General features: G+C 41.9%; 2 protein-coding genes across 6 annotated transcripts in view; one reads left to right on the top strand and one right to left on the bottom strand.

Moving 5' to 3' along the window:
* NAA30 (N-alpha-acetyltransferase 30, NatC catalytic subunit) overlaps nt 1-16,192 on the top strand; it is a 25,485-nt gene extending 9,293 nt beyond the window's left edge. For 2 of the 5 annotated variants that reach the window (XM_077819564.1, XM_077819565.1), the window contains 3 exons: nt 541-664; nt 2,869-2,924; nt 12,908-16,192. In XM_077819564.1, coding sequence (XP_077675690.1) covers nt 541-664; nt 2,869-2,924; nt 12,908-13,045 — 318 coding nt within the window. In that variant the 3' untranslated portion in view covers nt 13,046-16,192. Of the gene's footprint in view, nt 1-540; nt 665-2,868; nt 2,925-5,271; nt 5,386-12,907 lie in introns of all 5 variants that reach the window. The other 3 variants (XR_013346454.1, XM_077819566.1, XM_077819567.1) reach the window with 3 other exon arrangements.
* A 34,317-nt stretch (nt 16,193-50,509) lies between these two features.
* CCDC198 (coiled-coil domain containing 198) lies at nt 50,510-71,162 on the bottom strand. The gene is made up of 6 exons (XM_077820596.1): nt 70,937-71,162; nt 67,935-68,017; nt 60,912-60,998; nt 59,205-59,303; nt 57,584-57,767; nt 50,510-50,757 (listed from the first exon to the last, which is right to left on the bottom strand). The coding sequence occupies exons 1-6, from the start codon at nt 71,160-71,162 to the stop codon at nt 50,510-50,512; spliced, it is 927 nt and encodes a 308-aa protein (XP_077676722.1).
* Nucleotides 71,163-72,089: the final 927 nt, after the last annotated feature.

Here is a 72,089-nt window from a genome sequence, read left to right as displayed (position 1 = left end):
TGTCAACATAACGTGTCAAAATATACAAAGGAAAGTTCTCAAGCAGTGGCTTTTTTGGGTTTTTTTGCTTTGCCTATCTGTACATTTAGATTGTTGTTGATGCAATTTTTGTCGGCTTCCATGTGTACAGTGAAATTGTTGATAAAAATCTAATCCTTCTAAGCCTATTTCTTTACTCAGGCTGCCATGTCTTTTATTTTTAAATGTGAGTAAATAAGGATGGATTGAAGGACCTATTTCTAGAGTCTTGTCTTATATACAAAGTCTGCTCCCATTGAAGTTCTGTGTGGAATGACTTTAAACTCTGTTTTTTATATCACTTTGAGAAACACTATAAAGAGTGGTGTTGATAAAGTTTCCCATCTGTACTTTGGATATATGTTTGAACTGTATATACAGTTTTACAGTGCAAGCTATTATTTGTTACTTTTGTGTATGTAAGATTGTAATTTAAAAGGCAAACAAATTCACTTTTGTTTTGTTGGCATTCATTGTATATCACATACTTAGAATGTACATAGATATTTGTTTGTCTTTAAGGCCATGGTAGGTGAGGAGTGTGTAGGTGCCATCGTCTGCAAGTTGGATATGCACAAAAAGATGTTCCGCAGAGGTTATATAGCCATGTTAGCAGTGGATTCCAAATACAGAAGAAAAGGCATTGGTAAGAATAGCCTCTCCATGTTCTTATTCAAACTCTGATAACCCTGTTGGGATGGTTGTAACTTTTGGAATAGAAGAGTGCCACAAAAATAACAACAGGCTTCTGCAGAGGTAAAAGATTGTTTTCCTAGAAAGCTTTTTTTTTCTTTAACTCAGAGTAACTTGAAGTGGTTTGGAGACTGTCTACACTTACTATCATGTCACATATTGTATTTTACAACTTTGGAGTTGCAATAACTAATTCTAGTTCATTTCCAATGAAAAATGAAGAACAATTTTATTTCATTTTTTACTTGAACTTTTTTTTTTTTTTTTTTACTAGGAGGCTGTTTACCCAAGAAAAATCCTATTTTCTGGTAGTAGCAGTCTCCCCAAAACCAAGTCTGGACAAGCAACACTTACTTGCTACCTTCCTGGAGCATTCTTGATGTACACTCAAATTCCTGGGTGTATTGAATAATTGGTAAATTTGGCATAGGTCTGAAATGAAAGATACCCAACCTGCCACCTCAGTTTCTCTTGTAAAATGTCAGTGCCAAATAGAAAAAGAAATGGATAACTTGTGTAGCCGTGTTTGCACGTAAACCCATTCACAACCTCCTGCTCACTATCCCGGTGAGCTGCTTTAGTAAATTCTTCCTTTGACTCCTCTTGATAAAATTTGCCACATACTGCCCTTTGGGGAGCCATACATATAGCTAATTACAGCATGTATACTTAAAAAAATCTCTCTTCTTATGAGGCAACCAAATTTGAGATAGTTTGTTGGACAGTTTCCTTAACATCTGTGCCAGGAATTTCTTCCTTGTTATCTTCACTTACCAGATCAACGTTGAACTACTTTTTTAAATAGGCCATCTTGAAACATTGTCCCCTATTTTGCAGTACTTTTGAAACTTAAAATGTATATGTCAGCATTTCCGGACAAGGATATGCTTTGCTACTAATTCGTTATGGAGCAAACTCTTGCTTCCTGTATGTTTAAACTCTGTTTTTGTTATGGAGGACAGAGAGCATGACTTGCACCAGAAAAATACGGGACAGATTTGTAAAATATTTCTGTTGTGCTTCTCTGACCCCTTTCTCTTCCTGCAGCTCCTCCAAATATGACACAACATCAAAACAAGTTTCACCCCAAGTGCACAAACAATCTTGAATGTAGTCTTGGTTTTTATAAAAGCAAAATTTTGGCATAGGCTTCCAAGTTTGGGGCCAATAATGACTGCCCTAATATAGTCACAGTAGTATATAGGGGAAAGGATACAGGGAGATCACTCTTCCTCCTTTCCCTTGAGCACTGTCATGCAGGAGGCAGCCATAATTTAGCTGCAGATGCTTGGGAGTACAAGGGGATGCCAACTAACGCTACATTTATGTCCACAAAGCGTGCTGTCTCTGCATGACTTCTCCCCTTCTCTGCCCCGTCTGTATCCTGTTCATGCCACATCAGGGTAGTACTGGCTTCACTTTTTAACGTGAAGCAAATCCAAAGTACCTTCCCTCAGTACCTCTCAAGATGTTTTTTTTTCCCACAAAGAGCATCACTACTCATTAGATTTACCTTTCCCTGTCCCCAGCATATATCAAACTTTGTAAGAGGTGAAATTTCATCCTCTATATCTATTTAGTTGGTATTTTAAATATACAATCTATAGATTGTTTCAGGGTGTGTGTTTTTCTTTTTTTTTAAAGAGCAATCTTTTTGCAAGAGAAATGTTCCTCAAATATGCTCAAAGGGGATTCCAATCATAGGTGCAACAAAAGGGAATTAAACAAGTCTTGAAATTCATCTTTATTATGTAAAATATGAGGATATTTTTAAACATGAGAAGCCTGTTTATAACAACAGAAAGACAAAGAAAAGAACTTCAGATTCCAAGGAGAAGCTTGTATATAATACCTGTAGATCTGTTATACTCTCATGGGTGCCACGTAGAAGTCTTTGCAAATACAGAATAGTTAGTATATACTTAAAGGCAATTTTAATGCCAAAACCTTGAAAGCAGACAGTGAATCTGCAGTCTAGTTTTGGGTATTGTGACTATCATATGCCACTGTGCTGTGTATTGAAATGAAATATGTGGATGTAATTAATATATATATTATAAAATTAGTAATCTGTAAACTGTGATTCTCTGAATTTAGATCTCTTCAAAAAATCTATACCTGTATTTTACTTTAATGCTATTAAAATCTATTTTCCAGGTACAAATTTGGTTAAGAAAGCTATTTATGCCATGGTTGAAGGAGATTGTGATGAGGTAAGTTTTTATAGGTGCTCAAAAATTTTGAGGGAGTACTCTATGCTGTGTTTGTGTTATTCTCCATACCCATGGATTTATTTTATAGGCATTCTTTTAGACATTTGATTATCTTGTAAGCAATTCTTCCATTTATTGTAGGAGATGGGATACCTTCAAAAAGGCAAACTGAGGAGTATTTTTTCAAACTTAAGTTTAGTTAACCTTAACATAATGTACAAATAAGAAGAGTTAATACTTTTGATATATACTACACTAAACAGTTAGATACATCTCCTGAAATTTGATTCGTGTGCTCTGGGCTCCCAAACATTCTAAGAATAAATGCTTCTGTTGAACAGAGAGAGCTTGTTTTGGAATTTGAGTCGGTTATTCTACCTAACTCCTCATTGTATTCAGGATATGTGAAGTTAAACACTGAAACAGTATCAACTGTAATACTGTAAAACATGGTCTTATCAGAGTATCATCAAATTTTCCAAAAGAAACCCATACAGAGTACTTCCCAATAACATAGAATTATCACAAAGTGATTTAGTGTGTATTCTCTTCAGAGAATTTAGTAAAACTATTGCAGTATCATAAAATCAAACTTTACTTTCTGTATCCTAAATTTTGTTAATATCCCTATTTATCTTTTTTGCAAAATTCTTCCAACTAGATGAAAACTTATGAGTTCTGTTTGACTATACAAGAAGTAACTAATGTAGTCTTAATATGATTGGGTGAAGAGGAAAAATAAGGGAGGGAGAGAATAAGGTTCTTCACAGGCTTGTCTGTTTACCGCAGCTATCTATTCCTTAACACTCACTCAATAGGATAGAACCATAAACCTGTTGTCCTTAATGTAAGTGATTTAAAACACTAATTCATATTCATAGCTCCTCAGGGAGGTTAGCTAGTCCTTTGATCTTTCTTGGGTATCCTGATTAGCTGTGCACCCTGCTAATGCAGTATTTAGGTATGTTGTGGAAATTTGAACTAAAAATTGCAGGTTTTTTTAAAAAACAAAAACAAAAACAAACCCTTCTAGAACGTATTTTTTTCTCTCCCTCCCCCCCTTCCCCCCCTCCTCCCAAATCAAGACTACTGATAAACTCTGCCACTTTTTCTATAATCTCTTCGGAATCTTATTCTCTGTTATCCCCTTCATCCTTATTGCCAATTTCTTGGTCACCTCTCACCTCAATTACTGCATCCGCTTCCTTTGGCCCTCCCATTTCTGGGATTGTGCCTCTCAATTATAACTCATGTGCTTCTGCTGAAATAGTTGTCCTCCCCCACAGCTCTTACCTCTACCTCCTCCTTGAGTGGTCTTCAGATTTTGTTCCATAACTCATTCAAACCCTCTTTCCCAGGGCCCTTCAGAGCTCTACTCTAACTGCATGTGCACTTACCTACTTATGACTTATGCTTTGGCAACATAATGAAGCTTGATAACTCTCCATTTCCTTTTCCCATAAGCAGCTCCATATCTTGTCCCATGTCATCCCCTATTCTTGAAATATACGTCCTGGTCCTGTCACTACACATCCCTTTCCTTGTTCAAATACTTCTTCAGTACTTCCTCATTTTTATCAGTCTTCCATTGCTGATCTCCAGTTTGGCCTTGAATTTGATCACCATTTACAGATAAATAGCAATATTTCCCCCATTACCATAGTATCTAAGCACCTCTCAATCTTTAATGTATTTGTCACAACAGCCTTGTGATATCGAGAAGTGCAATTATCTCCATTTTCGAGATGGGGAACTGAGACCCAGATAGGTGAAGCAGCTTGCCCAAGGTCACACAGGAAATTTGTAGCACAGCAGGGAGTAGTAACATGATCTTCTGAGTCACAGACTAGTGCCCTAACCATCCTTCTTCACTAATAAATGATTATTTTTTTAAAATGAGAGGAACTAATAAGACACATACATAATATTAAGTACATCTCATGAGTTTTTCCTATTGTAATCTTTGTGTTCCTTGTCCCATACACCTTATTGTTTTTATTTCTCACTGTGTAAAATCTAAGGTGGACTACAAGTTCCTCAACACATAGACCCTGCTATTTCATTTTTGCTAAATGCTATGCCCCTCTGCTGTATAAATAATTTTCCATGTTAGATCGTTTATATACTTTTCAAACTCTCCCATTAAATGTGCTACATTCTAGGCTTCACTGTGATCCATTATTATGAGATATTAACATATATAAACTATCTACAGTAATATAGCAAATATGTCTTGATATTTTTTCTCTTCCTTGGCACTAAGTCTGGGCGTAGGTGACTTCCTCCAGATGCTTGTGATGCAACAATACAACAACTTTGGCTACTTGAACCTTCTAATATATTTCAGAAAAGTTTTCGCTTATGACAAGGATTGGAAAAATCCACAGACCTGCTCGTCACTGGAGAGTGGGAAGCTTCCCCTGATGAGCGAGGAAGCCCATATCACCCATTTCTGCAAAATTTAAGTTTTTTTAATTCTTACTTAAGTTTCTAGTCCTTATGATTGGTACATAGCCAAGCAAGTATGAAATGATGCAGCATTACAGCTTGTCTTCCTGCACCTATAGATTGCTGCAGTACCTCTGCTGCTATTGGTTTTTTTCCAGTCAGTGGCAGAGAGAAATTAACAAGATGTTCAGTTTCACTGCTGCTACTCAGAATACAGTGAACAGTAAGGGAGAAAAATGTAAAAAATCTTATTTTTGTTCAAAAGTGTGCTTGAAAAATGAGCATGTTGTCCCATGTGTAAACATCAGTTTTTCCCAAGTGCCTGTTTGTTCACCCACTTAAAACATGTTTAGATGCATCTTTGAAACTTTACCCGTAAATCTTACCTTGGAACAAAGGTGACAAAAGTACCATGTTCCAGTAATACTTGGGCAAGTAATCTGACAAGCTTGTACAATACTTTTCAAAGTATTGAAGAGCAAGGGGTAGATCTTAGGGAACAGTAGGTGAACTGTGATGTACATTTAGTACCTAAAGTATATCGTGGTGCCCATTTGTGGTGTTTAAAAGTTTGCTGCAACAGCATAATGGTAGCTGTAAAAAGTTTAATCTCTGTTTTGTTTGCTGGTGGTAACAAACTAGGCAAACATACAAAGTCCCAAGGTAGAATCGGATATCTGAGGCCTTGTCTACACTACTGCAGTAAGTCGACCTAAGTTACGCTACTCCAGCTACGTGAATAATGTAACTGGAGTCGATGTAGCTTAGGTTGACTTACCACAGTGTCTACACTGTGCTGCGTCAACGGGAGACACTCTCCCGTGGACTTACTTGACTCTTCTCATTCCAGTGGAGTAGACTGGAGAGTGCGCTGCTGTCAATTTAGCGGGTCTTCATCAGACCTGCTAAATTGCCCCCCACTGCATTGATCACAGCAGTGTCAATTTCCAATAAGTGTAGATGTGGCCTAAGGCACTGTGTGCTTAACATATTTTGGTCAAAAGGCCATTTTGAGCTACAGGTAAAATTTAAGTCTGAAGAATGTACCGCTAGCGAAAGATTACTTTAAATACGTGTCCATGTGTGTAAATTTAACATTCTGCCAAGTCCCTAAATTTCACTAATGTAATTTTTGACATTATGGTTTTCTGAGATACTTAATGATAGTGAATTTTGATGATGATCGTTCAAGATTGTGGACTAAAGATTTTGGGGAACTAAATGAGCCAAAGTTTATAGTAGATTATGGTAAATTAGCATAATTTATTGGCATGATCTGAGAGCAATATGTAGAAAATGTGGTCTACCGGAAACAATTTTAAAAGCTATGCCTCTGAAATACATAATTACATTAATTACTGTGACTGTATTTGCATAGCCCCAAACTCCGCTAAAAGTGAAAACTCAATGGTTTGATAAAAAGCCAAATACGTCTGTCTTCTTGATTTCATGAATACTCAACTTCTTAGGTGTTATAAGCATTTCATTAGTAAAATATCTTAGGAGGATATTTTCAATGATTTTCAATGGCAGTTGGCCTCTTAACCACTCTTTGTTTGTTTGAAAATTCCCCTTAAAGCAGATCTGGCTGAAAAATTGCAGCATTTAGGGCCATCCTGTAGATTTGTTTTCCCTTCTTGAGGGAATTTGATTCTTTAAAGGAAAAAATGGATTGTTCATTAATGTATAATCTTTCATAGTAATCGAAGTATAACATTTCGTACTTGCACAGTGTCTTACATCTTCATAGCACTGTATAACTGCTAACTAATCAAAATAAATTGGCAGTACATGCTAAAAATACTTAACATTCTCACAATTTTTCTGAAAGTTAGGAAAGAAAATTGCTTATACAAAATGTGAAAAGGAATCGCAGCTTTTTACAAGCAGCCTCACTGAAAAACGGATAACAGTCCACAGCTGAAAGTCACCATGAATACTATTATCAGCTAGGTTGGTCTTTAGCATCATAAATACACCTACTAAACAATAAAGTGTGATGCTTTGCTTACCTCACTGGGATCACAACTTTAAGTCAGCAAAACTCGAGAGTCCAGACATCTGGTTACATGAAATACTGCATCATAATGTGGCTTTTTTATTGTATATGTTGTAAAGGATGATGTATGGTATCATGAAATATTTCAGATTATTCATTGGAAATATGGTCTTTCTTCAGAAACTTTGTGTCTGTAGAAAATACTATTCTATTGATTGAGCTGGTCAGGACTCATGCAGGTGGACAGAGGAGATGATGATTCTGAGTTATTAAAAGAATTAACAGGCATACTTGTACTCCGAAAGCAAATTGGTTGTAGGAAATGCTCTAGGACAGAAATGAGTGGGAACACTGAACATGCTGTCTTGCATTTGAAACTGAATACAGGAATGGGACAAGTCTTTGCACAACCACACCCCTCCAAACCAAATGAAGCATGAACAAAAACAACCAAGAGAATGTAATTGGGCTTCTTGATTATGTGCAAATACACATTTCAGTATCACTTGCATATTGTTTATTCAAGCAGGGTGACTTAGGTCCTTCTTGTCTGCAAGGTACATATATCTTGTCTATTCAGTGTTTAAGATTAAAATTTTTCCAGCAGTATATTTGATCAATTTTATACTTAATTGAAGGTTAAAATTACACTAGATTACACTAGCCTTCTAAATTGTAAGTATCAATCGTAATAAGGTGACATGGACCAGTGGCCAAGGCACTGGCTAGGAGTAACGAGGCCAGCATTCTTTTCTTGGATGAACCAGTAATTTGCTGTACTCTAATTATTTAATCTATTTCCTTCAGTTTTCACATCTGTAAAATGGGGACAAAAATACTTATCACCTCAGATTCCACGGTGATGGGTGTTATAAAAGAACCTATTTAGAGCTGCTGTTCCTTTGTAGAGCATCAGAAGTCAGTCTTTTTGTTTTTCTTCTCCACTCTGAAAATGCTGGCATTCTTAAAATCAGAGCTCACTGCCTTATTTAATTTTTCAGTAATTTTTCACTTTTGTATGACACTATCTATCCCTTCTTATGGTGTGATGTAAACAAATGTACTTCAGTGTTGTCTGTTTCATTGTGTCTTGGTGAATGGAGAACTGAAGTATTGGGATTCCAGCAGACCTGAATTTCAACATTTAACCACTCTTAAATAAGTGACTTGCAGGAGTGGTTGGCAGCCCTTTGGCATTGCTTGCAAATCAGCATGAATATGCAAAGTTGAAACTGGACACAGGCATGTTATAGTACTCTGCCAAGTTGCTAAACTTCAGTGAGAACGAATGCTGTTGACAAAGTTCAAATGACAGGGGACTTCCTGCTCAGTGTTACTTATGTGGGTCGTATTTCCTGACCTCTATAATGCTTTGTTTTAATCTGAGCTCGGAAGCAATTTGAGGCTTTTAATTGTAATTAAGTAGAAAATAAGCATTGATTCTTTAGTTCTAAATTGCTACTATTTCAGTAAGTGATTGAGTCAATGTTTATTTAATCAATTCAAATTAATATGGTAGTACTAATGAGCCCAGTCAGAAGTCTCGATGATGATTCCAGCGAAGTAACAAGGTGTATTGAAAACCAGAAACCCAATGTCTAATTCTTCCCAGGAGGCTTAGAATTGAATTAACATGTCTTACAAATACAGATACAGTAAACTGACCACCATGTTTTAATCACCCTGGATATTATTTTTTTTTATTTTACATCACTTTGTCTTTGCTTATTTAAAAAAATGAATTATTTTAGCCTTTTCTTCCTTTTAATTTTCCCTGCTGTGCCTATCCCAGGACATGGTTTATTTGTGGGGGGATTAAGGGGGGATGAATGGCTGGAATATGTGGTCAGAGATGTTTCAGATTTGGCCATTAGTCAAACTTGTAAATGTAATGAATATGTATTACGTTTTAGTATATGCATTCAGAGTTCATGGTGAGCACATTTTCTTTTCCATTGTCTTTTATTTTGTGTAGCCATTTGTACCTTTGCAAAGTGGATGTGAAATGCTACAGTTTGACAGTGTTAGAAGCTCTTTCTTGAGCATCAACAAGAGAATTGATTCATAGTTTGCTGCAAATATTATGCAAAATGTTGCTTTAATTCTGTGGTGTCTATACCGTGCGCATCATTATAGTATTAAATGCTTTTTTTGTATTTAATATGTAAATTCACTTCATCATGGATTCATCTGTAGTCTGAAGAGCTTATCATTTTCATTTTGGTGGGCAAGTATTGTGTGTTCTTGTGCATACAGAGACCATTTTTAGTGTTAAAATAAGATCTGCTTGAGTTTTAGTAGAATATTGTGAAAATGTGTGTATATTTTACAAATTTAGATTAGATTCTCTGATGTGCCAGAGCTCTGCTCAGTGCAGCTGAGAAAAGGGATGAAGAGTGGAACCAACACTGATTTTATGACACCTTTGTACTCCCCCGTGCCTGGGGCCAATTTGGTTCTCAGTGTAACTTAAGCCAGGCTCAGGTTTGCTGTAAATTATACATGGCTGCCATACTTCCAGGGGGGCCTTTCCACATCCAGCAATTGCCAGAGCACAAGGGAATAGAAAAAAGCGGCTCTCCAAGCTCAACTTATGCCAGGACTAGCTGGGAGTGGTGTAGGGCAAACTGCATGCCACTCAGGAATTTCCCGATATAGAATCACAGGACTGGAAGGGAGCTTGAGAGGTCATCTAGTCCAGTCCTGTGCACTTATGACAGGACTAAGTATTATTTAGACCATCCCTTACGTGTTTGTCTAACCTGCTCTTAAAAATCTCCAATGATGGAGATTCTACAGCCTCCCTAGGCAATTTATTCCAGTGCTTAACCACCCTGACAGTTAGGAAGTTTTTCCTAATGTCCAACCTAAACCTCTCTTGCTTCAATTTAAGCCCATTGCTTCTTGTCCTATCCTCAGAGATTCAGAACAACAATTTTTCTCCCTCCTCCTTGCAACAACCTTTCATGTACTTGAAAATTATCATGTCCCCTCTCAGTCTTCTCTTTTCCAGACTGAACAAACCTAATGTATTCAATCTTCTCTCATAAGTCATGTTTTTTAGACCTTTTATCATTTTTGTTGCTCTTCTCTGGACTGTCTCCAGTTTGTCCACTTCTTTTCTGAAGTGTGGCGCCCAGAACTGGACACAATACTCCAGGCCTAATCAGTACGGAGTAGAGTGGAAGAATTACTTCTCGTATCTTGTTTACAACACTTCTGCTAATACATCCCAGAATGGTGTTCGCTTTTTTTTCCCCCCTCAACAGTGTTATACTGTTGACTCATATTTAGCTTGTGGTCCACTATGACCCCCCGATCCCTTTTCGTAGTATTCCTTGCTAGACAGTCACTTCCCATTTTGTACATGTGCAACTGATTGTTCCTTCCTAAGTGGAGTACTTTGCATTTGTAAATAGGATGAAATTCAATAAGGACTTTAGACCATTTCTCCAATTTGTCTAGATCATTTTGAAATATAATCCTATCCTCCAAAGCACTTGCAACCCCTACCAGCATGGTATCGTGCACAGACTTTATAAATGTACTCTATGCCCTTATCTAAATCATTGATGAAGATATTGAACAGAACCGGACCCAGAACTTATCCCTGCAGGACCCCACTCGTTATGCCCTTCCAGCATGACTCTGAACCACTAATAACTACTCTCTGGGAACGATTTTCCAACCAGTTATGCACCCACCTTAGAGTAGCTCCATTTTGGTTAGTTTGTTTATGAGGAGGTTATGCAAGTATCAAAAGCTTTAGTAAAGTCAAGATATACCACGTCTACCACTTCCTCCTATCCACAAGGCTTGTTGTCCTGTCAAAGAAAGCTATCAGGTTGGTTTGACATGATTTGTTCTTGACAAACCCATGCTGACTGTTACTTATCACCTTATTATCTTCTAGATGTTTGCAAATTGATTGCTTAATTATTTGCTCCATTATCTTTCCGGGTACAGAAGTTAAGCTGACTAGTCTGTAGTTCCCCAGGTTGTCCTTATTTCCCTTTTTATAGACTGGCATTCTATTTGCCCTTTTCCAGTCTTCTGGAATCTCTCCCGTCTTCCATGACTTTTCAAAGATAATGGCTAATCAGATATCTCCTCAGTCAGCTCCTTGAGTATTCTAGGATGCATTTAATTAGCCCCTGGTGATGTGAAGACTTCTAACTTGTCTAAGTAATTTTTAACTTGTTCTTTCCCTATTTTAGCCTCTGATCCTACCTCATTTTCACTGGCATTCACTGTGTTAGACGTCCAATCTCCACCAACCTTCTTGGTGAAAACTGAAACAAAGACATCATTAAGCACCTCTGCCATTTCCACATTTTCTGTTATTGTCTCTCCCACCCCACATTGAGTAATGGGCTTACCCTGTCCTTGGGGTCTTCCTCTTGCTTCTAATGTATTCTAGAATGTTTTCTTGTTACCCTTTATGCTTCTAGCTAGTTTGATCTCGTTTTATGACTTGGCCTTTGTAATTTTGTCCCTACATACTTGTGTTATTTGTTTATATTCATCCTTTGTATTTTGACCTAGTTCCCACTTTTTGTAGGACTCTTTTGATTTTTAGATCACTAAAGATTTCTCCTGGTTAAGCCAGGGTGGTCTCTTGCCATACTGCCTGTCTTTCCTACGCAGTGGGGTAGTTTGCTCTTGTGCCCTTAATAATGTTCTCTGAAGAACTGCCAACTATCATCAATTGTTTTTCCCCTTAGACTTGCTTCCCATGGGATCTTACCTAAAGTTTGCTAAAGTCTGCACTCTTGAAATCCATTTTCTTTATTTTGCTGCTCTCCCTCCTACCATTCCTTAGAATCATGAACTCTACCATTTCATGATCACTTTCACCCAAGCTGACTTCCACTTTCAAATTCTCAGTATAGCAGAAAGCAGCCATTTGAGGGGTCCAGGATCTGCCTAGAATTTCATTTTGATTTGAAAAAAGAAAAGGAGTACTTGTGGCATTTATTTGAGCATAAGCTTTTGTGAGCTAGAGCTCACTGTCATTTTGATTGAGTTTGCACTTTTTCTGTACACAAAAAATGTTCATGTAAATATTTCGTCTAACAAATGTTCATGGAAAGCTAAACTTGGATCTGTTGCCAAATCTATTTAATCACGTAGCTAAATTTGTTTGGGGCAAAGTGTAATTAGTTTACAAAGGTTAGAGCATTCATTGAAAGAACTGAAAGGGTACCATGTGACTTAGGTCCCTAGCCATTCAATTTGAATAATAAATTCCAAATATCAAATACTTGATTGAAGCAATACAGCAAACAGATGAAATTTGATTGCACAAAACTTTAATTGATGTTGAGTAGCTGCCACATTTTTTAAAATTGGGTTCCATTTGGACAATTAATGAACAGAAAAAAAAAGCTAATTCTATTAACAAATTGTTTATGGGTACACATTAGTCTATTAATCTAGAAGAGTTTTAAAACCGAACAGATAGCTTTGTAAATAATTTTTCTGAAATAATGCAACTCTTCTCAAAATTGACTTATTTTTTTCATTGTCTTTAAAGGTTGTCTTGGAAACAGAGATCACAAACAAGTCTGCTTTGAAACTTTATGAAAATCTTGGTTTTGTGCGAGATAAGAGGCTGTTCAGATACTATTTAAATGGAGTTGATGCACTGCGTCTTAAACTGTGGCTGCGTTAAAAGAAACCATCACATCAATCAACTGACTTCCCAACAACACAGAGTTGTCCTTTGCATGCAATGCAATTTGTACAGAATTGCTTTGCAGGTGGACTTAGTAATTTCCATGCAGCTCTTATCTGTCAGTGTCTCATTGAGTGTCGCACATATTTGTTGCACTTTGGCATGGCGCATTTGTTCTGAATTAAAACAGATTGTTTCAAACTTCGAGTTCTTTTGGTACCAGCAAGACGTGCCAGTTGATAGCCAAGATATGTTCATTCATTTGCAAGTCTACTGACTGTATTACATACATAGTGAACACTTGATCAAAGAAACTGTATGTGGAACACAATGCTTGGTTCCAGAAAAAAGCCAATCTAGATTGTAAAATTCTATAAGTATACTAACATTTCATACAAAACTTGCCATAGTTTTCTGGAAAAAGGCTTCAATTTTAGGTTTTATTTTCAATATTGAATTTTCCATTCTTAAATATTGGTACCTCAGTGATTAGTGAATGAAAAAAATGTATTGTAGGGTGGGGTGTGTGTTACAATGAGTAACAGTAACAATTAAATTGCGTCTGCCAGTGCCTGTATAGATAAGTATATTTGTCTTCACCTCTAATTTTTGAGTGCATGCTTTTTTCTTTTACTTTTTTCAATTGTCTCTGCAAGCAAACTTCTGCTTTTATTTAAATTCTGAATTTGATAATAAATTATTTCAGATTTTTATAATTTGGATACTTCTCCCAGAAAAGGGTTGGAAAGCCCTTCTTTTCTTATAGCAAGAAGTGTTAAGCTATTTTGAAAAACCTTGAGTAGCTGCTGAAAAAAGAACCTGATGTCACCAGTAAATCGCTGCTGCTTTTGGATGCACTTTTTCTTTAAAAGAGGGATTTTAAAAAATATATAGAAAATTAATGTAAATTGGTATGATTTTATTTAATCAAAATTATCTCTAGAAGCTCTGAAGAACAGCTATTTTAAAATAGAACAATTTTTTCACTTTGATTTGGATTCAGATTGCTTTGCTTCAGTGTTCTAAAATGCTTCTATCTTCGGTTCTCGAGCTTTGAAATAAATGTCAAGGTGTATTGTATCCATTTTTAGCTGCTCTCACCTTCTCAAAACTTATTTGAGCTAAGTTATTGCGGGGGTTCTTCCCCCTCCCCCTTCCCCTTTAAAATAAATGTAGCAGAGAAGGGACTTCCCTTTTTTAAATGGGATATATAGGTCTTGCCCTAAGCCATCAACTTGTTCAGCAGTAATGCTGTGTTTATGCTCTCCTGATTGATCAATGTGATATATGACCAAATTTATAAATGGATTGTATTTCATCTTGAAAAAAGGTGACATTGGTTTATTTATATAAGTGGAAGAACCTAGGCAACCCATGAAAAAAGGATGAACTCTCAATGAGTCTGCTCGTCTGTACTGAGTGTAATCTTCAGATTTGCCTTATTACACTGTGTTTTTAGGGTTTGGTTAGAGTCATGTTTTTTAATTGTTATAATTACTGTACATTTAAAAACCCTACCTCCTGTAAGTTTGGAAAAGATTCCCCTTACAGGAAAACTGGATTTAAACGAAAGCCAGCCTTATTTTGCACAGACAAACGTTCACATGGTGACAGGCATTTCTCACCATGTACAAATTGTGAATTGTATTTGAAAATAAAGATTTTTTTTTTAATTAAAATTGGCACTTGGAAGTTCTCTGCTTGTGGACACCATTTGTGCTTTTCACTTTTTCCATTTCTAAAATGAAATTAATCCTCTAAAACAGTGCCAGAATAAATGTAAACTGAAGACTCTTATTTACAGAACAGGTATGGTGTGGTCAGCGGCAGTGCATGTTTCCACCATACTACCCTGTAATGTAATTCATGCTTGTTCTGATTCAAAAACTTCTAGGGATAAGAATATTATTGACTCTGCTTAATCAATCATTGCTTGGCCTCTTGTGAATATACTGTCAGTAGGTGCCAATTTTAGTTAAGATTTCAGTGATATGGACTTCAGTCCACTAGAAACTGAACCTTCACCACAAACTTATTTCCCATATGTGTTTTGGTGTCCTATCAAATGGTAACTACTTTGGTTCATTTGGCACTAATGATCTAGAGAGGAGATACTTCATGTCCTGTTACCAACTGTTGGAGACTATGTAGGGGATCCAGTGTTGGAAATTGCGAACCAGCCTTGCTTCATTGTTTAAAAAACAGCAGAAGAGAAGTCCTTTGCTGGTCAAATCTGAAAACACCTACTGTTTAAATATTAAAAGCAGATTGGAACCTAGCTTACAATAGCTCATACAGGTTGTTGCACAAATACCACTTTTGAGCAAAATTCAAATACAATTCAGTCTAGCCGTGGCAAGAAGTGGTTCTCACCATGCAAACTTTCAGAATTCTGAGCAAAATGGGGGCAACTTTCTTTTAAGAGTGTTGTCTACAATAGTCTAATATTGCTACTGTATCACACACAGTTCACTACAGAAGATACTGAAGCTGTACACATTGGTATTCAAAAAATTGGTATAGTCTCGCTTTGTTGCATAGGGTGGGATGTCCTGAATTTGCAACAAGGTGAGACTATCACTAACATGAAAACAGTTCATATAGTACTTCAGATAGAAAGGCATAATCAGGGTTTCTTGGGGTTCTTTGTCTTTGTTGCCAAGACATGCTCCCTGCCCCTTTTTGCATTGACAAATCTAAACTAAGGAGTTGGTATTAAGTCACTTTTATGTTTAACTTTATATTGCCTGAAATACTACTATTGGCTGACATGTCAGAAATGTGTGCATTACAATGCTTTAAAAAGGAAAAAACGTTACGACTATCAGGTTCACCACTAATCTAATTGGCATTGCATAGCGCATCCCAGTTTCGGTGCACTACAAGACATCACTAAAACTGAGTGCTAAGTTACAAGGTTTTCAGGTTTTGTAGAAATGCGACCATAAATTATATTGGAGTTCGGGGATCAGGTGGGTAGCTAAAATATCAAGTGTATCTCAAAATATTGGACTGCTGTTTTGCGTGGATTATGTTCTTCTGTCCGTTATCCTTTGGCAAGAACAAGAACCAGTGAGGTTATGGAATGTGCAAGCTGTCTAAATAAGATGCAGTCAAATAAAATATGGTTAAGTTGTTTATGCATATCATTTTAAATGCACATTTTAATGTTCTAGTTTGATTTTTTTTTATTGCCAGTAAAAACATACATAATTGTGTGTGTGTTTTTACTGTCTTCAGAGGATGAATGGAGAAATATTAGTAAGTGAAAACTGTACTCCTGACCCCTTCATACACCGCTATATATTTTTGATTTCCAAATCTAGTTCAGAATCACGTTGAATATTATTTATAGGAACTTCATTTCTGTGGCTGGACTAAAATATGAGATTGTTTGCATTATGCATCAATTAGTGTAGACAGGCAACCTGTGAGCCTGACCCTGCAAGGTGCCAAGGTGTCCCGTGAGGTAATATGGGCAGTTGGCTCCTATTGAAATAAACAGGAGTTCAGGGCCATCAATAGCCTGTTCAAGGGCACTGAGGACTGGATTGTTAAACGTATTTAGGTGCCTAAACACAAAGATTAGCACCTTGTATTTTCAGAAGTGCCAAGGCACCAAACTCTCACTAGGTGCCTTTTCAAAAGTGCCTAACTCCCATTGACTTCAGTGGAAATTAAGCATTTAAGCACTTTTGAAAACAGCACTAGGCACCAAAGGGTGTAAACACCTTTTTAAAATCTAGCCATATAAGTAACTTGCAGGATTTGGCCTTATGTTTGTAAGAGGTGTACAACACAACTGAGATTAACTTGTTTACATCTTGAATTACTGATCAGCTGACATTTTTATTGGCTCTCATTACTCCAGGCTGTCTTCCAGCTAGATTCAGTCCTATTGGATTATGAGAATGTCAGTCACCAAAACTAAATGGAGCAGAACAAAACAGTTTTGAAGAATATTGCACACACAATGTTTTTGTGGTCCTAATGGTGGTAATCTTTCCTAATGGAGTATTCTGCTGCTAGAAAATATGGTGTATAAATGGAAAACTTTTTCCAGCACAAGGAACACCAGTGTGCACTGAATTTTTCAGCTCTTTTGGTGTATCATGTGGTAAAGCAGTGTGGCAGAAACTGGCCTAGAGCATTGCTGCTGCCTATGTTCCTCAGCAACCTCTTGAATTCTGGGCAAGATGTAGATTTAAATGTTTTCTTGTTTTGTACTGCAATGTAGTCGCAGCAGGAATACATACAGTTAATATATGTAGACTAAAATAGGTTTGGAAAGATCCAATAGCATTGGATTTTCAACCTATGACATTGGGAAATGAACTTTTCAGGGCTGTAGCTGAAGATAGCTTTCAGTACTCTGGCAAATATTTTTATGAATAGAATGCTTTTAAGAAATATATTGTGGTAACGTAACCTACATAATTCTAACACAGAGTATCCTGTTTGGGAGCCTTTAGTTTCCCTAAACTTAAAGTGCTGTAGTAGCTGAGCTATAAATAATGGAGGAAATACCTCCCTACCTGTCCAAAGGCTTCAGGTGAGGAAGTAGAAATTCTTTCTCCCTTTGAGCATGCAGATCTCTGAATTTCTGAACGGAAGACAAAGAATTGTCATCTTTGTGGCACAGTTTTTCCCGTGCCTGCTCTGTGTTGTTGGGCTCAGTGTAGGGGTAACTGGGTGAAAGTATATGGCCTATGTTTAAACAGGAAGCCAGATTAGACCAAATTTATGAGAATGTAAATATTTTAGGCAGTGGCCCTACCTGGATGGAGCTCTGGCAGGCTGGAGAATCAGATAGTGGAGTAAGAGAGATAGTGGTCTTTGGGGTAGCACCATTCCATGCTATGCAACAATATTTCCACAATGAAATGGGCAAGGAAGAAGAGCAGAAGTATGATCTAATTTACATGTACAGTCCTTAGATTTTTACAGTGATGGTTTGTGTGTGTGTGTATAATATAAAATAAATAAAATCCTCCGATTGGAGAGTAGCTATACATTTGGGGCCCTAGTCACTGCATGAGGATCCAGCTAATGGCAATGTAGTATGGAGCTATGCCATGGAGAGGAAATTCAGTAGCACGCCAACTGTTCCTTCAGGATGGCTTCCTCCTCTGTAGGGATTGGGGTGTAATGGGGTTCCTCCAAGACCTGGGAGGTTGGAAAGGAGTGTGTCTCCAAATTCAGTAGAACCGGTGTGGTTCCAGGAAATTCATGGATAGTCATGCAAATTTATTCCCTTTGAGTCCTTCCTACGGCTCTTTTCTCAAGGGAACAAGTCCATGTCTAACAGATGTCACAGGTAAGATGTGATGTTTGTTTCTACTGTTATTGAACCCTGGTGCAGCCAGTCCAAGACATAAGTATTCTGTACTGCTATGAATTGATAAGTTGTGTCTGCTGTGTTCCTTAAACCTGTGTCACTGAATGCTGATCAGCAATCCATTGTTCTACCTGGCTAAGATACCATTTGGTATAGTAGAATCATAGAAATGTGGGGCCAGACCCTTGCACTGATGCAGCAACAAGTAAACCTAAACCATCCCTGACTGGTGTTTGTCGAACCTGTTTTTCAAAACCTCCAGCAGTGGGGATTCCACATCCTCCCTTGAAAGTCTGTTCCAGAGCATAACTACTATTGTAGCTAGAAAATTTTTCTTTCATGTACAAGTAAAAACTATGTTCACTTAATTCACTGAGTCTGCAGGAATTGTGAAGGCATAACTAATAACAGATTTTGCTTCTTTTTCTTTACAGTTCAGCTCAACAGTAAGCTTTAACAAATTTCTGCTGGCTTGATTGTCAGCAGTCTTAAGATTTCTCCACCTGCTGGTTATGCTACAGGTGCCTAAATGTGGGAGGAAAAAAGCTATATGCATGATATGCTTAGAAACTCTTAGAAGTATGGGGGTTGATAGTAGCCTTTTACCTCATGAGAACTGGGAGGTTATATCAGTGAGTAATTTAGAAAGTGGCCTTATCCTAGTGCCCAGAAAACCCTTATCACAGCTTGTGTGTGGTTACTCACCTGAGTAAGGGTTAGCAGGATCACGCCCCTAATTTTCGTTTGCCCACATCATACAGTTACCTCATAATTGTGCCGAATACAGTATTACCATACGAACAGTCTCTTGAGGGGGCCATAAGTTATACAAGTAGATGCACATGAGGGTTGAGAGGCTTTGGTACAGTTTAGCTTACCCGAAGCCTGGCTCTAGCTGCAACCAGCGTTCGCAGTGCTTGTGAAAAGTGAGATGTTAAACTAGCTCAAGTAGTTTTTACTACTTCAAAAATGTATTAATGAGTTTTGCCTTTACTCTTTCAGAGGAGAACTTAGTACTCACTCCAGTCTACCAAAAATTGGAGTGGCTTCAGAGTTTTGTATTCCTGTGGACGTTCCATGGGGAATGTATGTAAACCATAAAACAACTCTTACAGATCGCCTTGTGAAGTGCATTGCATCCCATTCCCCAATTGTCTAAGCTTTTATTGTAGGTGGTTTCTCTATCACCCCTCTGTTCCTCCCTAGACATAGCTATTAGTCCTCCTACTGTCACATAATGACAGGAAAAATAATAAAACTCTTGTTACTCCTACCTTCTTTCCACCATCCCCACTAATGGGGTTTGTCTGACGGATGCTGCTTGGTGATCTCCAAATCTCCAGCAGATGGAGATAGGTCACTGACTGGCTCAACTAGACTGGGCTTTATGAGTCTTGTAGTTTATATTGGTGTAGTGTCTAGGGGCCCCACGTTTGAAGTGCTTTACAAGCATCAAACAAAGACAGCTCTTGCTTCAAAGAGTTTTACAACTACAGCTGGTTTAAAAAATTGAAATTTTGATGGGACTTCTAGTCAAAAATTCAAATTTTGGCTGGGAAAAAGGGTCAAAATATTAGTAAAAACTTGCTCCCAGCTGTAGACCTGGTGGAAAAAGTTTGACACCCAAAAAGGACAACAGTTTGTGACACATTTGGACCCATTTTTTAACATGCACTCTTTAAATTGTAAAGAGGGACAAGATGTAACGGGTTGGTACAGAGCACAAGCGGAGGAGGGGACGGTGATAGGAATACAAAATTGTATCGATTTGCTAGATGTACAACTTGGCATCTTCAAAGTAACTTTTTTCCACTTTTCCCCCGCATAAGATACAAATGAACGAGAGATAATGAGTCAACTTCATAGCTATTATCATTTGGTAGTCTGTTATGGCCATGTTAGTAGAGGTGAAGCTTGAGAAGGAATTTTAAGGAGAACACGGTAATGGCTTTGCTAAGGTAAGATTATTTTATGCAAAGCTAAGGTGGTTATTACCAACATGGCCAAAGAACGTATGATTTGAGTGACCAATGTTGAATGCTAACATCATGATAAAATGCCCTCACTCTTGAAAACACAGCCACACGAATTCATTTCCAATATAACTCCGCAGAGAGTTGCCAGATCTGCACCCAGGTCCACATTCTGTCCATGTACAAGCAATTTTTTTCACGCTATTTCTAACAGGAAGCTAATCATATGCTCTCTATTGCCAGTTTGTGTGGCTCTCCAAGAGCATAAGAACAGAGTTAAAGGGCTTTTAGTGAAAATAAGAATCAGGCCCTCAGTGTTCAAAAGACTCCATGAGCTTGGTGTATGTGATGGGAATAGTCTCTGTCATTTCAAAATGTGGGTAAATCCTAGGTTAAGCACATTGCTTTGAATTATAGCGCTTGAACTGTAAGAGCTAATATTTATATTCAAAGAAAGTTATGCATCCCTAGGACAAATAAAGGGCCCCCTCCTGAAAGCTGCTCTCTGTTCCTGTATAGATCTCCACTGAAATCGGTGGGGCTCGAGACAGAGTACTCCAACCTGCACAGAGTAGCTTCCAAGATCAGGGCCTAAAGCTTCCATTTATTATACAGTGTTGCAGCAAATGTGGTTTTAAATTAAACTGTAGAAGTTAACGTTTTGTAAATCTTAATATATAGCATATTTTATGGAGGATGGAATTGGACTCATTTGGAGCCTCTGAGCTGGCTGCTAAGTGTCATAGCCGTGTCAGTAATGCCTAGGATATGTGTGAGTCTGAATTTTGATGAATAAATTGCATTTATAGATAGAAGCAAGACACTTAATTTCTTGGTGGCAGGTGCCCTTGCTAGATAGTTAAATTCACTCTGCAGCCATGTCTTATTGCTTCAGCTTCAATCAGTTAAATGTGTTGTGATAAATTCAGAATTGAATCTGAAATCCCTGGTTGGCACAGAGTTGCACCTTTGCAGCTGTGAAGCTAGCTTGCTGGAGCTAGTTAACTGGACTAGCATCACTTGAGACAGTGAAACAAGCTACAAACAGCAGTCAAAGAAATTTTCTGCAAGTGTGCACAGCCCTCTCATTTGGTTGTATGAACCCAGCATTCCCTTGGAGAGAGAAAAGTGCCATGTTATATTAAATAGTCAGCACAGGGAAATGCTAAAAAGGGAAGCTTTTCACCTTATGCCTTCTGCTTGATTGCCAAATCTTCCATTTTCATTTCAATCTCTGGACCATCATGAAGAAAACAATTGGACAGTTTCATATATAAGACAAGAAATGGGGTATGTATAATGCATTGAATATAAATATGCCTCTGCATTATACTCCATACTAAGACCAAGCTTAAAGCCCACTATATATTCTCAGTGAAACAAATTCTCTTAAACTAGGTTGAAATGTTCTGATGTTTACTGGAATGTAAAACTTCAACTTTTGGATTGTGATGATCAAGTAGAGGAGAGCTTTTTTATTTCTTGGTAAAATGTTGCTGTTCTCCATGAAATTGTGTCTTCAGATCCCTGCTTTGGGGATGCAGAAAAATGTTTATTTTTGCAAATGTTTTCCATTTTTCAGACAATTAAAGAGCTGGTAAGTTTTCAAAGTCAGACATTTAGAAATAAAGTAAAAAAAAAAGGCGAAGGAACATTATTTTTAAATATTTTTGTCAATTTCAGTCACTTTCCTTCTCATATCCTGCTCCCCACCTAGCCCCCATTTTCCAACTAGCTGTGATATTTGGAGAACAAGTTACTGGATTGTAGGCTTCCTTTGTCTAGATAAAAATACTATTTTCAAAAATTTGGGGATTTGATTCAGCAGCAGATTTCTTGGGTTTGAAATCAAAATGCATGTCTTAAGGTTCTTATAGCCTTGAACTTGTCTAGGAAAGGCTCTGTGCCCAAAGCTGCCCTCGTTTTCTGTGAGCATGTAATCTAGTTGAATTGCTCTGCAGGATTTATAAAGTGCCAGCTCTGTGATGTATTCCCACTTCTCCTTTATCTCTTTGGAAGTCCTTCTGTGATTGCTCTGCAGGGTTGAGCACAGCAGACAGTAGATGTGGGGCTGGGAGAGACAGATGCTGTCCATGCCACTTTGAACTTATGGAAAACCCTGACCAGTCAGTATGGTCATTGGTCCTGCTTTGAGCAGGGGGTTGGACTAGATGACCTCCTGAGGTCCCTTCCAACCCTGATATTTTATGATTCTATGAACTTGAATTTAACCAAATCAGCATCAACTTGATAAGAGCAAATATTTAAAGCTTCCACTTTAAGGGGAGGTTGGGAGGTAACTCAAGTGCTCCTTCCATAGGGAAGAGGGACAGGAAAGTAGTGAAGAGACACAAGGGCCTCAGTGGTTGAGGGAAGAAAGGGGAAGTTGATAGTAAAGAATATAAATCAGAAGTTAGGAATTGTAGAAAATAGATAAGGGAAGTCAAGGGACACAAGGCGAAATCTATGGCCAGCAGAACTAAGGAAAACAAGGAGTTTTAAAAATATATTAGGAATAAAAGCAATCCTGACAATGGTATTTGTCCATTACTAGACAGATTGGTAGACTTATCACTGATAATGCGGAAAAGGCAGAAGCGTTCAATAAATATTTGTTCTGTGTTTGGGGAAAAAGATTAGATAGACTCAGCATACAGGTACAATAACACTCTTTCCATTTCACTAGTATCGCTGGAGCATGTTAATCAGAAGCTATAAAAGTTAGACATTTTAAATCAGCAGGTCCAGATAATTTGCATCCAAGAGTTCTAAAAGAGCTGGCTGAGGCACTTGCTTGACCATTAATGTTGATTTTCAATAAATCTTGTAGCACTGAGGAAGTTCTATAAGACTGGGAGAAAGCAAACGTTGTGCCAGTGTCTAAAAAGGGTAAACAGGATGAGCTGGGTAATTATAGGTCTGTCAGCCTGACATTGATCTCAGACTAGACGATGGAGTGGCTGATACAAGATTTGATTAATGAAGAACTAAAGGAAGATAATATAATTAATGCAAATCAACATGGGGTTATGGAAAATACATCCTCTCAATCTAACTTGATACCTTTTTTGAGAAAATTACAAATTTAGTTGGTTAAGCTAATAGTGTTGATGTAATATACTTAGGGCTCATCTACATTAAAAATGCTCATTGGCATAACTGTGTCTCGGGTGTGAAAAATCCATACCCCGAGATATGTAGCTACCCCACCTAATTCCTGGTGTAGACAGTGCTAGGTTGACAGAAGAATTTTTGTGTTGACCAAGCTACCACCTCTCAGGGAGAACCCCTGCCATCCCTGTACTGTCTACCCTGAAGCACTGCCATCGCACAGCTGCAGCTGTGCTTCTGTAGTGTTTTAGGTGTAGACATAGCCTCAGACTTCTGTAAGGCAGCTGACTTGGTACCACACAACATTTTTACCAAAAAACCTTGAATGATATAAAATTAACCTGGCACCCATTAAATGGATCAAAAATCGGCTAATTGATAGGTCTCAAAATGTAACTGTACATGGGGAATCGTCATCGAGCGGGTGCATTTCCAGTGGGGTCCCCCAGGGATCAGTGCTTTCCTCCATGCTAGTGAACATTTTTATCAATGACCTGGAAGAAAATACAAAATCATCACTGATGGTTTGCAGAGGACACAAAAATTAGAGCAATGGTAAATAGTAGAGTACAGATCACTAATTCAGAGTGATCTGGGTCGCTTGGTAGACTGGGCACAAGCAAACAATATGTATTTTGATGCAGCTAAATGTAAATGTATATATCTAGGAACAAAGAATCTAGGCCATGCTTACAGGATATGGGACTGTATCCTGGGAAGCAGTGATTATGAAAAGGATTTGGAGGGGTCATATTGGATAATCAGCTGAATATGAGCTCTTTCTTGCCAGTGTGATGCTGTGGCCAAAAGAACTAGCATTGTACTGAGATGCATAAACAGGGGAATGTAAGGAGGACTAGAGAGGTTATTTTACCTCTGTATTTGGCACTGGTGTGACCACTGCTGGAATCCTGTGTCCAGTTCTGGTGCCCACAATTCAAGAAGGTTGTTGATAATTGGAGAAGGTTCAGAGAAGAGCTATGAGAATGATTAAAGGACTGGAAAAGAATGCCTTTATAGTGATAGATTCAAAGAGCTTCATTTATTTAGCTTAATGAAAAGAAGATTAAAGGGTGACTTGATCACAGTCTGTAAGTACCTACATGGGGAACAAATATTTAATAATGGGTTCTTCAGTCTAGCAGAGAAAGGTCTAACATGATCCAGTGGCTGGAAGTTAGGTAGACAAATTCAGATTGGAAATAAGGTGTACATTTTTAATAAGGAGAGTAATAAGCCATTGGAGCAATTTACCAAGGGTCGTGGATTCTCCATCACTGACAATTTTTAAATCAAGATGGGATATTTTTCTAAAAGATCTGCTCTAGGAATTATTTTGAGGGAGATATATGGCTTGTGTTATGCAGGAGACCAGATTAGATTATCACAGTGGATACTGTGTCCGACACCAGTGGTCCCTTCTGGCCTCAGAATCTATGAATTTATTTACAACACAGAAAACATAATGTACCTTAAAATCTGTAACTTTATTCCTGTCATCATTTTTCCTTTTCTTGTGCTATATGAGGACTCCCTTCAGCGCACCCCAGTCTATTCAGAATCATCATGTTGTACCCTGGTGGAGGGGTAAAAACATAGCAAAAACGGAAGGGGAGTTCAGCCTGTGACCAATCCTTTATCCATGCTTGGGTTCTTGCAAGGGGCTTAATGTTCATGATGGAAAACAAAATAAACAAAAAGGGCCTTTGTTTTTACTTTCTGTTGTTGTTTATTTAACCATGGCTTCCTTTATCTCTACACAGCTCTGGATGTGAAGAAATGTGCCCTGAGAGTCCTGTGCCTTATTTATTTATCACCTCCATAGTGCTATAAATGTGCATGGTGCTTTATGGTACAGATAAAGATGGCACCTTTGTCCTGAGGAGCTTACAGTCTAAATTAAGATGAGAACAAGCAGCATAACTCTTGGTAAATTGTTCCAATGAGTAACCATTCTCACTGTTAAAAATTCAGCACTAATATCCAGCCAGGGGATCATGTTATACTTTTGTCTGCTAGGCTTGAAGAGCCCGTTTTTAAATATTTGTTCCCCAGGTAGATACTTAAAGATGTGATTAAGTTGCCCCTAAACCTTCTCTGTGTTTAACTAGCTTGAGCTCCCTGGATGTGATTCGTGAAGATACTTTAGATGCCTAGGTCCTCTTCTAAGCTACCACTGCAATCCACAAAACTCCCATTCAGCTGCCACCTGAACCTGTCTGCACCCAACCTCTCTCAGGACCTATGTTTTTGCCCCTCAGGGCATGTGCATTGCAGCCTTGCTGTAAGTCCCTGGGCACCTATCTTGTGCCTAAACCCCAGAATAATTCACAAACTGTGGGAAAATAGGCATTAGAGTGCCTAAATTGCGTGCAGGAGCCCCATGGGGCAGGAGTGCTCAGAGGTCACCTACCCCACCTCCCCTTTGGGTGAGTTCACACAAAACACATTGGGGAGGAGGATCTCGTTACAACCTGTAACCCAATGGGTTGGAGACTCTGTTCAAGTTGTCCCTCCTCCTGAGGGGGAAAAGGGATTTGAACCAAGATCTGTCACCTCTCAGGTGAGGGCCCTAACCTATTTTGATGTGGGTCTCCCTCAGTCTCTGCTACTGAAGTGGTTCCCCTTTAATGAAATATTGATTGGGTCAATGAAAAAGTTAGAATGACTCTACAGAGTCAGGGCAGCCACCAGGGTGGTGGCAGATCCATGTTCAAATCTCTTCTTCCCCTCAGGAGGAGGGGGACTTGACAAAGAGGTCTCCCACATCCTGGATGAGTACCCTGTGCACTAGGCTAACGGTTATAAGGCCAGTGGTCCCCCTTCTCCCCCTGGCTGTTTTGTTTCAGGCCCTACATGCGACCTAGGTGACCAAATGCCTTATCTGCCACTGGTTCATGGATCTCAAGCAGAGATAGGTGGCCAAACTCTGAGAGCAGGGCTTAGCCCACATCCTTATTGGTATCTCCCATGGACTAACCGGCGACACCCTGCCTAGCATGCTGGCTTTTGTGCATCACAGTCTGAGGCACCTATCTCTCCCTGTTCATTCTACTGAGAGCCTAGATACCGAACTCAGGCTTAGTGGATCACAGTAGTGATCCTGTGACTTTACGAGGCACCTAAGTCTCTTCGAGCACCCCGTCCCTTGAATCTCTTATTAGAAGACACGTTTTCCAATCTTTAAATCATTCTATTTGTACTGGGAGGTATAAGCAGACTCTAAATGGGTAAATAGAAATTAATGGTCTTGGGTCTAGATAGGTGCAATAATAAAATTAGTAGTAATCTACATTTTTCTTATGAGTAGACCCACAAATTCATATACTTACTATGCTTCTGAAGATTGGGGAAAATTATCCAGGTAGATGAGCAGTGGCAAAATCAAAGGTGCAGGATGTTAATTAATTCGAATGCTTTGTCTCAAAGAATTATTCAGCCACTCAAATGAGGTAAATTCACCATGTAGCTAAATACTTTCTTATTGAAGAGCAGTGGAAGTAAGCACACCAACTAAATTCCTGTTGGTAAATATGAATGCAATTTTTGTTTTTTTTAACCAAGGAAACCTTAAATTCTTCTTCAAGACGGGTGCTCCACTTCAGGTGTTGGTGTGTCCCTGCGCCTTTGACTGGAGAATTTCAGGACCAGTGCCCGGCCGGGTCACGCATGTGCTGTCCCCATCTTGTGGCATCGTTGGTGCCTCATCTAGCGCCCGCGACCCGACCCCCTCAGTTCCTTCTGAACTGTCCGTGGCCTGAGATGGACTCCCAGCAGTGTCATGAAGTTAGCTCGGTTGGCGTTAGAATAGTTTACTTAACATAGTTTTAGCTTAACGATTGGGTTGCTTACTCTTTTCCCTGTTTTTCTTTAAAAAATTTTAAAATTTCATTTTCCATAGGCTGGTTAAGTTCACCCCTGGAATGAACCACCCTTTTCCCGTTTTGCCTCGTTCGCCAGGCTTTAAGCCCTGCCTGTCATGCTGAGACGCCATCCTGGCGGCGGATGGATACTGCACAGGCTGAGTAACCTCTTATGTGCCCTATTTTTTCATTTGCAAACCCACCAGTTTCATCTGAATATTAATCTGTTCTTTTTAAAACCTCTTCCCTTTTTGTGGGTGTGGGTGTACAGGTGTGGACATTTATACGTAGGAAAAGAATTGACTGAATGAATTGGGAAAAGACCACCAAATTCACTTGCAAAATGTGCACAAAGCTGCTTTCTCATGGAAGCATGGCAATACCTCTTAAAAACAATGGCCTACATTTCCAAAAGTGACTAGTGACATTTGGGTGCCCAACCTGAAACACCTGAAGGGGGCCAGATTTTCAGACGGTGGGTGCTCAGCACTTTCTGAAAATCAGGTCTTTAAAGTGTCTAAAGTTGGGCTCCCTAACCCTGAGAAACTGTAATTGATTAATCCCATATGAAAATTGAAGCCCATGCATGTAAATTTAACTTTCTACCACCATGAAACACATAGATTTAATGCTTGTGAAAACATATTGGGTATCAAGAACCGAGTAGCTACGCTTGTAAAATCCTCATGATACTTATCGCTGCAATAAAAAAATAAGAAGGTGACTTTATAGGTGAGGATACCACAGGCTAATGTCAATTACAGGGATGACATCCTGTGGAAGAGGAGTGTAAAGTGATTGCACAAGGTCACCCTTTCAAAGCATTCAGACAAAATAAGCTATCTCTGCTATGTTGATCATCCAAAACATTTAGCCCAAGATCTCTTATCAGAAGAGACAAGGCCAGGTTTCTTGCTCAAGAGCTCTAATTGTCTTGGTAATGTATTTGCTCCACCAGGTGTTGGGTTACCGATGTTCCTTTGAGGATGAAGACAATGTTCCTCAAGGTTAGAAGCTTGATATTTATTTATTCGTTCGCTGAAACAAAATCTTTCCTTTTAAAAATAAATAAATAAATAAATCAGCACTCTGGGCTGTTCTCTCCATCAAAGAAGTGAGATCTCATTGGGTTTTTTAGAAAAGAAAAAGCTAGAAAAGAGCACAGCTCTAAGTATAGCAATACTGCTAGGGAACTGAATATGCCTAGTGATGCAACAGCACAGGAATTAAAGTTCTGATCACCTACATTGTTAAGCTTGTAACATATAAAACTGAATCATGTCATTGTCTAATAGAAGGATCTGCATATGTTTAATATAATCTGTCATTTAAAGGGAACTAACTTTAGGAAAAATATTGTCCTAAAAGAATTTTTTTTTTTTCCTGTTTATAGCAGCTTTCTGAATAGGAGCAATTTTGTTACTAGTTCAGATTTTGAAAATCCAGTCAATTTCTTAAAGCTTCATTACAAAAGCTCTGTAATTCAATATGTCTGGTTGTAAAACACCCCTTAAGGACCATCCTTCACATTCATTTCAAAGCCAAGCAACTTCATTTATAAAGCCAGTTACAATTGTTGTGTGACAACAGTGTACTTACCGAGCACATAATTTACAAAACCCAAGCTCAAAAAGCAAGGAGATGAATAGTTAAGACCACAATAAAATGTTAACACTTTCCACACAGTAAACATAAACACACATTTTTACTGAACATAAATGAAAGCCCCTTTCACCAGAAAGTGATAACCTTAACTCTGACCCAAAATAAATACTAAATAATCTTACTGGGTTTTTATTCCAAAGGGTGTTTTGTTTGGTCCCAATTTGACTGTTTTATGCTTTGTTTTGTTTTTCTTTTATGTCGGCAAATGAAGATACAGCTTTTAAAATACAAACACATGGGGGCAGAGAGGTCAGTAGTTTATTAAATTAAAGGAAGGAATGTGGCCAGCCAAGCTAATAGTGTCTGGAAATCAATATCCACTTTGCCCTAGTAACCTGAGACTGTTGTAGAAAGAGAAGAGGCACTGTTTACAAAAAAAAACCCATATATTCCTGATCCTACAAGCAATTAGGAATGTCAATGGGGCGACTCACATGAGTAAAACATTCACAAGATGGTAGCCTGTGTTCACAAGAGTTGTGCAAAGTACCCATCATTGAGACTGTACAATGTAGGAGCCCCCGTGCATTGGTCACTGGATTCCCGGGTGACAGGCACCTTCACAGAATATCTTCTGTAGAGACTTTTGCTTGTCTTTGTCAGCTTCACTGTTGGGAACTCATGTCTAATTAATTGGGGGGCAGGGGATAAGTGGGGCAAAAAGAATGATTAAGATGCTTTGCTGAATCATTTTTAAAAGGCACCATTTTAAGTTTCGGACTCAAAATTTAGATTCATTCAGCATAGCTAGAGTACATTCAAATTGTGAATGGGATGTGACCAGAAAAGAAAGTATCTTTTCTAGTGGGGAGGGAATTAAAAAGTGGATCAAAATCAGCCTTCTTGTGGAGATATTAACTTTCCTTAATAAACCACACACTTCCTGAGAGGAGACTAAATACCTGGTCCTGCAGCTGCAAAACCATAGGCTCTTCCACTTGAGCTAAAGTGAGAGCTCCATCAGCCTTGACCTGTGCAAGTATCCATTTGTTCTTGTGGAGCTGCAATCAGTCAGTAGAGGGCGACATGCTCACACAAATGTATAGTGCCAGTTACTGCTCCCACTGGAGTCAGTGACAAAAACCTCCCATAGATATTAAAAAAACGGGCACACTCATTTTCAAGGAGATTTTGCTTTTTGGAAAGTTTGAAGGCGCGGAGGGGTGGGGTTGGAGACGTGTGACAAGCCACATTTGAGCTAGAGAAAGATGAAGAAACATTAAATAAAAGTCAGAATTTCAAAATCAGGTTTGAACAATATGTAACTCAAAATGCCTTTGAGCAATTTTCTTTATACATTATAGAAACATTCTCCTTTGCCTTCAGACTAAACCTTGCAATTTTCAGGCCAAACCAATTTTACCATACCCAATTAATTAGGGCTTTGTAATGGAAGTTGGTTCCTTGACTAGGGGAAGGTTGCATTGTTTAATATTTATATTACAGAAGCACCAACAGCCCTCAACTCTAGACAGGCTGACTCTGGGCTAGATGCTGCACAGATATGCAGTAAGAGACAGCCCCTGCCCTGAGGAGTTTACAATATAAACGTAAGGCCAGATGGAACATGTGGGTGTAACAAACAGCAAGGAAGGGAGGAGCCTCTCAGTAACAATTAGGAATAGCACAAAGCTTTCTTCCTTCAAGTCACTTCTCAGACATGAAGCGAGCTGCCTATCATCCTTTGGAGATGACAAATTAATTATCTCCATTTCAAAGATGAAAAACAAGCAGATTATATCATTTGCTCAAAGCAACAGTGTCAGAATTGGGACTACAAATCAGCAATTCCTGTTTTCAGACCATTGGCTTTCAGAAATAAAAATATTTCCTCTGAACATAATGTTTGGATCTTGAAGAGCAGTTTAGACTTTAGTCAAGTACCAACATTGTTTTAATATTCAGGGTTTGAAATGGACCCCTTTGCCTTTTTTTCATTAAATTTACTGTAATACTTTTTATCAAAAATGTCACAAGTTTTCTTTTTTTTTTTATTTGGTTTGGTTTTTTTTGGCAGACGGTTTGTAACTTATCTAAATCATTATTGAAATTTTTCATTTACTGAAACCATTTCAATAAACAAAATATTTCAGAATAGTTGCCTAAAGCAAATGAAAATGTTGATATCTATTTAGATCATCATTTTGATTTTTTTAACATAATTTTTTCAGGGAAAATGTAAAATTTTGATAATTTTTTGTAATTAAAATCTAAAAAAAATCTAAGTTAGAATACAGTTCATTTTTAAAGAAAAAAGTTGCTCAGCAATTTTCTACCTCCTAAATGAATAAGGTATCCGGTTTGCAAATACTCATTACAACTCGTCAGCACCTCATACTGATTCCACTTTATAAAGTTGGAAGCAATGCAGCACAGGAATGCTTGCTAGGCAGGGGGAGGTCATATTATTTCAGGTCGTCTTGTGCAATATAACTAAAGCTACAGCGAGATATGTGTCTAAGTTACAATTTCCACCTGCCTGGCATGAAAAATATGAGCGACTTTTACTTTGCTCAGAATGCCTATTCAAGGTGGTAGTGGGTGAAATGATTTGTTCAGCAGGTGTCTCTCTTACGGTTCTCACCTGGCCTTGTCTAACAAGACCCAGTGAATTGCAGCAAAGTGTAAAATGCAGTACCGTCCCAGACTTGTTCCTTAGACACAGCTTGTGAGTGGATCAAGGTAGCTAAGTGTGAAAAGCAGACATTTAGCACACGTGTTTTATAGACAGAAGCAGTTAGCAAGGATTGATTTTGTATTAGTAACAAAGGTGACCAAAACAAGGATGGCTTTAAAACACACAGAGTATAAAATGTTAGTGTCCTCAAGTCAGTTTGGAGGTTAATAGTCATGTTGTGTATAAAACCCAATTTGATAAAATGGGCATTTCAAACCTTTCTGGGCCACCAGCTAAATACCAGGCTGTGCTTATGCCCTGTGGCAGAAAGGGACCTCCTCTAAATATGGGAATTTCAGAGTTGACAATCAGACTTTGTGTATCTTGGTTCTTGTACTTCACCTATCATCAACTATCTGAATGCCAGCAAACCACTCAGCTTCTACAGGCATTATGTGTGATGTATGTAAAGGTATGCCCTCTCCACAACTGGAAGTGAGAGATTCTATGCAGAAGCTGGATTTCCCAGGTTTATTAAGAGCTATTGCAGCTACATATTTAACCATAATACTCCCTTCATATTAAGGATACTTATGGTACCAAAATATATCAGATACGTGTTGTATCTGGATTAATAATAGCCATTAGGTGGCCAGGGTTGAGTTTGCTTACTGAGAGTAGTCAGAGCTTAATTCAACTGAGTTTAACTGAAACTGCATGAGCAGTCAAAAGAGTCCCAGTTCTTTCTGGTTCTACTTCAACTACATCCCACTCAAAGTCTCTGGCAGGATATTGGACCACACTCTCATTGGCTGATTGTTTGGGGTGAAATTCACCCCTCTGCAGAGTTACTACAAGGGTTATTCACTACTCAAGCTCTCAACAGAGTTCAAGTGGAAGTTAAGTAGCACACAGGGCCTTGTGCAGGCCCTATGCAAGGGATATGCCTTAAGACAATCAATGAAGATCTTCTATAAGAGCAACATTACCTGGGGGAGATGCATTGTTCAGTTCTCTTGAACTTCTCCAGGTCATGGTGGTTAATCAGTCAATACCTTTTCCAAACTGTTTGTTTTTTATGCAATGTGGTGGGTTTTTTAAATAAAGAACTTAAGTTAGAATAAAGTTTTAGTTTGTTCACTAGAGGTGGTTGGAAGTCTGCACAGTCTTTAGACTCTCGAGACAGCCATCTTGTGACATAGCTGCTTACAGATTAGATCTGCAATGGCTTTGCAGCAAAAACAGCTTCAGAGACTTGCAGAAGGAAGCTCCATGTAAACCAGAGCATGCAGGTTCTCTAGGCTCCACAGAGCTAATTCTGCTAAATGTTCACAGAAGGTTTGGGGGGAAAGGAGCCACCAGAACCCCATACAAAGCAAATGAAAATTCTGGTTTTCCTTGAAGCAAAATAAAATGGTCACACATATGTTTGTGCTGTTAAAAATTTCAAAGTATGTTGGCACCAGAGCTGGGCCTGAGCTAATAAATTCAGATCTTGACTGGGATTTTGAAGATGCTCAAAACTTGCAAGGAATCCTGGGGCTTTAGTCTGGCCTGTCACAGGGCTAAGGGCCAGCTGCAAAATTCTGGTTGAGAATTCAGTTGTAATCTTTCTGGAACCCAGAAATTTCATGGATTTTGGATCTGGGGCTTGGCTGTGAGTTCCTCTCTCGGTGGCACTGCTTTTGGTAAAAACACTGAAATCCTACAGTAAGCACAGGCTGAAATGGCATTTGAAAGGTGAAGCAAGAGGCAGCAGCTAGCTTTGCTCAAAGGAAAATGAGAACAGCAGGGAGAGAGAGAGAGAGAGAGAGAGGAGAATGTTCTAGACAGGACACAGGCAAATGAGAAGAAACAAGGAAAGTGCCAGCGAAGTTGGGGTCTTCTTCCTTTGCCCATGCTCAATAGACTTGCCTTTCAAAAAGCTCTCCAATGAGCGGGCTTATGCCTCTGGGCTTGGAAAATTGTGAAAAGCTCCTGTGGACACCTTGTCCTACCTGCCTCCCCCCTAACTTCCTGTCCCACAGCCATGGCTGCTACCTCACTACTGGGACAAGACAGCAGAAGGCAATTGGAAGAAGCAGCCCCCACACACATACATGTTCCAGTCTTTGTGCCCTGTTGCCTCTGGGTGAAGCATTCAGGAGAACCATGTTGCACAAGGATAGCTCAGCGGTTTGAGCATTGGCCTGCTAAACCCAGGGTTGTGAGTTCAATCCTTGAGGGGGCTATTTAGGGATCTGGGGCAAAAATTAGGGATTGGTCCTGCTTTGAGCAGGGGGTTGGACTAGATGATCTCCTGAGGTCTCTTCCAACCCTGATATTCTATGAACTTTCTAAGGCCCCTGGCACCACGCGCTGCTGGAACAGGATGCCGCTCTTTTGTGAAAGGCTCCTGGCAATGACTAGGTCAGGGAGACACGTTAGAAGGAATTAGAGGAAAGAAGGGTGATTCAGGGAAAGGGTAGAAGGGGAAAAAAACAGGGGAGAGTAAGGGAAAAGGAGAAGCAAATTTTGCCACAATACTGACGAAATAAATGAGAGAGAGGTTGAGAGAGGGCTGAAGAATGGCTGGGGATTGGTAATGTGGACTCGAGGACGGAATGACAGAGAAATATCCCCTCCCCTTTGATCAATTTATTTTTAAGCCACCTCTGCCCCACCTCCCAAATCTTATCTGCAGCAGCAGCCTGGGGGAAGCACAGGGTAGGTAGCATGTGTTAGAGATGGGAAGAAGGAGCAGGGGAACCCAGAGGCGGATTGAGTAAATGGGCTTCTTTATTGCAGTACTTGTTCCCCTCCACCCAATTGTCAAGTAAGCTCCAAGTTAATGCCATCACACTCTTTTATCTACGTTAATATGTATATACCCCTGTTTACTGCAATGCCCCCAAAACTCTTATTTGATAATGTGAATGCCCATATAATGAATATTAATAGCTATATACTGAATATAATTATACCCGTCCTGTTTACTATTTACAGCATTAAGCATATTCTACAGAGATTTTTACCTTGAAGATACATTTTTTTGCAGAATTTGTAGCCACAAGTTCCCTTAGTCAGCAGTTTACAGGGGCGGGAGGAAGGGGCCGTGCCCCTGAGCTCGTTTAAGTAGCTGGGAGAGGAAGGGAGTAGGGAGATAACACTTCTTCATACAAAGGGTATCCTTCAGACAACCATATTCCTTATGCAGCTGCAATGCTGATCTATCCTTAACAAGCAGAAAGGATGGGAAAAGGATGGCAACTTTATCTATCAAGCGAAGAAATAGTGCTTGCCTGTGCCTCGCTCCCTATTACCATGATAGCGGTTACCCAGGTCTTTACTTAACCCTTACATACTCCAACACTCCCCCACTCTCTTCAAAGAAGGGCCCAGGTGCACCTCCTTCCCGCACACTGGCCGGCGGGGCACTCGGGCTGGAGGCCCTGACTCTGGTTAGCCTGATACCTTGGTCCACCAGTCATGATATGGGGAGAGAGAGAAGGCGGGTCATAAAAGGAGTAAGCAGCTGAATTTACAAGTATGGCTTTCAGGGAGAGGCTAGGGCAGCACATAACCTTAAGCACCCCATGAATATGATCAATAATACAATTAATATGAATAACAACCCTACAATATGAGTAATACGACCAAGAAGTGAATGAATGTCCATTAGGCCTGCCCGAAGTACATCAGTCCAAGTACAATCAGCAGGCAGTTCAGTAGCTAATTGCAAGGCATTCATTCCTTGAAGGGCCCGAGCTTCCAAGACCTGTGTTTTGCATTGCTTTGCCTGCAGCTAGCTGAGCAACTGTGTCAAAAGACCCCAGTTCATCCAGGTGGGTTCCAGTACTACCATAGTCCAATTAATGAGTATTGTTGGGCATCTGGTTACACTAAGCTGTCACACAGCTGGTATATGAATCTGATAAGCAGAGTTTCTCAGCGGCAAGGAGAAGTTTCCTGGTCCAAATCCCACCCACTCCACACACCTTACATCATCCAAAACCTGGCCATCAAGCAAGGCCAATCCCTCCCAGCAAAGTTTATTTCCCTGTTCCACCCAATGCTGAGGGGGTCCGGATTCATCTCCCATGAATTTCCCTGTCCCACCCACAGTAAGCCTATGCGTGGTTAGTACACCTCGCACCCCATTAGAAACCGCGTGTCGTTATTTTCTATTCGCACTTGCCACACGGGTTCTTGGGACCATCTCCCTTTGCACCCCCCCCCTCAAACCGCAGCTGCAAAAGGTTGGCTGAGGTCCATTTTCCTTCAGCCCCTCCCCTGACAGTAAGGGTACACCAGCCCAGTGTGCAGTACCCCAAGGTTGTCTGCCAAGTGGCTTTAAAGGGCCAATACACCTTTAATTGATTTCTACAGTGGTCCCCTCCAATCCAGATGGCCATAAACCCCAGCAGGCATCCTGGAAGAGGTTTACAAGATGATTGGTGAGGGTTTGTTGAACCTGGCCACGTGCTTCTCCCCACAAAATAGTTTTTACGCTGTTTACTAGTTCAATTATAAGGGATTCTGTAATATTTTCGAGGGTTAGAATGACATTGCCCGACAAACAGTCAGTTGAGCTAAGTGCAGACCCCTGAAATAGTCTCCTCCCCCTGCCCCCATCCAGTAGCCCCAGGGCATGTTCCAGGCATTGAATTTGAGCCACTGAGTCAGCTTCCTGCAGTGAGTTCCAACATTCCCATTGGTAGTTTGTGAGAGCTCACCATTTTCAGGTGTTCCTTTCTATCAAGTTCGTAATTGCCCATACCAGCAGTCTTTCACCTACTTTGGTAAACCAAGAACAGTTAGCAAATGTATTACTGAGGTACCAGTCAGTGGGGAACAGAGTGACAGATATTTGTAAACCTGATGCATTAAGACCCACAGGTCTTTGGATGGGGGTAGACCACCATGGGGATAGGTGTGTTACAGACAATTTGGAGGGAGGTGAAGGGGTAGGGAGGGGAAGAGGTTTAATTAGAGTGCATTTTCCCTTGGTAATTTCACTTTGTGCTTCAAAAATTTTAATGTTCATCCTTTCATTTTCACCAACAGGTAGACCTTGTGTCTCATGCATATTTTGCCTTTAAATGTGCCTTTACCACCTAAGGATGTTTCCCTGTTAACAGACTGGCGTTCCTTGACCTCCGCCCTTCTGCAACATTGGTTTCTGTAAATACAGTTAAAATGCTTATTAATTCTTTTCTGCCTAATTCAGTATTTTTTTTATAATACAATACACAACAATGTTAGCAACAAGACAAACAACACAAGACAAAACACAAACACAATTTTTGTTGTGACCGTAGATTCATGGTATTTTGGGTTTCTCTTCAGCTGGTAGCAGCTTTTCATGATTTTCTGAAAGACAAAAAGAACATGTTTCTACCCCTTTTGGGGGGGCAGATGATTGCTTAAAATATCCCTTCCTTTTACAAATACCCTTGCCGATTGGAGGCAAAACAGAGGAATTACCCCCATACTCTCCTGTGTTTTTGTTCTGTAGGCAGGCTAGGTTTCAATGGCTTCTACTTTTTAAGAGGTTAGGGTGAATTATCCCACTCTTCAGTTATTAAATTCATGAGGTGGTGTACCTCAGTTTCCCTTTTTTATACAGCAGATCAGGTTTGTAATGTTTTTTCTGCTGTGCAAAGCTTTAAGTTTATTTACAGGTAATAGCTGAGAAGCATCACCATATGACCTTAAAGGATTTATTTTTTAAATTATACACACTATACATTGTTACAGGGGTATTTATTAACACTGGGTTTTTCCCAAAGTTTAATATTAACATTAAATTTATTAAAAGTATTTTGTTATACCATGCCTTTTATTCAGACAATTTGTTTTTGAGGCCAGTGTGTTCAATGTCCTTTTGAAATCTTTGCATAAGCTTTTAAATTTAATTGTATTCTTGGGGTTTTGGTGAATTAAAAGGTAGGGGTGTCATGCATATAAGCACACCCCTTTTGTACCTATCTTCAGATTTCAGCACTGCAGTCACAAAAAAAAGTATATTTTTTTCTACTTAGGGTTAACTTGTTCCTCTCTTATTCTTAGGTTTGACTCTTTTTTCCACCTTCCTCTGGAGGGTCATATTTTGAGCCTTTTGGTTTCAGGTAGTTTGTTTGCTGACCAGGTATGTCCTTTATCTGCAGCTCCTTTGTGCTGCCATTTATGGGCAGTTCTCTCTGTCCTCTATCAATTAGGTAATTTGCATTAACACAGATGCTTTCTGGCTTGCTTTTGGATCCAAAGCCATCAATAGCTCAGACTCTGTCTTAAAAGGGACACAATTAACTTTCACCAAAGTTCTGATTACTTTTCACTTTCAACTCCTGCTTCCAAAACGCACAATGATCTGAAAAAGAAAACACAACCTATTGTGGAGGCCTTTGGAGCCCTAGCAGGATTTTAATTTAGTAACATGTATTGTTTTTGCATTTCTTTTACCCCTTCTACAATATACATTGCACATGTCCTTGGGAAAATGCACATTCCTTCCATAGCTTAACTTCTATAACATTAGCCATATCAGGTTTTACATAAGGTGTAACCATTCCTTTTGTGCTCACAGAGTTTTCATGTACCCTTATCAAAGTGACAGTCTGATTACTCAGAGCCACCTTAAGGTTCAGTGTTTCTAACATTGCTTTATTTGGTGCACCTCACCCCTGCTGTTGCTCCAGAGGGGCACTGTCTTTTTTAAAATTATTATTTCTTATTTTTTTTACTACAGCTCTTATCTGCTATTTTGTTACCAAAACAAAAAAAGGATCCAGAATTTCTCCCCATTCTCCTGGGTTTGACTGCCCTGCTGCAGCCATGACTTTGGTCTTTAAAAAGATATTCAACTTTATAAAGCATTGAGGTACCTTAAGGGTTAAATGCTAAATACCAAAGCCAAACAACACTAGTTACCTGTGTCTGGCAAAAAGTGTTGGCCAGTTTCGCAACTTTGAATGAAAGATTCAAATGGATTTTTAGTGGTGTTATTTAAAAACAAAACAAAAACCAATTTATTTTAAGTATCAGGAAGTAACCGTGTTAGTCTGTATCCATAAAAACAACAAGGAGTCCGGTGGCACCTTACCCACGAAAGTTTATACCCAAATAATCTGTTAATCTTTAAAGTGCCACCGGACTCCTTGTTCAATTTATTTTAAACCTACAAAACAGAGTTTTACAAACCAGGAGTGTTGGTTTAGGTCCTAAACACTTCACATATTTACACAATATATTTATACACACACAGATACATACATATCCTTTTGCTTAACATTCCTTACACTGCTTTAATTTTTTACACAGCAGTACATAGATTACATTTGTATACATTTGGGGGCAGTTAACTTCCAATAGAAACCCCTTATGTTCTTTTAGCGAATTTGACTAAATTGTGCCGAGTCAAATGATTTATGACTTATTTACAGACATTCCTTTGGAAAAGGGCCCATTTTTCCTTCAGAATGGCTGCAAAAGAAACCAAGAATTCTTTTCCTATAACACTTTTCCTTTTTAACGTTTTCACAACGTTCAACTGCTTAGTTCCCTCCAGCCTCCACAGAGTTAACTTCTCTTTTCTGAAATCGCTTGCTTATTTCCCAAAATGACACCTTCGTCAACTCAGATATTACCATTCCAAGTATTGTCCCAGAGATCTGAATTCCCCGTGCCTGTACTTACTTACTCCATTCCTTACTCCTGCCACCATGCCCCTCAGAGCTCCTAACCTGTTTTCCAATCTCTTTATTTGTTGCCTGCTTGCTTGTCTGGGCCTGATCCTGCTTTCCTCGCTGAACTGCCCCTTCCCATAGGCACAGGCTTTGTCCCACTAACCATTTAGCAAGGAGGGTGGGCTCCCCAACTAGCCCCAGGGGTGAAAGTGAGCCGGTACGGGCCGGTACTGCGTACCGGTAAGAACCCGCACCAGCCCATACCCAGCCCACTTTAAAGCATTGCTGCGGCAACGCCTTAATGTCCCTGTCCCTTTTGCCTCCCCTGTCGGCGACCCTGCTGGTAGGGTCCGTACCGGCAGGGCCACTGACGGAGGAGGGGGAAGGGGCAGCAACGTTGAAGCGCTGCGGCGGCAAAGGACCCTGCAGCGCCTTAACGTTCCTACCCCTTTTGGCCCCCCCAGCCGCCGACGGGCGGGGGGGCAAAGGGAGCAGCTGCCCTGGGGCTGGCGATTTAAAAGGGCCCGGGGCTCCGGACACCGCTGCCGCTATGGCAGCAGCGGTGTCCGGAGCCCTGGGCCCTTTAAATCAACATGGGAGCCCTGGGCGGCGTGGGCCAGCCAGACTGGAAGGGCTGGCTGGGGGACGCTGACCCCCCCCCCCCGACACGCCCCTTCCACCCGAGGCCCCACCCCTTCCACCCGAGGCCCCGCCCTGTACCGGTAAGTGGCCTTAGTTACTTTCACCCCTGACTAGCCCCCACCCCTCCGTTCCCTTTCTCTCTTGTTGCTCTGGGATGGTCATTCTGCCAGATAGGTAGCGATCCTTTCTGACAGAAGGCACAGGTACTTTGCTATTGTTCACTGTGTTAGCACAAAATTCTCTTTAAAGGCACCTACTTGACCCTTCAGGGTCAAGTTCTCTGACTGAAGACGATTAAAATCGTCTGTACAATTTTCAGCCATTCTGACTGCCAGCACACTGTGATGATTTACCGCGCGCTGTTCCTCAGCAATTTGCTGCAAAGTTTCCGCTTCTGGTAACGTCCTCCCATAAACCTGACAGACCCTCACACAGAGCCTGCAACAGAGCCTTTCTCTTATCCTGGGAGCACTTGGATGCCAGGGAAGCTTCCACCCACCTCTGGATGGCTGGCCAATCCTGATGATCTCGGGGGGTGTGGCTCATAAGGACCCCCCCCATTTCCCCACCGCCGATTTAATAACTCCACCTCTGCAAGAGGCCAATGTAGTTAGGTTGACGCAGTGTCAATGCAGACACTGCATTGCTGACATTGACTGTTGCTGGCTTTCAGAAGCCATCCCACAATACCCCACACTGACAGTTAAATCGGTATCAGTGCTCCTGGTGAGGGTGTGCACTACCAACACAAAGAGCATAGTTGGGGCGTGGGAGGGGGTCAGGGGTGCAGGCTCTGGGCGTCACTTACCTCAAGCAGCTCCCAGAAGCAGCAGCATGTCCCCTCTCCGGCTCCTTTGTGGAGGCACGGCCAGGCAGCTCTGCCCGCTGCCCTGTCCACAGGCGCTGCCCCTGCAGCTGCCATTGGCCACGGTTCCTGGCCAATGGGAGCTGCAGGGGTGGCGCTTGGGGCAGGGGCAGCATGCTGAGTCCCCTGGTTGCCCCAATGCATAGGAGCCAGAGGGGGGACATGCCGCTGCTTCCAGGACCCACGGCACACATGGAGCGGGGCAAGCCCCCCACCCTACTCCCCAGCTGGAGCTTGAGGGCTGAATTAAAATGTCTGAAGGGCCAGATGCGGCCCCCGGGTCATAATTTGCCCACCTCTGCTCTGTACACTTACACACTAGCTAACCCTGCTGCATAGCCAGTGGCATTTTAGAGGGGTGGGGAGTTCACTGACTTTAGGAGCAATTTGTTCATTGACACCCTTTCTCTGTGGGACAGGTGTGTGCGGAGGGAGTTGTTTGAAAGGGCCACTGAACAGGCCACGGTTCGTGCTGTTGAAACGGACCAACCGCAGCCTCTCTGCAGGAAGTTGCATGAGGTGACATTTCAACAATAAGTCAGTAGGTGGCAAAATCCTACAACCATTGTGCTAAGCAAGTAAAGTAAAATGTTTTCAGCTCTGGAAGGAAGATGTGTCTGCAGGTAAGTCCCAAATGTCCCTGGGGCTAAAAAATAGGGGTCTCTTTCTGCACACCCTCAGACTATAATACTCTCAAGTGGGAAGGGGGGGGTCCTCCTTTGGGTAAGGGATTCTCTATAATAGAGCCCCTTTGGATGAGCAGAGGAAGAGCCCCCTCAACAGCCCTGAAGGATGCTGGGAGATACTGCCCCTCCAATGGACAGCTGACGAATTTTTTGAGGTGCTGATAGTGAGAACTGGTCCCTTGCCCTCCTGTTTTTGCTAGCCCCGCTTAATAATAATTCATACCTTATAGAGCACTTTTCACCAGTAAATCTCAAAGTGCTTAAGAAGGTTACTACAGTGACGTATATAGTAACTCCGGGTCCCAGTATGACTCCAGCAGAGGGGAGAGAGAGGCACCCCAAGCAGGCAGTGTTGGGTTTGCATGAGCTCCCTGCCACCCCGAATAGCTCTGCTGCTCCTGCCCATGCATCGGCCTTCTCTGGTGGGTTTCTATATTCCTAGTACACTGACCAGATCTTCCTTCGGATAGCTGAAAGAGGTTTGGGGGATTGCATGCCCCAAAAGAAACATAGGGCTGGAAGGGACCTCCTGGGTCATTGAGTCCAGACCCCTGCATCAACCCTGCCTCATGGCAGGATCTTAAGTAGCTAATACAAGAGTTTGTTTTGTATTTAACCGGCTAACTACAGACATTTGGGGGTTTGGTGCAGAAAAGCATCAGGAGTCTCAGATACTCATCCACATCTTTAGGGTCTGGAAAACTGGGCTGGGAATTCTGGAGAACAGGCTCTATCAGGAGATTTCTGGTATTTCCTGCCCTGATGGAAATACCCACGGTAGACTATCTCAGAGCATCTTAACGATCTGTTTCTAGGCCCAGCTAGAACTAGGAAATCCAGAAAAGCAGAAAACCTCAATTATAATCAAAACTGAGATGGGTCAAAACTATTTATCTAAATCCCCTGAACTCTGGAGTTTGTACAAAATGGGACTCAGATCTTAGCCATCCCTCTTTTGGTTTTTGGTTTGGAAAAATCGAACTCCAGCCTATGAGGTTTGGCCAAACCAAACCCGCCGCATTGATGGCCATCTCTAGGAAAAAATTTAACTTCCTATATCATCACTCAGAGTGATGAGCAAAGATCGGGGTCATCTGCTACTTTATATAAACAAAAAGAACAGGAGTACTTGTGGCACCTTAGAGACTAACAAATTTATTTGAGCATAAGCTTTCGTGAGCTACAGCTCACTTCATTGGTATCCGATGAAGTGAGCTGTAGTTCACGAAAGCTTATGCTCAAATAAATTGGTTAGTCTCTAAGGTGCCACAAGTACTGCTTTTCTTTTTGCGAATACAGACTAACACGGCTGGTACTCTGAAACCTTTATATAAACAGGTTTCTTCCTGCCTAATGTAAAGAGGTAACTATATTAAACAAAGGAGAAGTTGAGAAATTAGAAAATTAAACAAAGGGGACGCTGAGAAATTGGAAAATGAATGCAGTCTCTCCCTTAGCAAACATCAGCATAGACTCCTTTTTTTAAGGACCAGCCTGAAACACATGCTTTAAAGCAGGGGGTGAGGTGGGGGTTTAATCTAGCAGCATCATAAAACTGGTCATGTTTTATTGTAATAGAATTCCGGGCGATATTTTGAAGGTGAAGGGGAACTTCCTGAATACTTTGGCTATCCTGGTTCTAAAGAATATTTAGCAGCTTCCTTTGACTTCCTTGATAGCGTGCTGTCGATTCCCCAAAGCCCGCTACCTCATTCATCATGGGAAAGCAAACACAATTAGCTCTCCAAGCACTGGAGTTATTTTAAGGAACTTAAAAACCCAGAGGGCTGAATCAGTGTCTGTCCAGTGCCAGATGCTGGCATATATAGGTCTGTGGTATCATTGAACAATCTGAGGTTACATAGTTAGGAAAATGTAAACTTGCCAAGACCAATATCTTTCAAAGGGATGATAATACTTTAATCTCCATTTGCAGCCTGAGACACAGCTGCTCCAGTAAGCATTCTTGAATTCTTTTCTTTCACATCTTTGATATAAGCAGATTGTAGCAAGCTCAATTGCTTTCCCAGTCCACACCTTCCAATGGCTTAATAAAGCTTGTGAATATTTTATAGTTGCTGTCAAGGTTCCTCCCCCACTCTGAACTCTAGGGTACAGATGTGGGGACCTGCATGAAAACCTCCTAAGCTTACTTTCACCAGCTTAGGTTAAAACTTCCCCAAGGTACAAATTAATTTTATCCTTTGACCCTGGATCTCCACTGCCACCACCAAACTGTAACTGGGTTTACTGGGAAACGTAGTTTGGACACGTCTTTCCCCCCAAAATCCTCCCAACCCTTGCACCCCACTTCCTGGGGAAGGTTTGGTAAAAATCCTCACCAATTTGCATAGGTGACCACAGACCCAGACCCTTGGATCTGAGAACAATGAAAAAGCATTCAGTTTTCTTACAAGAAGACTTTTAATAGAAGTAAAGGAATCACCTCTGTAAAATCAGGATGGTAGATACCTTCAGGGTAATTAGATTCAAAACATAGAGAATCCCTCTAGGCAAAACCTTAAGTTACAAAAAAGACACACAGACAGGAATAGTCATTCTATTCAGCACAGTTCTTTTCTCAGCCATTTAAGGAAATCATAATCTAACACATACCTAGCTAGATTACTTACTAAAAGTTCTAAGACTCTATTCCTGTTCTATCCCCGGCAAAAGCAGCATACAGACAGACACAGACCCTTTGTTTCTCTCCCTCCTCCCAGCTTTTGAAAGTATCTTGTCTCCTCATTGGTCATTTTGGTCAGGTGCCAGCGAGGTTACCTTTAGCTTCTTAACCCTTTACAGGTGAGAGGATTTTTCCTCTGGCCAGGAGGGATTTTAAAGGGGTTTACCCTTCCCTTTATATTTATGACAGTTGCGTTGCAAGTTCTCTGATGATGGTGGTTACACCTGTTTTCTAAAATGGGCTCTGATCCTGCACGGTACTGAGCACTTGCAGCTCCCATGGAGTGCAGGGCAATCAGAACTTTGCAGAATAGATCCCGTGAAGTTTAAGAAAGTATGTCAATCCAAACTATTTGGTGAGATCCAATGACAACATGGCTTTGGATTCATTCAATGTTGTTTATTTAAATCTTCTCCTAAGCCAGCATGTGTAAATCATTTTTCATGTCATGTGAACCATAACAGTACTATACACTATGCCTATATTTAAGGTTGATTGACATTTCCCATTATAAAGCCATGTTTTTAATTGCTTATAACTTTGCCAAACTTTAACCATTTCGGCTGAAATTTCATAGGCCAAGTATCTGCCTCGGGCTGAATTTAAAAAAAAATCAGCTAAAATGGTTCTGCTATTTCTGAGAATGAGGTCAGGAAAAAATACCTCTTTTTGCCCCTGTTAAAAAATTCTTACGACTGTTTCATTGAGAAGCTCTAGCGACTCTGTGCTTTGGAGCAGGGACTTGAAATTTGGCAGAGGCATCACCCTAGTTTTAGTTATGTGCCTTTTGCCATTCCTGGAAAACTCCACTCAAACTTGGCCAAGCTATAAGCCTCTGAAAATTGTTGCTCTCACCTGCTCCATAGAGGTTGGTTAGAGGCTGGCAATTTTATTCCACAAAGACTCTGTACTGAGCATGCTCCATCCCCACACACCTCCTATGCAGAATTACATTTTAACCAGGTAAACACTTATTTTACACAACATGAAATCTTCCTCACGGCACTTCCTGGCTTGCTAGCTACATTCTATCCAGCAGGCATATATAGCTGGATACCTAAATCTGTAACATCAAATAACACAAATGTCATTGCAACCCATGGTACATTGTAAGGAGAGTGATCACTTTAGATAAGCTATTACCAACAGGAGAGTTGGTTTGGGGGGGGGAGAAAACCTGGATTTGTGCTGGAAATGGCCCACCTTGATTATCATACACATTGTAAGGAGAATGATCACTTTAGATAAGCTATTACCAGCAGGAGAGTGGGGTGGAGGGAGAGAAAACCTTTTGTAGTGATAAACACCCATTTTTTCATGGTCTGTGTGTATAAAAACATCTTCTGTATTTTCCACAGTATGCATCCGATGAAGTGAGCTGTAGCTCACGAAAGCTTATGCTCAAATAAATTGGTTAGTCTCTAAGGTGCCACAAGTCCTCCTTTTCTTTTTGTGAATACAGACTAACATGGCTGTTACTCTGAAACATGGTAACTATGGTTACCATTTAGTAAATCAACATATGCCAACAGTTACCTCACAATATAAGTGAACATACCATTGCCATTTCCCATATGCTTAGAACTGAAAATAACTGCAGCATTTTAGATTTTACGTGTCGACTAAAGGTACACATTGACTTTATAATGGTGACCACTGTAGCTAGTAAATCAGGTGTTGCCGGAAGGATGTCGCAGAGCCTAAGTATACTAATGAGGTACATTTATTACTTATTTCTATGCTAAATGATGTCCTTACGCACACTAGTTAGCAAGAACATTTGGTATATTATAGTGGTAAGGAAGCAACACTGTAGTTAAAGTTGCATCATGATATCTATTTAAGGTCAGCCTTTCAAAGTCCACTAAAATCGACATGCTTTGTTGCATTTATCTGAGATTTGGTGTTCCTCTGGAGGGTGCAGGGTAGGGTTAATGACCTAAACTGGTAGTCATTAGAGCCAGGGGTTCTGGAGATATAAGCCATGAAAAAATAGCTATTTTTAAAAAGTTTCTAGGGGTTTTTGTTTGGTTTTGGTTTTGGGGGGATTTTTTGCCCAGAGTTGATCAAACTGTTGATGAGCTCTGGGTCAAAATGGTCTCAGTCTATTGAGTTTTACCCAAGGTAGTGCATGGCACTCCCTAAATCTTTGGAGCTTCCAGCTTGAGAACAGTATTTAAGAAAATGTATATTTTTGCACTGTGCACACGCCAATGCAGAAAAACAGCTAGAGGCGTTCCATTCCCACCATTTTATAAGCTTTAAAGCTCGACTCCGGTAAGTGCTCTAAAATCCAAAGGGTTAGTTGGATTGCTTTGAAATTGGGTGTGCCTCATGGGGATGCTGAACAGCTTTAGTGAATCAAATTTGGGGTCACTTGACCAAGGGGTTCCCAAGGTATTGCCCCGCCCAGCGCAGTTTATTTCTGATGCCTTGTACTGTTAAACTGAAAGGTTCTAATGACTGGATGACTCTCAGACTTCTCGATAGCTGATGTGAGCTCACCCTTCAATCAACATATCTAAGGGTAAGTTAATCACAAGCCCCCACTGAAGACAAAAATAGTTTTGGACGGTGTGCCTGGAGGTTGCTGCAATTGTTGACAATTTTATTTTGGAGGGAATATAATTGAAGTCTTTGGAGGGAAAAAATTAGACAAGTGAATGCATCCTGGGAGGGAATGCAGTGGCAGTGGAGTGGGTGTATAGCAAGGGGAAAGGGTTATGGGGAAGGGTAAATGGGTATGGATGATAGGGGAGGTGAAAAAGGTTGGGGGCTTAGGTGAGGGAGACATGGCACCCCCCCAACTCTGCCAGTGGGGCCCAACCTCTTGCACCCCAGAACTTTCCCACTGTCACATAGTTGTCCTTCACTCCAGGCCCTGGATGTGAGTCAGGTTATAAGAGGAGGGAAGTAACAACAATAGAACCATTGATATGTGTGGTTAGATGTTGATAGATGTTTGGCTGCATGTGTGTGTTCCCTCTGTGTGCCGCCCCAGGCCTGCGCAGACAGCTGGCACGGCAGAGCTCAAATGAACCACCCAATGACTACAAGATTCGTTAAGGGACAAAGGCACCCAGCCAGGTTTATTGTTGATGAAGCACAGTACTAGTATCCCACAGACTCTACCAGACCACTAACACATGTATGTCCATAACAGTGGACCACCTCAGTGAATGGTAGGACTTTCACTCTAGACCATTCCTCTCTAGACCAGACAAAGATACTTTCTTTGAGATACATTTTTATACCCCAACACAAGTTAGTACTGCCAATTTTTTTTTCATTTTTGTCCTTTAATAGTGTTACATGGGATTTTGTGGGTAAGCATGAATGGGGCTGGCAGAGTAAAGATAGGTGTGGTCACAGGGTGTATTGGGACATTGCTGAACAAAAGCAGAGTTAAGGTTGCATGGGCAACCTTAATTCTCCATTTTCTGGTTTTCAGAAGTTTGAGTTTTGCTCAATTCAGTGTTGTGCAATGGGATGACATACCATCCAGCAATCTTAACTCTACATTAACACAGCTTTTTACCATTGAATAAATCTGTGCTTACATCAGATTTTCATGTTAGGGTTGCACTTTAACATTCTTAAGAACTGGTAGAAAATGTCCTCCAGAAATCTATTTCCTCTTTTAAAAATACCCCATTATTGCACGGCGACATTGATAAACACATAAGTGACAGAGCACTGAAAAACAGATGAGCTCGTACTAGTCATTAAACTACAGACAGCTCCCAAAGTTATGCATGCTCCTGATGACACTTCTTCCATTATGTTAAGGCTTGAGTGGAGTTATGTCTCCTAAAGCAGATATGAGGGTTTCTGTTGCATTAGAATTATAATGAATGAGGGTATGCCAAATAGAAGGCAAAATTGGCCAGTGTTATGTGCTGGTGTTGTGTGTGGATGTTCTTACTAGGTGAAATTTACCCCTCTCTTTGGGGTGAATTTCACCCAGTATAAATAGCCAATCATAATGACATACCTTTAAAATTATAGGAAGGTAACTACCATCTGAAATCCGTGGCTCTCCAAAGATAACCACTACAATCAAAATTCTTTTGTGGAGCTATAGCTGGTGTATGTGTGTGTGTGTGTAGGAGACTCTAAATTCCAGGCTCAACAGAAAGGAAAGCATTTTAATTTCCAGTGTTAGAAAGTATCAGAGTAAAAATGAGTTATAGTCTGCTTCTGTACAGGTTACAATTGTTTAGAATAAATCAATACATTTGAAATTTGTCATTATTGGCATCAAAGAACTCTGAACTACAAGAAAAACAGCAAACATTTTCCCATAGATAAGTGTATGTCAGACATAATCATTTTGATTCATTAATGTTACCTATCTTTCCCTCCTATAAAACATGTGACAAGGGCTGATTATTCCACATATTCCTATTCGTGTGCAGTGTTTCCATATGCTTGCAACCCAACTATCGCTAAACTAATCAGCACTGTCTAGGATAAATTGCATTTCCACCAATTATAGCTTAATTGTTGACAGATGGGAACACAAGAGGGAAATATGTGGAATCATTCAGAGGACAGATGTATAGCCCAGTGCCAGGTTAATTGTTCCATCCCATTAAACCATTGACTTTTGTCTATACCTAATAAAGCTTTCACAATATTTTCCTATTCATGGTGGTTAAGTGAGATCTGGAAAGCGTTCACAGAGGTATTTATTTTAAAACATAGAATCCAAGTAAAACAGTCGTTAGTCATTAGCTACCTTTACTATTTACATTGTTGTCTTCTCAAAATTAATCTCTTTTTTTGTTTTAATTTTAACATTTGATTTGATTTTGTTTCAGTTTGCTTTGTAGGGGTTCTGTCATGAAATCACTGTACGTAGTCTGAACTCTTGGGACAGTGTCAGTTATTTTCTCATGGTTGAAGCAGGCAGAGATGCAAAAATTCATAGATTATAAAGCCAGAAAGAACCATTGTGACAATCTAGTCCACCTCATTACATGGCAGTTACATGCATGGATAGAGGGGATAAGGAAGTACAAGCCTACAGTTAAGACTCTGAACTGGAACTCAGGATATCTGGATTCAAATCTAGTCTCCGTTACAGACTTTCTGACCCTGGCCAAGCCACTTAGGCTGGGAATTTGAAAAGAGCCTAAGGGAGTTAAAGACCCAAATCCCAATGAAATACAGTTGGCGGGGGGTATCTAACTCCCCTAGACTTCTATGAAAATCCCAACCATAATATTTCTCTATATGAGTCCACATCTGTAAAATAGGAATTGTAATACTGAGCTACCTAACAAGGATGCTGTGAGCTAAATTCATTGTTTGTGAGTTGCTCAGCATTACAACGATGGGGCTGTCTAAGTATATAGACAAAAAATGTCTTAATTTGAAGGATAAAAGAGGTTGAAAATTGTGGGAAAGGAATGTGGGTTTAGGATCAATTATCTTTATTTACTATTTGTTGCTAGGTTCTTTATAGACAGATGGTGGCAACAGGCCCAACTGTGCCCTGATATCTTTATAAATCAGGAGTCGTTCTACTGAAGTCAACGAAGTTATGCTGGTACAAGTGCAGTCAGAATCCAACCAAAGGTCACTTGCAGATCTTGTGCTAATTAGATGACATACTGACAGAAGGATGGAGAGGTCACAGTGTGACTGAATGGCAAGGTAAGGCAGGTGTTTTGTTAGTTCCACAATTCTTCTTGTGCCTGTGCTTAGGTACACGTACATTTCAATAGGACAAAAGGGTGAGGATGTGCCAGGCTAGGGCCTATGAGCTACCTTGAAGATGTTTCTCCCCCAAAGAGGCTCTTAAAAGAGAAGGTGGCAGAGCAAAGGTAATAAGGTGAGCAGGGGGACGAGACAAGAGGAGGGAGTAATTCTCCTGAGAGTTGGGTCATCTGATCCTACAATCCAAACTCACACAAAACTCCTGCCAAAATCAATAGGCATTTTGCCTGTCTCAGGAGTGTAGGACTAATGTTACCCTTTATTTCTTGTTCAGTGGCATTCCCCTATGTACCCCCATCTTAGCTGCGTTAAAACAGCTGCATGATAAATAATTTCAGTTCCAGTATATTGTTGTATATTCCCCTGAATTTCTCATTATATCTTTCCACAAAGCAGATGCACCTTCACAATGGTGGCCCTTTGAGACCTGCAAAGATAGATGGGTTTAGTCATATCCGTATCTGCAGTGTTCCTTTGTATTTCTTCATACTTGCACAAACTATTTACTTCACAAAAGAAGTAATTCTTAACAGCATCAGGCTATCCATCCAGTGGGTTTAAAGCATAATCAGAGAGCTGAGTTTTTTCAGTGCATGACTCCAGTCCCATCCGGATCGTTTGCAGTTAGAATTCCTTATCAAAGAACTCATCAAACAGAGGGATTCTCTCTGTCTTGGTTCTCACTAGTGCAGGTTTGTGACCCAGCTTTCTCTCTTCTCTTTTCCAGTCATCTGAATCAGTGCTAGAGCTGTCCCAGAATAGATCTCTTGGATCCTGATGCTTTACGAACCACATTTCCACTTTACTGCTCTGACTGGGATAGGATTCAGCCATCTCGTGTGGCTCCAAGAATTCTCCATCCCATGTATTTCCTAAAAACAAGAAAACTATCTTCTTAATTATTCTGGGTTGCACACCCAATTGCAGAGGGGTTATTAAGGACTTACTGAGGGTTGGTGGAATCACATCAGAGGAACCCAGGGCCCAATTCCAAAATTTGTGCAGAGCAAACTATTATTTTTCTTTTCTCTCCTTATGTAAAAAAGATTCTCAGACTGTAAGTGTTAGATGCTGTAGCATATAGGAAAAGGATAATGTCCCTTTAAATAGTTTATGAGCCTTCTAATGGTGCTCACCATGTTTTATGTTCAAGAAGCCAACAGAAACCAGCTAATGTGGCCATCTGTATGTAGTTAGGTTCTGAATGTTCATAAATATTTAGTAAAAATGATTATTTGAATAGAAATGTGCCCATTGTGCTTTCTTCATATTGTTGTTGTGTAAAGAGCACAAGGCTCAACAGATACATTCTGGAATAACTCCAGTACTAGAATGCCATGTTTATTATTAGAGCTGGTTGAAGAATAGATTTTTTTGGTTCATTGGCAACTTTGAAAAATTTTAACAAAATGTTTCAGGTCAGACTGAAAACAAAATTTTTTAAAAAACGTTGGTGAATTCAAACATTGACTTTTTTTTATTCCAGACACATGAAACCTTTTGTCTCAACAAAATCAAAACGTTTCATTTTGATTTCAACCATTTTCAATTGTTTTTTGGATTTTTAAAAAATAAAATTAAAGGAAAATTTGAAATAAAAAGTCCTTTTGAACCGAAAAATCAAAAAGTTGAAAATGACCAAATGAAACGGTCTGATGTTGCCAGACTATTTTAAATGAACAATTCAGCAAATGGACATGAATTTACAAAATATTTCAAGGTCACTGAATCTGCATTTTTCGCTGAAAAGTTTTGACCAAAAAATGTCACCCACCTCTATTTATTATGCTGTTTCCAAATTTTAAACCAAATATTGTTTTTACATTTAGTGATAAAGGGGGGAGATTTTATACTTTTATGTACAACGTTTGTTCAGTCTCAGAACCTTTTTCCAGAACTGGCCCCAAAAGCTGTGGAGCACGCTGGCCCTGATCCAGCAAAATAGTTAAGTACATGCTTAACTTCATGCACATGACTAGCTGCAATGAAGTCAAGCCCAAGTTCCTATATACTTTGCAGGCTCAGGCCAGAGTGCTGAACACCAGGCAGGGTTGAGCTCTATATTTTTAGGTGCATAATTATTAAATATATGGTGTGATAAGAGGCAGCATGGTTTAGTAATGGTTTAGCTAAGGGCCATGGGGCTTTTAGCTCATGCAGTAGAGGCTCATGCATTTCGCTCCCGAAGTCCCAGGTTCGCTCCTGTTTGCCGACGAACAGAGTCCGTCGGTGTTACACCTGATTCACATCTCACACTTGTATATCTACATTAACTTCATTGAAGTTACTCTGGATTTATGCCATTGACAAGTGAGATCTGAATCAGGCCCTTGAGTACTGTGAAAAAAACATAAACAGAGTTAAAGGGCTCAGAGAAGCAGTTCAGAATGAGTTCTTCATCAAATGAATGAGAGGGAGAGGAGCCTGCTCCACCGCAAATTTGTATTAATTGCTAGGGCTGTCCCATATGTATAGCGTAATCGACGGCTGACTACAATGCATCCTGACAGGCAGGCCATGGCGAAGTCACTGCTATATTGAGTTCTACCAAGGGACACATGTACATGGAATGAGCAGAGCCATCCGCACAAACTCTTCATCAAAAGGAATCAGACTCTCCTCAGTCTCAAAGGCCTCTCTGTGGAACAGCATCACTTCAGGGTTTGCTGTCCTTGGCTGACTCCAGCCCTTCAGTCGCAAGGGCTTAGTTCAAGGTATTCCATCAGGAGGCAGGTTGTACTCTCCTCGCTATCCGAATTGCAGCTTGTGTTATTTTTAGCACACTCTCTGAGCAATGTGGTCCTGGCATGACCTGTGAATGCAGTGATCTTTGTTCCACATTAATATGCCTATACAGTAGAATGTGCCTTGCGTGACCATCCAACTAGTAAAAACTAGGCATCTACTAGAGACAGCCTGTAATTAAAGGTTTAACCAAAGTGTACCAGAAACCACAGGGTGCACTTTAAAGGGTTTCTTTAGGACAATAGGTTGCCTTTTGAAGGTGGCTTTAGTGCAGCTATCTAATTAAAATATCTTTTGCCAGCAGTATTCAGCCGCGAGTCCCCTTCCGCTCTGGTCCGGCAGGACTCCTGAGTCTTTGGGGTTCTTCCCCTAGAGATAGTGGGCCTGAATCTGATCTCAGATTCACACTCACTTTCATCCAGGGCATGAGGCTAAGGTGAAATTCAGCCCTATGCAGATGGCCAGCAGAAGCCTGTGCTGAGGGCTCACATAGGATGGAAAGTGGAGCCTGGACCTTGGCACTCCAACTCTACAGACAGAGCCATTCATCCACGGAGACCCTCACGCACCTACACACCAAAAGCTATACCCATCTGTGATGGGGTACCTACCCCACACCGGCATAGATGGGGTTTCTCATGCCCTGTCCCAGAAGAAGCAATGGATGGGGAATCCTCCAAGGGACCCAGAGAGGCTGCGTGAAACACAGCCAATCAGGCGGGAATTGCAGGGAGACATCCAGGCCCAGCAGGCTCAGATAAAAGGGAGCTGCAGAGCAAAGTAGGATCAGTTGCTGCTAGGAGCCCAGGGAGTAAGGACTGCACCCCTGGAGGACTGAGAGAACTAGAAGCACCTTGGACAGAGCAGTGACTGGCTCCTAGGACTGAGCAGCTGAGGGCCCTGAGGTGAGGGTGAAGAAGGTGCTGGGGCCATGGGGAAGTGGACCAGGGAAACAGAGCCACATTGACAGAGGTTACAGAGGAGCTGCAAGAGGCTGCTATTTACAAAATCCCTGGGTTAGGGCCTGGAGTAGTGGCTGGGCAGGGCCAGGTTTTCTCCACCCCCCCGCCACTCTCGCCACCGGGAAAGTGGCTGGGCAATAGGACAGTGATATGCACTTTACCCCCTCCCTTTCTCTTCTTCCCCCCTCCCCGCCAGGAAGGCAGAAACAGAGATGATGACCTAGCTGGAGGGCTGAATCGCAAAGAGGATGCTGCGGTTCTGGGAGCCGAGAGAGGAGCCGTAGGTGGGAGCAGAGACAGAGCGCCGGTGGGCAGATGTGAGTGTTGGCCTCGAGCTAATCCCCAGCATGACCAGGAGGAGGCACCTGTCTAGCGATGAGGACTGCGCCCCGTGACACCATCCCATTGCTAAGGAGACGTGAGTACAAACTGGACAGACTTGTTTGAAATGCGGACAACTATGATGTTGAAAACATAAGCAGAATTTCTGGGAGCCCCTTTTTTTTTTGTTATGCCCACAATGTTTTCCTAGAAGTCTAACTTATTGCTGCTTTTGCTCCTTTGTCTTCCCCAGCAAGGCTAAGGAAGCAAAATCATTACATGTTACTGTGACGTTGCACTCTATATGATTTTATGAAAATATGCTAATGAGTGTGAATATAATGTAACTGGAATATGCTCCATGCAAAAGGTCTCTTGTAAGGTATCATTACAAAACTTATAATCTACTGAGTGTGCTCATCCTATTTGTACGAATGGATCATTCTTGTATCTGAAACTAGAAATACGAAATATAACTCTGAGGTCCTATTGTAATTATGCAAAGTATGGGCCATTGATGGTGGTTTGGAATCTTGATGGCTCCCATTAACCAGGACAATTGACTGTAGATGGCTCTGTTTACTTGCAAGCCTTCCTGTGAGTCAGGCCAGCAAGAATGAAGGCTTGGGATCTCACAGGACATGTGACCATGTCATCTGGTACTGGAATCCATCTTAAACCTGGTGCTTTTCCATTTAGATCAAACCTGTCACAGTTACACTGCATCAGCGAGAGAATCCAGAGACCTAGCAAAGAGCAACTGTTTGGTACTTGTATTATCGCAGAGCCTAGGAGCCCTAGGCATGGCCCCAGACTGTATTGTGCTAGGTGCTGCACAAACGCAACAAAGAGACAGATGCTGCCCCAAAGAGATTACCATATAGACAGCCAGAGGCTGCGGGAAGGGGTAGGACACACAATGTGAACAATGTGATGGCAGCAAATGTCATGTCAGTTCCATGGGGGGTTTTCTCTCATTTTGTTTCCTTTATCTGCATATATTTAGGAGAGGATCAGCTAAATGGACAGAAAAGGGAAGGGAGAGGAGACAGTGAAGGACGAGGGGGAAGGTTGAAGACAGAGGACGAGGGGGAAGGTTGAAGCAAACAGCCAGTCAGCATGGGGCAGAGAAAATTCAGAGAACTGGAAAAGCCTGCCCCAAACAGGTACAGGATCAGGCCCCTTGTCTGTCTCCTCCTTTTTGCATTTATTTTCTCAAAGGGCCCTGGGCTGGAGCTCAGAGAAGAGGGAGAACATGAGAACGGCCGTACTGGGTCAGACCAAAGGTCCATCTAGCCCAGTATCCTGTCTTCCGACAGTGGCCAGTGCCAGGTGCCCCAGAGGGAATGAACAGAACAGGGAATCATCAAGTGATCCATCCCTTGTCGCCCATTCCCAGCTTCTGGCAGAGGCTAGGGACACCGTCCCTGCCCATCCTGTCTAATAGCCATTGATAGACCGATCCTCCATGAATTTATCTAGTTCTTTTTTGAACCCAAAAAAGTTGCTGGAGGACCTGGGCTCCCCACCAGCCACTGGAAAAGGGAGTGCAAAGATCCCAGGGACCAGAGGTGAAACAAATGCTGTTTCAGAACTCCGGCCGAAGACTTGGCTTGAGACTGTTTGTTGGACTTTCGGTTACCCTGAAGGGGCTATGGGGAAGCTATAAGTGACCTGGCTGGAGGCGGGCGGAGGGGGAAGGAGAGCCTGCTATACCAAGTTCCACAACAAGGGAGTGAACAAGCCTTAGTCCCCTCTTCTACACGCAGTAGTTCTCAAACTTTTTTTTTTCGCGGGCCACTTGAAAATTGCTGAGGGTCTTGGACTACTTAATGATCTTTCCAAATGTTGTTTGTACCATTACTAATTATTGTAAAGCGCTTTGGATAAAAGCATTCTATGAAAAAAAAGTTAATAATAATTAACATTTTTTTGGTCCGCAAATAAAAGCACACAACTCATATTTTAATATCCGTAGTCTTACCTTTCTAATGCGATGGATGTGCTGTCTCTCCCCCGCCGTGACAGCCCCCGAGCTGGGACTGGGAAAGAGGTGGATCTCTCCCCTCCCACGGCAGCCCCCGAGCTGGGGCTGGGAAGGAGGTGGGTCTCTCCCCCACCATGGCAGCTCCTGAGCTGGGGCTGGGAAGGAGGTGGGTCTCTCCCCTGCCACGGCAGCCACAGAGCTGAGGCAGGAAGGAGGGCCATCTCTCCATGGCAGCCACAGCCCTGAAGCTGGGGAAAGTCGCCTCTTTCTCTGGCCGCCTCAGCCCTGCACATCCCAAATTCCCCCACCCCCTCTTCTCACTCCACTGCCCCCTCCCACCTAACCCCTGTTCCCCCCCAAGGCCACCACCCCACCTTACATATGCGTCTTCTCCAGGCTCCTGCACGGCTCCACTAATTAGGTGGGTGGCCCGTCATTCTCTCGTGTGCAGCCGCCCAGACACGCACCTTAGAGGAAACTATCCACGGACCACCTGAATGGAGCTTGTGGACCACTGGTGGTCCATGGACCACAGTTTGAGAAACTCTGTTCTACAGTATGCTAATTATTGCAACCATACAGGAGTTTTACATAGTGCAGGTCCATGTACTGGTGCCAGGGATGAACTCGGCCCAGTGCCATGCAGGGAAATCAGTCCTTTTCTATTATGGTGGGCAGGTATTTTGCTTTGTTTTTCCTGATAGAAATGTCTGTGTGTTACAATGAAGAAACAGCCATAGTAACTCAAGTTGGTGGCCAAATTAACTGGGCATGTCTTAATTAGTCACTGGTAACTCTTAGAAAGTAAACACTCTAATACCGCCTAAGTCATGCACTCTACAGGGATAGACACCAATCCCACAGTGTCAGTACCGAGAGACGTAGGGCCCAGTCCCTGGCTCTGGCCAAGCTGGAGTCAGCACGGGACCCAAGAGGAGGGGGCAGAGCGGGCTGCATGCTGGTTTTGCACTTTCTGATCCCTTGGAGGTGATGCTGACTGGTATTCCCCCTCCTGTTCACACGTTAGAGTAGTTCTGAGGCTCCTCTAACATGTAGCAGCTTGTTACGGGTCCCCAGGGGCAGTGCTGAGGACCACTGGAACACAGCAGGACTCCAGTGATTCCCCATGAATGCCCACCACATACCAATATGGCAGAGGTTTGGGGTGCAGGGGAAGGGGGAACAGAATCTCCGCTGCCCAGTTAGGGTAACTTTATGGCCCCTTCATATCACCAGAGTGGCAGAAAGGGGCAATGGAGCTGAAGATTTGCTCCAGAGTATTTTGGATCCTTACTGTGGAACGTTTTTGTAAAGGGAGACAGACAGCGTGGGGTCGCAGTCAGGCTGCTTTTCCTCACATATGTGAAAGAGGAGGCCAGGCAGAGAACTAAATAGGTCCTAAACTTGGGCCCAGAGTTGTGGTTGCTCTTACCTATTTAGAAGCCATTAACTAAGAAGGTTCAGAGGTTCCTCCCTATGAGGCTCCCTGACTTATTGCAATGCTGCCATATTTAATTCTGCTTCCTGGAGGCCCTTCTGAACTCCATCTTTACAACATGTAGGGTGCATTCCAGGAGACTGAACAGCTGCAGGGGTTTAGGGCCCCCAGTCACTGGCTTGCATAAAGTGAAACTTCCAAACATCAAATAAGTTTACATCTCATGGGAAAATGACTCTACTTACCATGGTCTCCATTAAAAGTTTGATCATGCTCAACGGGGACAAGGTCTTCACCTTCAGAGCAATTGTTTCTCTGAAGATTTTTGAGGACTTTCTTAGCCTTGAGCTCCCTTGTTTTTTGTTTGTTGATTTTTTCCTCCCTGTGGAGACTTTTCTGCAGTTCCTCCTGGCTTTGTAAATGATTCATCTGTATGAGCAATAGAGGAGTAAATAGGTAACTCGTTTTCCAAGGGTTTAACATCTAAACTCAGCATTCCTTTAGGCTTATGGCCTAATTCTGCAAACAAATAGGCACTTGAATAATTTTATGAGCTCAAATACAAGTTTGCAGAATCGGGCCCTGTCAGATTGCAAATATGGCTGAGTTCTCAGTGTAATGGGTTCCCCCCTGGGGGGCCATCTGGAACTGGGGTATCACTGAGCTCACTGACCCACCAGCCTGAGGGGGTGGGGAACCCATCACACTCAGGTCATCCACAGACAGTGGTCAAATGTTTCAAATCAGGAATAATTGCTCAGCTTTTCCAGGAAATAACAGATATTAGATTCAACTGTTATCTGAGTTCAGTGACCATCTGAATAAAAATACTAAGATCTGTGCTTCCTTCCCTCCCCCAAATACTGATATTCTTGGCCTCATTCCCACCACGTAAATTACGAAAAATACAGAAAACCAAGCTCTTGTCTAGCACCTTTCTTCTGAAGGTCTTGAAATGCTTTACAAACTCTCATTATCCCCATTTTACAGATGGGAAACTGAAAGCATGTGCCCAAGGTCATCCAGCAGAGCTAGGAAAAAAACCCAGGTCTCCTCACTCTGTCCAGTGCTCTGCCCACTGAGAAACACTGTCTCTCATAAGGCATGACTCTGCCTTGAGGAGAGGGAGGAAAAGGGTATTTAAAACAACATCCACCAGGCAGGACTGAACGTGAGATCTCCAGCACTTCATATGCCACTATCACTTGAGCCACTGGAATCACTCTAGCAGCTGCTACCACAGCGGGCCCTCAAGGGGACAACTAGTGGGGGACATAATACACGTAAGCCAGCATGCTCCCTACTGGCAGAGGGACACAGTGTAAGTTCTGAGATGAACACAAGGCTTTTGTTCTCCAAAGCATCAACAGATACACATACTGAAGGTCAAATAATTAGTTACATCAATCCAGTCCCACTGGAGTCAATGGATGACACTATAACAGAGGAGAACGTGGCCCAGAGAACTGCTCTTCAGGCACCATGAATGGTTTCTAAGGCAAGGTGCCAGCTCCCACTGTCTCTGTGATTCAGTACATGGCTTGGATGTCATCAGAAAATCATTCATTTCACTTTTCCAGTTGAGTACTGGGTGGCACAATGGCAACCACTACAGAGGGAGGAAATTCAAATACAAAGGTGAGGACAAAGGAGCAGCCACAAGAGAGACAATGAAGACAAAGGCTGGTAATATAGAACCCAGCCAGGTAGAGAAATGAGTCTGAGCATCTCCCTTCCTGATCTGAATCCAGATGCAACAGCAGCTGGACCACCAGACCTACTGGCTGAGTTCACCCAAGCATGGATTTTATCATTCCAGTTCCCTCTTTCAAACATCTTCAAAACTCAACAAGATTGCGGCTTTACCTCTTCTCGCTTGCGGTTCATTTCTAACATCTGCAGCTTGTGTAAGTGCTGTCGTCTTCCAGACGTATATTTTGCAGTTTGCACTCGCTTCTCCAGCTCCTTGCACAGTATTTAAAAAAAAAATGCAATGCTTGAAACAAACTCACTGGCTCACAGCTATAAAATCCAACCCCATTCCCCTCAATGCATGAAGAGGCCGCTTACCAGATACAGAGGTCTGTTGCCAACTCTGTCAATGTTATTGCAAGTCTCTCAATATTTGGTGTTTTTCTTAAAGCTCCAACTCTTGGGATCAGGTAATTACTTAAAAATCTCAGTTTACTTTAAAAAAAAAAGAAAACAACAACCCCAAACCGTTTCTGGCCCTCCTGGTTGCAGAGAAGTTTAAAAATGTGACTCCCAAATTGGCCAACAGCTGGTGAAAAATTAGAAGAGCCCCCAGATTACGGACTTTTAAATAATGAGATTTTTAAAATCTCATGTTGGGGGGCATGGCTCATCATTTGTGAGTGACTGGGGTTGAGAATACTGCATTCTCCCTGTTCTCCTCTTGCTCTGCTGGATAACTCTCACTAGCGGTTGTGCTGTGGCTCTGATTTTTACGGAGTATATTAAGCGGAAAGCTGCACCTCCCACGAGGCACATTCCTGAATGCTCACCTGGAGACAGCCAATTTTTTTCAAAGATTCTGGGCATCGGCAGCACTCACTAAAGTCGATTAGCAAAAAGCCCATTGAGCGGTTAAAACCAAAGGAACGCTACAGCTGTAAAACCCTGTGCAATCTCACCCTAGCACTGTGAGGACAATTACCACACACAGAGAATGTGGTTTGCCTGCTGGGGGAAGCCAGGTGCTGAAAGCACTTCTGAACATCAGGCCCTAATATCCAGACCACCTGAATACTTCTGATGTCTAACTCCTGACGAAATCAATGGGAGTGAGGCACCTAAGTACCTCTGAGGATCTGAGCCTCAAGTGGGGCTCCACATTAGTGAATGTCGTTTTGACCCCTTGGCTTACTGATGCTACACTGCAATTGCTTTAGCTAGATTCCATCTGCCAGGCTGCTCAAAATTAAAGATGAGGGAGGTTGCAATCTCTTATTTTGCACCAGTAAGAGGCCTTACTACTGCCCCCAGAGTCAAAAGGAAGTTAACTTTTGACTCCGATGTAACCAGGATCCAGCCCTAAATGGAACACTCTGGCCCCAGACAACTTCCCAAAAGAGCTGGTCAAACTTTTTTCACATGTCAAATTTCTGTCCTCCTCCCCTTCCCTCCCATATACACATTGTTGCAGCCAGTCTGCTCACCAGTGCAGCTCTTGGCTGGCCGAAGCTGAGAACACCTGGGATAAACAACCACATGGTCTGTTCTCACTTGCATGGGTGCAACCATGTTGGCTTTGATGGGGTTATGTGAGCATAGTAGAGAAGACTATTTGGCCTTAAAATGAGACCTCTCATAAGTGGCTAGCGAGAGAGAGGGGCACAGCACGCCTGGTGGGAAGTGGCTGACTATGGACTTGATCTAAAGCCCATTGAAGTCAGTGGAAGACTAGCACTGACTTCAGTGAGCTTTAGACCAAGCCCTGTAAATGATCAAAGCACATGTCTGGAAAGCTGCGGGCTACTTGAATTTCCCAGCATGCTGTGCAAGGTAATGGTGCAACTGTGCCAGTTTTACCTGTATTGTGGGAACACCCACCTTTGCTTTTCGGGCTGCTGCCCCTTCCTGATGGCTGAGGAGCTTTTCAGAAGTGATTACTTGCGGAAGGTCAGCGGGTTCCAGCTTCTGCAAGTCCAATATTTCTAACAGTCAGCGTTCCTCATGCCATGCAATCGTACAACATAAAAGCCAGACATTAACTCTTAGGCCCCATTGCCCCGAAGCAGTGGGGCCTAGGGGCACTGGGGGGATAGGTGAGAGGCCGGGGAGGCAGTTAGGGCCTGGGGGGATGGGTGTGGAGCATCCTTAATAAATAATCCAAGATCTCTTTGGATCTCAGCATCTGTTGGCATTTATTCATGGAAGGCCATAGTGTGAGTTGACAGAACTGAGGAGAAACACCTGAGTTTGCGTTAAAGCAACACAATCTAAACTTTAAAGATGTGTGCTTCTTTTCCGATGGATTGTTCTTATTACCATGTGTTTGTATCACAGTAGTGCCTATTGGTGCCTTAGTACTCTAGATGTTGTACTTACACACAGCAAGAGACAATCCCTGCCTCAAAGACCTTACAGTTGAAACAGATGTAGGGCTTCAAGGGAAACTGAGGCATGGAGTGGTGAAGTGACTTGCCCAAGGTGATGCAGCAGATCAGTGGCAGAGCCAAGAATAGACGCCTACTCTCCTGAATCCTAGTCTATGGCCCTATCTGCTAGGCCATGCTGTCACAGTTCAGGGCTCCTCCACTTATACTCCCCTCCGTGTTCCACTCTAGGCTCCTAGCTATAACGTCTCTTGGGCAGAGACCCACCCCTCTCTCCCTCCTGACCAGGGTTATACCAGGCTGCATGGTTCCCTGCCTACACTGTGATATCCCCAGCAAGCTAGATGGCTTAGACAATCTGTGTTGCGCTTTTCTTTTTCTTCAGAGGCTATTAACAGTGTTATTGCCCCCTGCTAGGAGTTTCCACACAGCTCTTTCTAAGCAAGCACATTTATTCTTAAGGGGTAAACACTACAGTGAAAACATTAAAAACAGAGTTCCTATATGAATGCTAACATCTTACCTGAGGTCACCCATCAGTCTCATGGGGCCTCAGGGGGCCAAGGTCCTTCCAACCCCTCCTAGGAAGGTTTGGGGCCTCTGCTGGACAGAAGTTCCTGTCCATTGAAAAAATGGCCATAGAGTTCATTTCAACTCAGGCTATTTATCCCAAAGTCCTTTCTTTGTCTGTTGGTCTCTGGAGAATCCAGACTGAACCAGTTTACGTGAGCCTCTCCAAGTGGTGGTAGCTCTCTGGAGGTGTCACAAACTGAGTGAATTTGCCTAATTACCCCCAACATCTTCTTAGCTCTTGGTAGGTTATGGCAACCCTCCCCCATAGAATTAGACAATCCTTGGCCCACAATGACACACAGCCTTAATACAGGAAGATCTCCCAGTGATATGGTGGGAAATTACCATATCCATCACACACGCTGCTTCTCTTCTAATGTTTATGTTCAATAGGACCTTATTCAGTGGGACTTCTCATGGTGTAAGGTATTATTTGAGGTGAGGGAGGGACGCAAAATCAGGATCATTTTATTCACATGAAAGCACACTTTTTATTTCTTAATAGTGCTGACCAGAAAATTTCTCCATGACTTCTTTTTCCCCATCAAAATGTCTATTGATGGAAAATTTCCAAGCAACTGTAGTCTCAGATCTTTTATTAAAGCTAAGTACCATACAGTTGTGTTTGAACTGATAGCTGCCATCAAGGTTAAAAACTTCAGAGCACTTTACAGACAGCTGAGTTTGGAGTTTCTTTTTAAGGAATTAAGATACCTGCTTAAAATGGGCAAAACTGCAGAGGGGTAATAGAGGAATCTCTAGTACCTGTTTGTGGCATTGAGGTTCCCAATCCTGCTCCCATAAAAGCCAGTAGGCATCTTGTCAATGCCGTCAATGGGAAGACGACTGGACTCATGCTTAATGCTGGACATTAACTTCCAGGTGTACTAACATGCCCTAAATTGTGACTGTACTTTAGCCAGATATAATGAATCAGTGCAAGGACTTCTTGATTTGCAAAGAAATAAAGGTAGTAACTTAGTCATAAAAAGGTTATCACTTAAAGCACACAGGAAAATTCAGAGTTGAGTCCTTGTTGCTTTTTTCACTGGCATTGTTAGGTTGGATGGAGCCAAAACAAAAACAACCCACTACAAAGACACTCAGGACCCAATTCCAAGCCCACAGCAGTCAATGGGAAAATCTCCATTGTTTTGGATGGGCTTCAGATCAGCCTTGCAGACCTGATTGTAATGGTCATTTCTTCTTCCAGTAATATTCTTCCTACTCTTGGTAGTTCATCCTAGAACCAGTGGCAATGCTGCTATAAACCTCTGAGCCTCCTATGGTATATGGCAGAGGTCCTTTCTGTGACTCTTATGCTGCTCCTGACGTGTGTCAATGGGACCCTTTAAGGCCTGGGGCCAGAGAGATTAAATGTGTATTCAGGACAGTAATTATGCACATGCTTAAATATTGCCCAGCGCGGGGATGAACTGAAACATGTGCTTAAGTGCATTTCTGAATTGGGGCCTGAGGCCAAGCTGAGAGTTAGGTACCTTGAAGGATCTGGGCCTACGATGACTTACCAATGATCACAAAGAGCCAGGAATTGAGCCCAGGTCTCCTAAATCTCAAGCCAGTGCCTTAACCACAGGGCAATCCTGCCTCTCACAAATTTGTCCTAATAAAAAAGTGTCCTGTGGCTTTTTTTCTTGCCCACCCCTCGTGCCTCCATTTACACTATTTTCTTTAGTGCCTGAAAAACTAATCTGAAGTTGTACTAATTTAAGAGATGACACTAGATGGCAGCAACGAACACCACAAATTACAGTATGCAGTGTATCAGAGTAACAGCCGTGTTAGTCTGTATTCGCAAAAAGAAAAGGAGTACTTGTGGCACCTTAGAGACTAACCAATTTATTTGAGCATGAGCTTTCGTCACCTTGCTCCCTCTCCTTGCCTCTCTAATATCTTTTATTGGGCCAACTTCTGTTGGTGAGAAAGACAAGCTTTTGAGCCACACACAGAGCTTTTCTTCAGGTCAGACCTGAAGTAGAGCTCTGTGTAGCGTGAAAGCTTGTCTCTCTCACCAACAGAAGTTGATCCAATAAAAGATATTACCTAACCCACCTTGTCTAACTACAAATTATAGTCCAGGCTGTAAATCTCTCACCAGTGCCACCATAGCAGTGAATATAATGTTACTAGCGGCAGGCAGATAAACTCACTAATCTATTAGCTGATCCTACTATGGCCAAGAGGAAGGAGAAGGTTCAGGCTTTAAAGTTCAGTTTTGCTGAGTGGAAGGAAATCTGACCTCTTCTTGCACCTTTGTAAATTTCACAGATTCTTCCTCAGGACCCAGACCACAGTTGGAATCTTCCAATACCTCTTGAAAAGGGAGAATCTTCCTGCTCCATTTTGTTATGTATTACGGAAAATGTTTGTCCAGGAAAGGACACTGCTGTTCTATTTTGATGACAGTGTCTAGTGGCATTAGAACAAGCATGGAGGTGTGTGTGTGGGGGGGGGGAATAATAAAATCTCTAGGTAATAAATACTATTAACAATATTCATATGCTAACCAACGGTCATATAGTTTTTAAACTTACTGCATCAGACCCATGTTCCCAATCTGGCAGCTACTTCTGAGGAAGGTGTTAAGAACCCTGCAGCAGGCAGAGGTAGCATAATCAGGGGCACTGGAACAGGGTGGGTCAGGGGGCCAGGGCCCTCCCAGTTTTGAAAGTGGTGGGCCTGACCTGTCCACTTTTCTCCAGGGCAGACCCCACCTCCTTCCTCTTCTCTTCCCCCTCAGGATCCACCCCCCAGCCAGGCCAGCAGGCAGCTGGTGGAGCTCGGCCAGGGAACCTGGGAAGTTGTGGGAGCCACATGGACCCTCCACCATCCCCACCCCCGGCTCCCTGCCCAGCCCAGGGCTGGTGGTGGTGGAGGGTCCATGACTCCACACCGGCTCCCTACAGCTGCCCACGCGGCTCTGTCCCTGACCCGGCTCCCGCCGGGGGTGGGGGCTGCTCAGAGCCACAGCCTGGCCATGGTAAGAGCCACACGGGCAGCTGTGGGGAGCCTGAGTCCCTCCACCCTGGGCAGGAGGTCCGGGGGCCGGGGACACGGGCAGGGGGCTGCTTTTGGTGCCAGCCCACCGCGGCTTGTCCAGGAGCGGGGCCTTGGGGATAAGAGGAGGGGCCTCCTGGGGGAGGGGCAGGGCCTCAGAGGAAGAGGAAGGACAGGCCCCCACTCCCCAGGCCCCCCACTTTTGGGAAGGCTCTGACACCCTTGAGCATAATCTGCCCCTTACATTAAGTATCATTCTGATCCAATGCGGGGCAGGCTGTTCCACATCTGCCGTCTGTGGAGTTCTTGCACCTTCTTGCACTGAAGCACCTGGTGCTGACCACTGTCAGAGACAGGGCACTGGACAAGACGGACCGGGGGTCCCATCCAGTCTGGCAGTGCCTATGTTCCTAATTGTTCCACTCTGTAAAACCCTCTGTTAGCATTAGATGGCCGTTTAATAAGAGGCTGGATCTTGTGCTCAGGATGGGTATTTTCCCTTCTCCTTTCTCGCTGGCTCACAGTCATGGCTCTAGAGAGAGGACTGAAAGTAATCATCAGAGATATTGGCAGGGCAGGGATTTTACAGCCAAGCACAGCTGCTGCTAGGTACTCATTCAAGCCTGGCCCGTTAGAAACTGCTCAAGTAAAGCGAGGATTAGTTAGGAAAATATTATACTTCTTTAAGTCAGGGCTGGCCTTATGGGTGGGTGACCACCCAAGGTGCCATGGTCAGGGGGGTGATGTGGTCAAGAGGCAAGGAACGGGACAGGCCTGGAGTGTGAGGCCACAGAAGGGAGCTCAGGGCAATGGGGGAAAGGCAGTGGGGCCTAGAGGCAATGGGGGGATAGGTGAGGGGCCAGGGGAGGCAGTTGGGGCTTGGGAGACTGGGTGTGGAACCCAGGGAGTGAGCAGGGGCCAGAGGTGCCAAAATACAAGTTTGCCCAGGGTGCCATTTTCCCTAAGACTGACCCTGTTCAAAGTCTGGTTTTCATGAGGGAGCGGGGAGGAGGGGAAGCTAAGGAGGAAAATTTATTAGGCACTTAAAGACTGAATGAATCAAATGCTCTTGGGCCATCCACAAAGCTATCTGTGGGTAGTCTGGCTCCAGAGCATGACTTGTCACTTTAAGGGAAAGCTCCTTCACAGTTTACAAACATGCCAACCTTTGGCAGTGATGTTGCCCATAGAGTAAAGGGTGGAGTCCGCAAACAGTGCAGGACTCGAGTGGGACCTACTCCCTAACCTTGGGGGTGGCAAGGGCTAGTTGCCTGGTGCAACTTAGAGCAACCTCCAAGCTGCTCTAAATTGCACTCCATTGCCTATGAACCCAAGAGACCATTCTGGTACTTAGGGATTACCAGAGCACAGGGACACTCCAGCTACACCCACCTACTCCACTCTATCTATGGGAGAGGATGATGTGGAGCAGTTACCCCAGTTCTCTGCCAGCTGGAGATTCCCCCTAGCCAACTCACAAAGCTCATAATCTCTGCTCTCTCCTGGGGATACAAGGTCGGTGGATCTCTAAAGCTAAAGAGCAGGATGAGCATGCTGCAGGTAGAATATTTCTATGTAAATGCTAATTGAATGGCCTGTTTGTAGATGCTTTTCTGGAAGACATGCTTTAGCCAAACCCAAATTATGGGCTCAATACCAAGGTAACTGCATGAGATGTACAGGCGTGATACACAGGAGATCAGACCAGATGAACGAATGGTCCTTTCTGGCCTTCAAATCTATGAATAACTTGACTTACACATGCTGTCCCATTGACTTGATAATATAACTGTAATGGGATGACTCACGTGAGTAAAGCTCCATGGAGTGTTTGAGATTGAGGCCCATGTGATAAAAATAAGTGTTTTGAGTATCTCACTGTTTACCATCAAATACCAAAACCAGCATGCTCTTCAAAAGGCAAAATATTTTCCAGTTTGATATAAAGGTTTAATCAAACTATCAATCTAACAACACACAGAGTCAGTGCTCAGCTATTCGATGGCAGAAATGCAGAATTTAACAGATCTTCTTAACTGTCTTCATTGGAAGCTGCACTTGGCCTGGTAGAAAACTGAATTTAACAGCAGCGCTGCACCTTCCTTACCCCCATCGAAAAGAATTTTTCACCATTAAAAGCAGTTCTAGCATTTGCACGAATCTCTAGTTAGTCAACGTGTGGAAGGCAGGAAGGATGGACCTCTAGCTAAGGCACTCGGATGGATCTGGGAAGACCTGGTTACAATGCCCAGCTCTGGCCCAGATTTCCTGTCTGACCGTAGGCAAGCTGTCCAATCGTTGGCGGCTCAGTTCCCCAGCTGTAAAACAGGGCTGCCTCATGGGGTGTGATGAGGATAAAGTCCATTAAAGACCGGGCGGTGCCCAGATACTACAACGAGGGAGACCATTTAAGAAGAGAGCTAGAAAAAAAGCACATTAGTGGGTAGCATTGGGTTTCTATTCACTCTGGCTCCTCTACTGGGAGGAGACTTGAGCTCTCACACTCTAGCAGCTCTGACGGCCCATCCAATAGAGGGCTGTGGTGCACAGACTTGCAGAAGGACAGGTAGACGGACAGACAAAGGAAGCCTATTTTTATATAGTCAGGCTGTTTGGCATTTCTTAAAAGCTGGGACTGCTTCCCTTTTACACGGTGTGAATCAGGAGTAAGGCCACTGACGTAAATGGAGTGACACGAGTGTAAATCCAACCCACTCTCTTCACAAAATACCTTCATTTAAATAATTGTGAGTGAGAAATAATAATCAGCAGAGCTATAATTTCTTACCAATATAGTTCATTCTGATGGCTTTACTCTATCAGATTACAAAAAGAACAAGACATACCCGGGCATGTTTACAGTTAACATAGGATGTTCCCATTAAATCCAAGTAACTCCTTAGGTAGCTCTTTAAATTCATCTTACTTGGAGTCTTCGAGGTGGATGCTGTTTAATAATACTTGTTTCTCCCTTTTCCATCATGATGTCAAAAGAAATGGGTCTGGGCACTTAAAGGAACAGAGAAGGAGAAGAAGCCAATAACAGGTTTAATACAATCTCAAATTGATCATTAACTATTAGGCTTTATTACGCAAGAGCTTCATGACCTTCTAGTTATAGTGTAACATGCTCCCAAAATACAACAGCACATGGGAAAAAAATGTGTCCACCGGACACCAGAACTGAATACCAGCAAAAAAATCTTCCCTGGATACTTGCTCAAACCTGTCAATGAATTCCCTTTATCCATGCTCACGTCCTTTGCTTTCCACAGACATTCTTGCTATCAGCTATTACTGGCACCGATAAAAATGGAAAATCACATGTGGAAAACAGACATTTAAGTGGACATGTTCGAGTATCTGTGCTTGACTCTACACGCAGCGAATAGAAACAAGGCCATCTGATTCACCTGGCCAGTCGCAACCAAGTTAGGACTTTATCCCACCCCCAGGGAAGGTATAGGGAATCTTCCCATTGTTTTCAGCTGGAATTAAGTCAGCCCCCACCAGTAAAAGAAAATGCTCACTGAGAAAGGTCTGTGTTCAATCCACAGAGGAAAAATCTCAAGGAGGCTTACTGATTATTCTGAAGAACAAATGCATTTGAGAAAATTGATCTGCTCACAGATATTCCATGTCTGATAGAGAGGATGAATTCTTCTGATTAAAAGACTAGCTCAGTTCTACCGGACACACATACAATGTTTATTTATTGAACACAGAATTAAGCTTTATCAAGTGTTTAACAAGTAAGGAACTAGAGGCATTTGCTGATCTAAATACATTTCACACTTTAGTGGAAAAAATCCCAAATAGCTGACTTTTCAAGAGAAAATATTTAGCAGCCAGTAAGTATATAGGGGGAAAAGCAGCTTATAACTCAGATTGTGAAACTCTGCTGTTTAGAAGCTACTGTTCTTAAGTCCATAGGGCTAGTTAGTGCCTAAACAATTTCTGATGGTGAAGTAGAAATACAAAGACAATGAAATATTAAAATATTAGATGCCACATAAACTCAGGGCTAGGACTTAGATGCAATAGATGGGTTAGCGACATGGGACTCAGGAGGACCTGAGTTCTGTTCCAGATCTGATATTGAGCTGACCTGCTGCATGAAGTTGGGTAAGTCATTTCGCCTTTGTCTGACCCTCATTCCACTCCCACCTTTATTAATAATTTTTTTGGCTTGAGATACATAAGAACGGCCATACTGAGTCAGACCAAAGGTCCATTTAGCCCAGTATGCTGTCTTTCAACAGTGGCCAATGCCAGGTGCTTCAGAGGGAATGAACAGAACAGGTAATCATCAAGTGATCCATCCCCTGTCACCAAGGTAGCACCTAGGAGCACCAGTCATGAATCAGGACCTCATTGTGTTAGGCGCTGTACAAGCTCAGGACAGAAATAGGGTCCCTGCCCCCAAAGAATTTATAATCAAAGTCTATTTCAACTCTAAGCAGTTTAGGGTAGGGGCTGACTGAAAGGTCTGTACAATGCCTAGCACAACCGGGCCCTGATTTGGGATGGGACCCTGTTGTATGACTGTAATACGAAGCCCCAGCCTAAATTTAAGAAATTCTACTGTTTGTTTTCTCCTTTGCTCTTCAATAACGTGCTCTTAGAAAGTTTAACTTAACACAAGCTGAAATATATCCCCGTGAATGAAATAAAACATTTTGTGTAGCAGACATCTGTTTGTTTAGACAGTGGCTCCAGCTAATTCATCATTCAAATGTGATCCGCTCTTATTAGCAAAAACAGCACATGTAATGGAATATGACACTTCCAGAGATGACTTTTTGTAAATGTACTTGCTAAGTACCAAATGGTTAGCTCTTTGCTGAACGGAGTAGTTATTTAAGTGCCGCAAATGTCATGCTGCATATCCAGAGCCCGTCCGTATTCATTCCCAGACCCTTTCTGCTTTTGAAATGTCGCTGCTCTCAGGGTAGCGGTACATTTCCTCTCGTGCTCTTAGCGTAACTATCTATATGTAGCATGGAAGGGGGGAAATATCCAACCCTGCCAAGCCATGTTACACCAGTGTCTTCCAATGGAATTCACTGTTAGAAATACGCTAGGGCCTAATCCTGCAGCCATTTGCTCATTTGAATAATCCCACTGAAGCCAAAGGAGATGCAATTATGTAAAACCGGTAGGGTGGTTCCCTTACAGTTTGTATTACTCAGTTATTCAAAGCAATGTTTCCAGTTTCCCGCCTGTGTCCCATACTCTAGTCTAGATCCTCAGCTGATCTAAATCAGCTGAGCTCCATGATGCTTCTCGTCTTCTTCTGTAAAGTGCAGTGAGATCTACTGATGGAAGACGCTAGGTAAGAGCTTGATATTATTATTACTGCTCTGATTTACATCAGCTGAGCGCCCTTGTCCAAACTGTGAATAATTCTTTGGGTTTAACCCAGGGCTGTGTGTGGATCACATAACTATAGATGCATCATAGAGATGTATAGTAACATATTAAGGGGTCGCTCCAGAAGTACGCCTCAGGACCTGTCCTGTAACTCTTCCACATCTAGTCCCATTGAAGTTAAGGTCAATGGGACACCTTCCATGTGTAAGGATGACTCTCGCAATCAAGGGTAGCATGATCTGGGCTGTTTGAGATGTAAATAAACAATTGAGACAGTTTTCTAAAACAAGCTAAAAAAAATGATGTCCTCCCCCCACAATGGTGTAATATTCAGGAAGTGTCAGAAACAGACACATGCCTAGAATAACACCTACACATGCACACACATACACAACTGCATTTGGGAACCTTTCAGCTTTCTACCATTTGTCTTAGTTCAAATGCAAGAACTAAGCTGAGCCATATATCTATGTGGCAACAGAAAACACGAAGAACAAATAATCAGCCAAACCAAGCACCCTAGAAAGGGCAGTTGCTTATCCATGGCCAGGTTACCTGTGGAGCATCTGCCATACAGAGTTTCTCTTAGGGGTGGAAGCTGCCTTTGAAACACTGGATTTCTCTCCTCCATGGCTGCAAATGACCATAAACTTCTCTCGTCCAGGGTGCTGTGAAGTCCACATACCGCAGCAGTGCAAGGGGAAGGAGGCACCTCCTCTTTGGTTTGCACTGGTGCCACTTTTGTCACCTTATGATGAGTCCTGGAGTAGCTCAGGCCCATTTTACTGAGTTACAACATTCAAAGAATGACAAGACTCTGTGCAGTAGTTCCTGGACTTGACTGTAGCACTGATCTGTGTCTTTGGCTCCCTTTGAAGGCAATGCCTGTTTATAAAGCTCCCAGGTTCCCTCCAGGGCAACTTTCACGGTCTGCCTGACCATACACACACACAGAGCTGATTGGGTGTCTGGTAAGCCAGTTTCCATGGCTATTTGTCCCCAAGCCTTTCCTTCCTAAATCCAGATTTGGTGAGCCCAGTTAAACATTGACCTGGGCTGGCCACTTCCTTGAGCAGATGAGAGGCTGGCTGCTATTGAATATTAAACTAATCCAGAGACGTCTGAGGTAAATACCAAATATCAGATAATGGCCTCAGGGCGTCTTCCTCTCTCCCATAAATATTTACATCTTAAAACACTCTGACTAAAAGTTGCTCATTTAACTAGTGATTGGCCTTGAGAAGTTTCCCTTTGCTGCTATGACCAGCTGGTTTGTAAAAACGTTGATCTTACTCAGGAAATTTTGTCCTTGAAGTGCTAGCAGGCAGAGGAAATGGACTTAAGCACTGCCAAAGTGAGGAACCACTTATTCTTTACTCTAGAGCTATACTGGTGTATCTGAGAGCGTATCTGGCCCCGTAACTTCCCTCAACTTGCATGAGTGTAACCAAAAGTAGAATTTGGCCCAAAGGGGAGAAACATAGAAGGGAATAATCCATCCTTTTTTGTCTCTAGTCATCTCTGTGCTAAACATCAGCCTACTTGGACCTTTCCACACCTCACAGTGCGAACCCACCTGGTACCTAGAATAATAATCAATCATCCATATTAACTATCAGTTTCAGAGAACACAACTTATTTGGACAGCTGGGGATCAATTACATTATAAAGACAGAGCTTGGGATACCCGAGGAGGATTGTTTGGGGG

This window comes from Eretmochelys imbricata, chromosome 6 (genome assembly GCF_965152235.1).
Source record: "Eretmochelys imbricata isolate rEreImb1 chromosome 6, rEreImb1.hap1, whole genome shotgun sequence".
Classification (NCBI taxonomy): domain Eukaryota; kingdom Metazoa; phylum Chordata; order Testudines; family Cheloniidae; genus Eretmochelys; species Eretmochelys imbricata.
Note: the sequence above shows the minus strand (reverse complement) of the source record. Positions and strands in the feature narration are given on the sequence as shown.

Coding starts and splice junctions, on each gene's coding strand:
- CCDC198 (XM_077820596.1), bottom strand. CDS start 71,162: ATGGGCCTGAGCTACTCCAGGACTCATCATAAGGTGACAAAAGTGGCA. Junction 59,304..60,911: donor CAGCAGCCCGAAAAGCAAAG/GTGGGTGTTCCC, acceptor ATACTGTGCAAG/GAGCTGGAGAAGCGAGTGCA. Junction 50,758..57,583: donor AACTTTTAATGGAGACCATG/GTAAGTAGAGTC, acceptor TCTTGTTTTTAG/GAAATACATGGGATGGAGAA.